Source organism: Bombyx mandarina, chromosome 01 (genome assembly GCF_030267445.1).
Source record: "Bombyx mandarina strain Sakado chromosome 01, ASM3026744v2".
NCBI lineage: Eukaryota > Metazoa > Arthropoda > Insecta > Lepidoptera > Bombycidae > Bombyx > Bombyx mandarina.
Window position 1 is genome coordinate 10,362,598 of NC_143208.1, and position 52,072 is coordinate 10,414,669.

Sequence of the window (52,072 nt, forward strand, 5' to 3'; positions counted from 1 at the left end):
ATAAAGATGACATGAATGAAATTTAAATATTCAAATATAAAAAACATAAAAAGTGGTGAAGCAATAGCTTTAAATGTTGTTTTGGTAGTGCTCGTTCAACCAAAACAACATTTAAAGCTACCATCTTTATAACATATTAACTTCTTTTAAGATAAATCGTATAGAGGTTACATACATAATAGCACTTACCTTTATCTTGAAGCCAACAACGAAAAATTGAAGGTTCTCAGCGCTTGTATACGTTTACCAGCGGCATTTATTGCTTACGAATGATGTACTTATCCGACACCAATAGCTGGTTAATAGCACCGTTTAAAAAACACCCGTTTCACAACTTCAGATTTCATCATACTCCTCTTCTATTTGATTATTTAATTGTTTTTAAAAGTACAAAAACCATCAGTATTAATCACTTTATTATTGGAAGAATCTAAATACTTTAATTATAACGAGCTACGTAGATAATGAGAAGACACTTACTTATCTTATTAGTATTGAGGAAATATACTTTAGATCCAAGTTATATCTTTAGAAAATAATTCTACGATTCGTATATAAAATTCTAAACAAATAAAACATAACTTTGTGTTTTCTATATAAAAATATTGAAGTCAACTCTTAAAATATTGTAAAGTATATTAATTTTACTTGATTGACTTTTCTGAACAGTTTTGTTCCAAATTCGTAAGCCGAAAATTTTATTGTACAATAGTAAAAATATATCATAAATCAAACACTCGCTGTTCTCAAGTTCAATAATATCCACTAACATTTAACCACTTAATTTTATGGATAATTATCGTCATTGTCAAAACAATATCTGTCATCTGCAAAAAGTTTAACTACTGATTTTCTTTTGATACGAAATTTTAATTTGTAAAATAAACTTATGTGTTGGAAATAAACAACATGACGTAATCTTTAAAAGCTGCATATAACAGATATTGGTTTAGCAAATGTTTAGCAATTTAGCAAATATATCTCTCTAATTTTATTTACATTTCTACGAAAAACACTAATTCTACTGCAAACTAGCAACCCCGGTACTTATACTACATTAGATTGCAAATGCAAGACTGATAACGTACTAAATACACGACAGTTATAAATACAACATTACAAAGTACCTAATTTCCACATAATACAGGGTAGATGTTTCGCGATTTCGAAACCTTTCTGGGGAGTGATTGGAAGGGCTGGCGTGCTTATTTCTTGAAAATTTATTCACACCGAGTCGTTTCGTAAAGTTAAGATAAAGCAGGACATTAAACTTTATGTTACTTATTTACTAAGTTGATAGATGGTCGCATCAGATTATTGACGAATATTTTTGGAACCGTTGTGAAATATTTTAGCGTCAAATTAACAATATTTTAAGGGGTAATTAATAATTGAAATAATTTGAGAAACGTTAGCTTTACTATAATGTCGCAGTCCGAATCCAGAATACTTTATCCTACGATTTTGTTACCTTCATTCTTTTTTTCACCAGTTTCCAGCTACCATACATATTTTCTTTCTTTCTTTATCATTTAATAACAAACTGAAGCCCAAACAAAATTGTAATTAATCATAAACCGTTTTTTATTTTATTTTATTTCACAACTTAAAACAAAGCGGCCGGATATTAACTAAAAGAAAATCCGTTGTACATAAATCCACCAGCAAAAACATATCAGCAAAAGTAGAAAATTCATCAAAAAAATAGGCTTTTACAGACTGTAAATTATCTGTGAATCTTCATAACAAATTCAGCGAACTATGAAGAGTTATTAAATATAATAACTAAACGAATGGACGACGACGGTTCAAGAAAACTCAATCAGTTATTTCCGTATTCACTAGTACCGGTCAAGTTCTGATGTTACTATTGCTATGAAAGACATTACATTTGTTCAAAATACACGCACGTCACGTTTAACAACTGCTATTACTATTTAAATTTCGATATTAATCGACTACAACGTTCTGAATACATTGATGACTTAAAACAAAGAAGACCCAAATATCAATTTATATATTTATTATATAATGTCAATATTTCATATAATATCGTCACCTGTCTAGCGGCCGATGACTAAAGCGGTGGTCTGAACAAGTGACTCGGCAACTAGAAATGCCGGTCAACGAAGCTCCCAACGATGCAAAAAATAGGAATAGATGGAGAGAAGACTAGGGAAGAGTCACGATCCTCAACAGCGAGGGAACGACTGAGAAGAATATTAGATTTGTATATACATAGTAGGACGTTTATCTCAGTACACTTATGCGTATTATATTACTTTTCAAGGCATTCATTCACAAGTATTTTTGGCCTACTCTGTACCACATGGATTTTACTATACTTTCAATTTCAAAAACAAAACATACTTAATGACTGTTCTGAGAAACATTTTGTACACTATACTGTAAACCTTGCACTTGCGTCTGGACATCGTTTGTCGGGTTGCGGAAATGCCCGTGGGCTCTTCGGTGATTCTGCAGTGCTGTGCCCTGTGAAAAAATAATAATGAAAAAAATAAAATTAGAAGATATCATTTTTTCCTTGTCGTATCACTCTTGTCAGAGCGTTCGTGATCGTCATTCAGTATCATTGCTGTGGACAGATGTTATGCGCCTCACGAGCAATCACCACCTCTCTCGGTTTGTGTTCAGCCCTTTTTAGAAGATAAAATCTAATTAAATATTTTCATTTAATCTATATATTAATACATGAAGCAAAAACTTTGTATCCCTTTTTACGAATATTGCGCGGACGGAGGAGTATGAAAATTTCCACACTTATAGAGAATATAGAAGAGAAGTGCACAATGCTAATATTTTTTTAAAATAATACATAAAAGATACATTAAATCTATAAAGAAAACATTACACACACTACCATGTATTTGACACAACACACACATATATACTCTTTGTTTATTGTCAATTGTCAAACTTTTGTTAGTGTTTAAAGTCTGTGGTCAAATTGAGATTATATGAATATTGTTTGTCTTTATTATTATTTATGTATAGTGTTTTAGCGAAGTGTAGTGTTTTGTCGAAATCTGTGATTATATTATATAAGTTTAATAGTATTTGACAATAGAACCATAATAATGTTTAAACATAAAATTTCAATTGATTAAAGTCGAATTTCGACTACTGCGAGACCTCTAGTTTTAAATAATGCCGAAGGCGATTACTCGATTTTGTTATACTAAAATATATTATTGGCTTGTTCTGTCACTGAACATTCGCAATTGACTTGAACGTTACCTGAATGAATCTGTCTCCGCAGACTTCGCATATGTAAGGACGGTCTCCAGTGTGCCTCCGGATGTGCAAGGTCAAATCGTTGCTCTGTGAGAACGCCTTCTCGCAGTAGGTACACTTGTACGGTCTGACACCAGTGTGAACGCGCATGTGACGTGTCAACTTGTTGCTGCGGGAGAACCCTACAAATAGGCACGTTCAAACATAACACGATGGCATATTCGTTAGATTCGAAGCTCAGGGCTTATCTGATACTAACAGAGCCCAAATACGGCACGGTGACAATATCGCCGTTCATCTTTACATATTAGACGGCATAACAACTTTTTCTCTCTTCAAAGAGGAACTGGTGATAACACAGAAAACAACACGACAATGTAACTTGCCTATGAGGTGCCAGTTGCTCTGCCATTTTTAGGACCGGCTAAAGAACTTTACAATTTAAGGATAGAAATATATGAAATTAGCCAAGTAAAATAGTTGACGATGCTAATGATTTGCGGTAAGTAATCAATTATCTGACCCTATAGCGTTGTCAAAGTACGTGGCGATTCAAGGCTTAATTAAAAGTAGTAAGCCGCAAATCCTTCGAGAGCAAACGTTGTAAATAATCTTAATAACCTTAAAATCAAATTAAGTCAAAACTATTCAGTTTGATTTTATACACGTATTACAAGACATACCTGCACAACGTTTTAATAAATAAACAAAAAATCGTTATATGTCCTTTTATAGTAATTTGTAAGTTGCATTGGGCTCCTATCTAGCCTTTTTTAATGTATATATATATATATATATATATATATATATATTTACATCCTACAATCTTTTTGGCGTCTGCACGTCGTGCATCATTACGACGTCCTCCGGTTCCCATTGCTTTTTTTAACATGTCTTAATGAATATTGCTTAGTTTTTCGATTTCCAGCTCCGTGAGATACGTCATTTTCCGATAATTTTATTTTTCGCGATATTCTTCTTGCGTTCGTGCCGCAACATTTTTGAACCCCGAACCATGGTCATAAATTATAGGCGTCCTGGATATATTGATCGTGATTTACCTATGGCATCGACTATTTAGCGTCCTCATAGGATGAACGACATTTGTAAGTGCGGCGTTGCCAGTTTTATGTTTACTTTCTCTTTCTTTGACAATCGCTTGTCTGTACATTTATACCAATTTCGTCAAATCTATACATATACGGATGCCAGATAATTTTATATAATTTATCTATTCTACACGTATTAGTAACAATGGATTTTGATGAAGCTAAGTACACAAATAGTTTATAATAAGATAAAGAAAATTAAGCTCGTCTCTGAGATTTTACATTTTTTTTTTTTTTTATTGCTTCGATGTGTGGACGAGCTCACAGCCCACCTGGTGTTAAGTGGTTACTGGAGCCCATAGACATCTACAACGTAAATGCGCCACACACCTTGAGATATAGTTCTAAGGTCTCAGTATAGTCACTACGGCTGCCCCGCCCTTCAAACCGAAACGCATTACTGCTTCACGGCAGAAATAGGCGGGGCGGTGGTACCTACCCGTGCGGACTCACAAGAGGTCCTACCACCAGTAATTACGCAAATTATAATTTTGCGGGTTTGATTTTTATTGCACGATGTTATTCCTTCACCGTGGAAGTCAATCGTGAACATTTGTTGAGTACGTATTTCGTTAGAAAAATAATTAAAAAAATTAGTCTATTTTTTCATAAATTTAAGACAAGTAGGTATGTAATAACTTCATTTGTGGGTTTAATATAAATATAGGTATGATAAAATCGGCATTGTATCCTACCATGGCCTGAACCAATATTGTATAGACGTCCAACATTATACACGGACCCCAATATCTACTTTGTCTGGCCATAAATACTGTTACAATCAAAAATAAAAAAAAATCTATTGCAAATAACATTTATTACTTTTACAGTGTGTTTGTTTAACACATAAATATATAACAATTTAAAGTATAAAAAGCTTATTCGAAGTAGTCTCCATTGGCTGCAATACAGTCCTTTAAACGTTGAGGCCAGTTATCAATAGAAGCACGTACTCTTTCCATGGGAACATTTTACACTGCCAATCCTACGGATTGTTTTAGGGACTCCAAATTATCATGGTGTTTAGAACAAGCCGTACTCTCTAAAACTGACCATAAATCATAATCCAGCGGATTAAGACCGGGTCTAGACGACGGCCAGTCTTCAGCTCTGATGAAGTCCGAAACGTTCATTTCCAACCAAGACTGCGTAGACTGAGCTTTATGACCTGGCTCCGAGTCTTGCTGGAAGGACCATTCTTGATTATTGAACATGGTGTTGTTAAGGGGCTTCACTACCTTCTCAAGAATGGTATCTTGATACACTTGTGCCTCCGTCACCCCGATGGAAGTTAAAGACTTGATCAAAGACCTACGTCCTCGCAAGGCTCCCGGTTCCGACGGTATATCTAACCGCGTTATTAAACTTCTACCCGTCCAACTCATCGTGATGTTGGCATCTATTTTCAATGCCGCTATGGCGAACTGTATCTTTCCCGCGGTGTGGAAAGAAGCGGACGTTATCGGCATACATAAACCCGGTAAACCAAAAAATCATCCGACGAGCTACCGCCCGATTAGCCTCCTCATGTCTCTAGGCAAACTGTATGAGCGTCTGCTCTACAAACGCCTCAGAGACTTCGTCTCATCCAAGGGCATTCTCATCGATGAACAATTCGGATTCCGTGCAAATCACTCATGCGTACAACAGGTGCACCGCCTCACGGAGCACATTCTCGTAGGAGTTAACCGACCAAAACCGATCTACACGGAAGCTCTCTTCTTCGACGTCGCAAAAGCGTTCGACAAAGTCTGGCACAACGGTTTGATTTTCAAACTTTTCAACATGGGCGTACCGGACAGTCTCGTGCTCATCATGCGGGACTTCTTGTCTAACCGCTCTTTTCGATATCGAGTAGAGGGAACCCGCTCCTCCCCGCGACCACTCACGGCTAGAGTCCCGCAAGGCTCCGTTCTTTCTCCGCTCCTATTTAGTTTATTTGTCAATGATATTCCCCGGTCGCCGCCGACCCAGCTAGCCTTATTCGCTGACGACACAACCGTTTACTACTCAAGTAGAAACAAGTCCCTAATCGCGAAGAAGCTTCAGAGCGCAGCCCTAGCCCTAGGACAGTGGTTCCGAAAATGGCACATAGACATCAACCCAGCGAAAAGTACTGCGGTGCTATTTCAGAGGGGAAGCTCCACACGGATTTCCTCCCAGATTAGGAGGAGGAATCTCACACCCCCGATTACTCTCTTTAGACAACCCATACCCTGGGCCAGGAAGGTCAAGTACCTGGGCGTTACCCTGGATGCATCGATGACATTCCGCCCGCATATAAAGTCAGTCCGTGACCGTGCCGCGTTTATTTTCGGTAGACTCTACCCTATGATCTGTAAGCGGAGTAAAATGTCCCTTCGGAACAAGGTGACACTTTACAAAACTTGCATAAGGCCCGTCATGACTTACGCGAGTGTGGTGTTCGCTCACGCGGCCCGCACACATATAGACACCCTCCAATCTCTACAATCCCGCTTTTGCAGGTTAGCCGTCGGAGCTCCGTGGTTTGTGAGGAACGTTGACCTACACGACGACTTAGCCCTCGAATCTATCCAGAAATACATGGAGTCAACGTCGGAACGGTACTTCGATAAGGCTATGCGTCATGATAATCGCCTTATCGTTGCCGCCGCTGATTACTCCCCGAATCCTGATCACGCAGGAGCAAGTCACCGTCGTCGCCCTAGACACGTCCTTACGGATCCATCAGATCCAATAACTCTTGCATTAGATACCTTCAGCTCTAACACTAGGAGTAGGCTGAGGAACCCTGGTAACCGTATTGGTCGAACTCGACAAAGAGATCGACGTGCAACCTAACCCATGCATCAGCCCGCTGAGTTTCTCGCCGGATCTTCTCAGTGGGTCGCGATTCCGATCCGGTAGTAGATTCATTCGCGAAGCAATTGCTCTGGAGTTGTTAGGTCTCCTTCGGAGGCGCTCGGGCAGTTTTTAGCAAATCCCACCCCTCCTGGCTGAGCCTTTGCTCGCCCACCTGTCCTGGTGAAGCTGGAAAGGCCTCCGGGCCACCAGTAATCTTTCAATCATAAAAAAAAATAAAAACTTGTGCCAATGTTTTGATACCTTTTTCACAAAAGTATGGCTCAGTCACTCCTTCATAGCTAATACCCCACCAAACCATCACTGAAGTCGGATAGTGCCTACGTTGCACTCTGTCGACTAATTGGGAAGCTTCCTTAGAGCTTTGAGCATAAATACGGTCATTTTGTTTGTTAAAATGTTGCTCAATTGTAAAAAGTTTTCTCATCCGTAAACAAAATTTTTCTATGACCTCCCTTTGCGTACCGCTTCAGTAGTTGTTTCGATTTTACTACCCTATTCTCTTTTAAATTATCAGTTAAGAAATGACTAGTACGTCTCTTATAGGCTGCAAGTCCTAAGTCATCTTTTAAAATACGCGACATGGTTCTAGGTGCTGTCTTCATCTCCCGAGATAAAATATTTTGTTTTCGGACAGGATTTTTTCGAATTCTTTCCCTTACTGCTTTGACCACCTTTTTCGTACGAACACTACGTGGACGGTCAAATTTTTTTCTGTCACAAGCAGAGGAGGTCTCATTGCATCTATTAATAGCCCGGTACACAAACATTTTACTAATACCAAGCGTATAGAGAGTTTTAAAAATTGCCTTTGGCTCCATACGTACTTTGTGTAATGCAATCACCGCGATTCGGTTCTCTTTATCACCCCACTCCATTTTAATATCGCAAAATATTGTACAATGTATTGGCGCCAAAATGAGAAAACTCAATGAGCAATCATATAAAAATGACAGATTCCAAATTCAAATGTAATATTTTTGTTATTTTTAATTGTAACAGTATTTACGGCCAGACTAAGTATATACGGACGCCTAATAGCTATATACGGACGCCTAATAGCTTTATACGGACGCCTAATAGCTATATACGGACGCCTAATAGCTATATACGGACGCCTAATAGCTTTATATGGACGCCTAATAGCTATATACGGACGCCTAATAGCTATATACGGACGCCCAATAACATGGCTACTTTAATTATAAAAATACGGCAGTATGTGAGGCAGTACTGTTTGGCTACAAGCTACTGTATGGTGGAAATACTTTTGCCAATCGTATTGCACCATATTGGATTATTCCCATTTGTCATTTGTGTTATTCACAGATTTCCCCGGGACAAATGGGAATTATTGGCAGTTGGAAGAAATATTTTTAATCGACTTCTCTTGACTATCCCACTAGATTTGAATTGGACATCCGTATATATCAATTGAGCGTCCGTATATAGCTATTGGTCGTCCGTATAAAGCTATTGGGTATCCGATTTCTCATTTATTTATTTATTTACTGAACATATTTAGCGGCAAAATCGGCTCCTTTGAGTGTTTTTCGTTGTTCTGACTTTTTAAAAGTTTAAATAAACTCGGGCTCCTAATGATACGCAACGCGTACACCACCTACGGCGAATATATTGTTTTGATTAAATATCGTGTGATAATTGTGATCCAATGTTGCAAACGAGCTGGCAACGTCGCAGTTGTGGACGCCAAATACGCGGATCCATAGTCAGGAACTCCCCGAGATATGCGGCTGTCAATATACGCGCGACAGCACTGCCACACCTGCGTTACGATTTCGTCGCGAACTGCTTAATATATTATTGCAGCCAATTAAGAGATAATTTGGCTTCTATCGATATTTGTCCTACGGGCAGCCAGGACCAATGGGACGTAAACCCCACTGGCTATCAAAGTGGCGTCCAGTATGCGGACGCCAAAAGCAGGTGGACGCCAGTTTAAATGCATTTTTTTCTTCAGAGGACGTCTAATTGTTTGGGGGATAAATATATATATATATATATAGCTCGTCCACACATCTAAGCAATAAAAAATATATATATATATTTTTTTTTTATTGCTTAGATGTGTGGACGAGCTCACAGTCCACCTGGTGTAAGTGGTTACTGGAGCCCATAGACATCTACAACGTAAATGCGCCACCCACCTTGAGATATAAGTTCCAAGGTCTCAAATATAGTTACAGCGGCTGCCCCACCCTTCAAACCGAAACGCATTACTGCTTCACGGCAGAAATAGGCAGGGCGGTGGTACCTACCCGCGCGGACTCACAAGAGGTCCTACCACCAGTAATAAATGTAAATTGCAAACCTATATACAAGTCAGATTTTACAAATTTATTTAAATTACCTTTTCCGCAAACACCACAAACGCAGGGCTTTTCACCGGTGTGAGATCTTCGATGACACTGCAGATCTGATGATCGTGGAAAACCTGAAAAAAGAGGAAAAAAATTGTAATTGGTTAATGACCATAATATATATGTCATTGAAACTTTCCCGAGCGTTATGACATGTCCTTCTTCAAACGAGGCTTGTGGAGAGTATTAAACGGTAGGCAGCGGCTTGGCTCTGCCCCTGGCATTGCTGACTTCCACGAGCGACGGTAACCGCTTACCATCAGGTGGGCCATATGCTCGTCTGCATACTCGGGCAATAAAAAAAATAAAAAAACTGCTGCCAATCACGAAGACTTCTTTCAAACGTTGTTTCAAGATGGAAATACCATTATGCTATATTTTGGATAACGTTTACTCATTTTAGACTAATAATATATACAGGATTACTTTTTGATTTACTGCATGGATAAGTAAACGAGCTCACGACCCACACGGTGTTAATAGTATTTATAACGTGAATATCGCCATGCACGAAAAACTACGCTGCGGTAGCGAGGGTGCGATTAAAAGCTAGGAACTGAAACACAAACATTTTTTTCGTTCACGTCATTTTAAAAAAAAAAAATTTTTCATTTACTTTGCTTACATTTTATTTGCTTTAAAGAATCCTTAATAACAAAGATAAAACTAGACAGATACCATTTTACGGTTACGACACTTAAATACACAAAACATAACGTTATGTCTTGTGATACCAAACCATTATTGATTACCAAATACTTTAAAAAATTCCAAAAGTCCACCTAAGTTCACTGCTGTCATATTTTTCTAAATTTGCAAAAAATGTAAATCGCGATTTACTGCAGCATCAGTATGACCAAACCGATATTCTGATTTAAATTAAACAAAGGTGTATCTGAACTGTTATCAATGTAGAATAATCGATAAGGTCTTATTAAAAACCACTCAAATCTTACCTTTCCCACAAAAATCACATTTGTACGGCTTCTCGCCCGTGTGTCGACGCATATGGACTATTAAATTGGATGAATTGGAGAAACTCCGACCACAATACAAGCATAAACATGTATTCGATGGGCCTTTTTCACGATGCGGATCATGGATACGCTTGTGCGACCTATAAATGTTAGAATATTTTTTTAAATAGTCTTAAATGAGACTAGCCTTATCTTCTATTTAATAGGGGCTACAGTAAAGCGGCAGCGGCAGAAATAAGCAGGGTGGTGTTAATTAGCTGCCTTGTCTCATCAGACGCGTACCACCGCCCCCCAATAAATGTTCGACATTGCACAAATGTACGAGATAAGGTGAAAATTTGCAAGACCAAGGTAGCTTTTATTGAAACTTAAACAGAATATGTACTGTACTACATGTACATGTAATGGAAATGATTTTCTGTTAAACATAATTTTACTTTGTTTAACTTTTCGTTATGCTCTATTAATGAATTTCAGAATCAATCTCACTCACCGTAAATTATCTTTCCTTGTGAATTTCTTTTCACATATGTCACATTGAAAATATTTTTGATTTGGCATGTGTATCCTGGCATGCTTGGCTAATAATTCTTTTCTAAAAAAAAACACAATAATTGAATTTATAATACAGTGGTATAATTTGAATAATGCATAATTTCATGATTTGCAAGTTATAAGGACCTGAAGAACAGTCTGCTGCAAGTATCACATTGATACTGTTTATCTTCTTCACCTTTCGGAGCTGTATCCTCAAATGTTATAGACACACTCTGCCCTTGATGATATTTAAGAATGTGTTTATTCAATGAAATCTCATATGCGAATTTCAATCCGCATGTAGTGCATTCATGGGTCTTTTCAACCTGTTTGCAGATTGCTCTGTGTCTTGCTGCTGATTTGATAGATGCAAAAACCTTAAATGAAATATAATAGTAGTATGTAAAATTGGGCATTTTAAAAGAGTACACTTCATTAAGGGAAAATCATATTTTTACATCCTAATTTGCACTATATAGTTTCAATCATTTCAAGCATGCTGTATACTAATAATTTAATTACAGTTAATCATATCTTCAACTTAGCAATTTATCCCGAATTAATACACATTAATATTATACCTTTGTGCACAGATTACAACGAAGGGAAAGCTCCGGATGTTCAGCATCATGGTGGTTCACAAGATCTTCATCAGAAAGATAAATCGCACTACATGCAGTACAAACTTTTAGAACATCAACGTTTTCCTAAAATGAATTAAAATTATTATAATTTTTCTTTATGAACAAATAAAGCATTTTTTTAAATACTAACTGTAAAATTAATTTACCATTTCACAATTTGGCTCCAACAGATCTTGTAATAGCATTTCAGTTAGATAATTCCATTTCTTTGTAGCTTGAATATCATTAGCATCATCCTAAAACACAAATATGTTTATACTTTTTTACTTGTAATTTTTTACAATTAAAATTAGGACTTTTAAAATCTTACTGGCTTCTTATTTTCGTTACGGTCTTCAATACACAAATGTTCTTGAAAGTTTTCTTTCTTCAAAAACATTTTTTTACACATTATGCAACACAGTACCTTCATACCTGTAAAATAAATAAAAAAATTAAATTCTATGTAGATCATACCTTATCTCTATATTTAAATGCTGTAAATCCTGTTTATAACAAATTATACAACGAATTAATGGACTAAACACTACAAGAGATGGTTATTTTTTACTATGAATATAAATAAGAATAGTTCACTAGTCCACACATACAAAAATAATTTCAATTTTATTACCTTTGTGTTCGATGAAATGACTGGTCAGTTCTTCTTTGGTGTTAAAATTTTTAGTACAGAATGAGCAGTCTAGCTTTTTGGTAGGAACAGTTGTTATAAAGAATCCATTCTCTGACAATTTATCCAGAATTGACTGTGAAGAGAATGATATGATTACTTAATGAATTTTGGACAGTTATGGTTCAAATACAATAACATCCCACACTCACACTTGTTAACATTTTCTTAGGACGTCCTCTTTTCTTTGGTCCCATAACTTCAGCATGAGACTCCCACAAATGTTTGGACCAACTTTCAGCTCCATCATAGCATGTTCCACAAAGAGGGCAATAAGTCCCACCAGATTCATCCAACTCAACTGTTCATTAAGAATTAGAAATAAAACCATTAACCTTTTGCATAAAATTAGTGCCAGAAGATATTTTTTTTACCTTTTATGCATTTTTTCTTTTTGTGTTCTTGTAATTTTGATTGAGATTCAAACACCAATAAACAATTTTTACATTCAAAATAGGATGGATGTGTTTCTTGTGCTGATTTCTCATTCTTAACTGGCTCTGAGAAGAATATTAAAGAAGTATTATGGACCAGTGATGTCTTGTAACATACATTGTCAATTTAAAAGCAGCAGCAGAATTGCTTTAGTGCAATTTTTTTTTTTAAATGTATATTTTATTAATTATATCTAATTTAAAGTATGTTCTCCTATGCTTACCAAGATCTATTTCTGTCAAATTATCAGATTCACTAGCAAGAAGAACATCGAATTCTGAATCTGAGAAATCTTCATTATCTTGGGATGTGATGTGTTCAACTTTGACACTGGTAACAGTTGCTAACTACAAAGTTAAAAAACAGTAAAATATATTATCTACATCAATTAATTCTAAAGATGAATACAAATCTTTCCAATCATGCAAAAAAAGAACCTTATTAACTTGTTGTTTCTGTTGTAAACAGTTTTCATTTTTTTCTCTTTTTAGTTGATCTTTCAAGGAGTTATGAGCGTCGTGCGATTTCTTTTTGAAATAATAAGCAATCTCTGCCTTTTCTCTGCAATCATCACATATTGTAGAAGGGAGTCCATCTCCCTTGCGTATCTGTAAGTAATTAGAATATTCTGTTATTTTGTTCGTATGGCATTATTAATTGAAACTAACTTACTAAGTTAGTATCAAGAATTAAAATATATATACAGTCAAAATCTGTTATAACGACATCAAAGGGACTGCTCATATTGTCATAAAAACTGAAAGTCGTAACAACTGGTGATGTTGAATGTGTATTGTGCAAGTACAAACAAATTGATAGGGAATTATTGGAAAAATATATTTATTCAACTATGTACATTTTGTTTATTACACACAAGTACAATGCATATTATTTTACTGTAAAATTATTGTCAAAAAGTGTTTAAATTTTATCTCGCTCTTTCCAAATGGTTGAAATATGTCGAGTGTGATACACCATATTCCTTTGCTAAGTCTTTGTTTGAAATTCCGTTCTCTAGCTTGGATATAATACGCGATTTTTCTTCAATATTAATTTGTTTTCTTTTTCTTTGCAACATTTTGAAAGTTTCATGAATAACTCCACAAAGTTTTGGTGCGTCTTGTGTATAGATAAGTGACAAACTAACTGAAGAGATATGAAGAAGCGACTTTGACTCTACTGCATGCACGTGTTTTGTTTCTAAGAATTAGAAAAGACCCTACACTAAACTAAATCCTATTGTTTTCTTTCCTGATTTTAATAGCCATTGAAGACAAATGTGGATACCTATTCAAATTGTTTACAATACAGCTTAACCGGTCGTTCTAACAGATCTAATTCTCTGAAATATTAGTTAAATGTGGTCATTTTATGAGGTATGTCGTTATTAGCAATGTCGTATAAAGCAATATTTTTAATAAGGTGGTCATATAGCATTCAGGCGGGACCTTTGTTCTAGGTTATTTATAACCGGCATGTTGTTCTAAATTATGTCGCAGTAAACGGTTTTGACTGTATAAAGAAAAAAAGGTGCTTATGTGCAAAGAACAATGAACAAAAGTGATCCAAATGTCTACCACTAATGAGACCTCAGTAGACAAATAGTCCAGTAAATAAAGAGAAACTTTTTCACAGACAAAAAAATATGAGTGTTATGATCATCATTATATTTGTTTGCAAAATGGCTTCTGTCTTTTTTATCTCTTTTTTACACAAGTAGCTTCACTTTTTTTGCATGTTACATTTTTATTTGTATAGTTTTTTGTAAGGAATGTATTATAAAACTGTGTAACATTGTTTTTATATTGTTTGCCTTTTGTGGGCCTGTTATACCAAATATTTTGCAGATAAACTCCACAATGATCACCAGTAGCATTGATAAGGATAGCAGGATCTCAGATCATGTCAAATCATAGTAATATAATAGATATGTTATATTTGTATACTTTCATCATATTTTTTACTGATAGCACATTTTTGGCTGCGATGATCATGAGGCCTGATATTAATATCTCAATATGTACTCGACTATTTTGTAACATTTCAATTGGTCATTGTCTTTAATATTGAAAGGTGTTAATATAGGTAAATATGCTTTGCTTAATGAAGAATTCATCATTCATTCGCTTTGAGATTTATAAGCAGCAGCTGCTATCACTTGCGCAAATAAGCAAAATAATAAGCATTTGAAGAATGTCGCTTAGCTTAACCTGTGTCATATGAATTTTATACAGATCGTTATCGCAAAATTTGATACACATGTTACATTATTGGTTTTTCGTAATAACGTTTATCTGTGCTACTGTAAATTGGAACTTATTAAGTGGCAGTAACTATTATTACTAATTTAAACATTGTGCTAATTTAAGCATTATATGGACGATCAATTTGGAGGAGTTTACTACAATCATTGCTATTGCTTTAATTTTTAGCTCTTTATTGCAATGGCGAAAGTCTAATGTCAGAGCATGGGTTTGAAGATATTTTGTAAACTATCAGGCGACAGAAATGAACCCACTTAGTATTTCAAATGTTAATGGTAAAAATAAAATTACTTTAACATTTCTCACCTTTAATCCGGTTATTTCCGATACTACCGAATCTAGTGTAACTGTTCCTACTAATACTTCAAACAATGAATGGAATTGGTTATCCTTAGACAGGCATGTTCGGCAAAGCTTTTCAGCTTTGACTTCAGATTTGCAATGTCCTGAAGTCATGATGCATGAGATTTGACAAATTTAGTACATTTTTACTCGCAATTTAAATTACTTCTACATTTTGGTGTTTGTTTGTGCAATGATTTATCTTCCGTTTTATAATTTTCAACGGCCATCGGTTACTTGATCTTTGAGTCTATCATGGTTTTTTTATAAACTATGGCGGAAATGTACTGAAACGTCAACACATTTGTAGAGAAAGCATGACGAATAATTTTTACCGATTTTACAACATTATTTCCGTTTCGTTGTAAAGTTATGTTCTATGGTTTAAAGGCAATAAAAAAAATCATGTATTTTTATTTATGATATTTTTTGGTATTTAAGGAATACTCCTCGCCAATCATAGAGACTTTTCCAGCTTCAATTACAAATCCATTTAAACTATGAGATTGAAATTGCGACCTGCTCAAAAGAAAAGCCTCAACAGGTTGATATAATGAGACAAGTGTCCTACGAGTACGGTAATATAGGTATTTGACCCATGAATGCGCGTCTAACGGGACCAAGAATAAATTAGATAAATTTATAAGGACGAGTCTTAGGCACGGTGTATACAGATCATAAACAATACATTTTAATATAGATAATACACAACAGCAGGGATTAGCAAGCCTTAATCATTCGAGTCGAATTATTAGATTCCTAAAAGCTTTAATTATTCTCAATAATATTGCATAAATGTGGCACTTCCCCCGTTTTAATAAAATGCTTTGTTTTGTTGTAATTACTGGATGACCCGATGATCAAGTAGAACCATATTTACATTAGTATCAATGTTCCAAAGTTTACTCATTGTAAATTTTTAAAATAACAGCCTAATCATTTTATTCGGTTGACTCCAAGATTTTTTCCTTTTTAAATTACTTATCAAGAATTTTCCTTTACTAAGTCCCTAATCTTTTCACTACAGTTCATAACGCTAATACCATGTGATTAACGCAAAATATAGTCCATTCTTTATATACCTATCGGTTATATTTCGGATGCCCATTCGTTCACAGATTTTTTTCTTTCTTACCTTTAATCAAGTATTAAATACTTAGTACTTACTTACTTACTTTTATACTTGTGACAAGATCATTCACAAACCTTCAGTAGGTAGGTATCGTACTCCCTTTAGTATTTTTCTAATAGTTGGTCTGTACTGGTCTAAAGGTCTAAATACCAGGCCATAAACTCAAAAAAAAGGTCTGTCATTTCTATCCATGTTTCTATCCTTTTTTTTTTTTTCCTACCTAAGCTCAGAGCCTTGAGAGGCTATTTCAGCGTAACCCTAACTTTAGTAGGTGAGCTCACGGGGCTCAAACCTGATGACGTTGCTAACACGAACCCTAGCAATAGCCGTGCTTCGCAGAATCTACCACCGGATCGGAAACGCGACCCACTGAGAAAATCCGGCGAGAAACTCAGTGGGCTGTGTCTGAGAGTTAATTTACTCGTCGAGCCCTTCGTCGCAAGCGACGGGTTCGACGAGAACGGTGACCGGTGCTTTAAGTACCTAGAAGCACCGTTAGTGGATCGGGAGGATCCGAGATGACGTGGTTTCTATCTTAATTCTATCTAAAATAAATATACCGGTAAAATGGGGCTATTAGAGACAAATTCCAACTTGATGAACAATTTTAAGGTAGTTGTTGATGTTTAAAATGCTATATCAGGATTAAAATGATTGAGTCTTAAGGGTATCTTTGTTATCCAATTTAAAGCTATGCAATTAGCATTCCAGTTTAAGCAAAAAAAGCAAAAATAGGTGTTATCCCTATTTACCCAGATTGTGGTTATTGGGGACGAAATTAGTGTTCATAGAGAAATTTGCTAGGGCTGGCACTCCTTGGTTTTAATTTATTTAGTTACACCAACAAAGTGATCATCAATAAAAAACATTGAAAAACTGACAAAAGTACATGGCAGATGTTACCTCAATCATGCAATCGATAGTGCATTGACAACAAAAAAAAAATACAACTAAAACTTGATTACATTTAATTACTTATGATTAATTTATATTTACTCGGGAAATTATCCGCGACAGATTTTTACTGTAAGTTTTGAGACGATTAGAAAAAGCATCTATTTCATCACTTAAAGTTAGTTCAGCGCAATCGGACAGCTCCAAATGAACATTGACGGAGACCACGCTACCGTGGACATTATTGTAGACCCAATGGATTCTGTATGGGAGAAAAAGCATCTAAATTCGAACGAGCGGGCTTTCTTAGAAACGGTTTATATTTCTTCGTTCTTGGTAACTACTTAGGGGCTGATATTTTTATCTGGGTTATGAGATGAGGTGTGTCGGTTAATCCATGGATTAATCAGATGAATACCCCCACTCTGAACAAATATTAAATATTTTATTATGTATTACTTAGACATTTTTGTCCACCTTAAGATTTCATTGTTCTTGTCATATGTATGTGCAAAACCGACTTACTTATGTTAAATTGCTTAGCTATTTCAACTAAAGACTTATTCCTAATTTCATAGGCTTCTATTACTGTTTTTAATATTAAGGGATCATATCTGTTATAAAGATTTGCACTCTTTGATACGTACACGCAAGGCATATCTAAAAATAGAAAACAACGCGTAACTGATAATATAAATATTTGCCAAACAATAAAATAACACTGCATTGATAATTTTGAATAAAAGTTGTAGACCAAAATGTCATGAATAAACCAGATTCTTACCAACAAATTTAAAAAATATTGTTATAACTACATCGACAACCCTAGAAATCTGTACCTATTTACACTTAGGTGGTTTCCATTTCACATATTCTCATCCCAATTGACCCCTCTTTCGTTGTTATTTGTACCTGAGACGTCCCCAATATCCCCAAAATCAACAGATTTTTACATGTATTTTTATTAATATAAATAACAAATACATTAAAACCAATAACAACTGAGACTTACCTTTAATATATATGATGGTTCAAACACTAAATTGCATTTATAAATCACATTTGTCTTCTATTGTTATAAAATAAATAAAATACAGCAGTTTCTACCACTAAAATAATTACCACCACAAGAAGTTAATTTGAAACGCGATTTTTTATAAGTTAGCAGCTATTATCATGCATATTCAGAGTTGTTTTGTGAACTTTCAACATTTTACTATTACACTACAAAAAATGGAAAATTTTGCAACGATTAAAAAACTAGTATTGCGCGTCGAAAGATTTTCCTGGTTTTTTCCCCAATCACCTCTCGATCCCTAACCGCCCCATTTTACGGTACAATCCGTACAATGTACATCAAGAAGTAATAGTGTTCTGTGATGTACATTAATGTACATTACCTCTTGGTACTTTGACTAGTTTGCATCAGATCTATTTTAAAATTCGTTATGGAAACTGAATAAAATGTAAATATGTTTATTATGGTGGGTGTTTATTTATTTTAAGAATACTTCGGATATTCGTTGACGAGAAAAGTGTTATTTTATAGTAAAAACCCATAGAATAGTAAGGTAAGTTTTTTTAATTATTAATTTAGACCATACTAAACATTAACTTCTTCGTGTACATGCATTTCTGTACTATTATCAGTTATTTTTTTTCCGAATAGGGTATGTATTAATATCCATCAAAAGAGGTAATAATACAAATAATTTTTAAATAGAATACATTTGAATTTTCATAAAACGTAGCCATAGACTTCATAGAGAGGTGAGAGGGTCGATCTAGCTGCATAAGCCTTTTTAGTCTTATACATGCCCTAAAATCGGTATCGCTATTTTAGATTAAACATAATTTAAAATACATGAATCAAAAACTTTGTACCCTTTTACGAAAATTGGGCGGACAGAGGAGTATGAAATTTCCCACATTTATAGAATATATCGAGAAGGAGTGCAGAAAACTATTTTTTTTATTATCCATTAAAAATACAATACCTAGGTCAACTAAAAAAACATTACACACACTACCATGATTTGACACACATTCATATATACTCTTTTGTTTATTTTAAAATTTTTGTTATTGCATAAAGTCTGTGGTCAAATAGGAAATAGATTAATTGTCTTTAATATTATTTGTCTATTAATTTTGGCAAATCTGTGATTATATAACTTGACAAATAATGTTCAAACTTATATTAAATTTAATAACTATGATCATAATTTGACTGCTGGGTGATCACTAGTTAGTGTTATTAACCAAAAATGTTAGTGGATTTTATATAATAATTAAGTTTATAAAATAAATTTGTATCTTATGATAAAAAAAAAATCAGACCATGAAGAATTATTTTAGTTGTCTAAAAACATACTGAAATCATATAGAAAAGTTTATAAAAAAGACAAAAAGCTTAGAAGTAACAGTAAATTAGAATTGGAAGCACCCAACATACTAAAAACACATACACAGGTACTATCTTTGTATAGGAAAGGATTAAAATTAATGGTAAACTTATACATGAGTCGTCTATTATCAAATGTGGCAATCTGTGCATTTGGACAAAAAAATGTTATTGATATGTCACTACAGATTGATTTGAATATAATCGTCTCCTTCAAAGAATATGGTTCAAAACCTGCATTAAATAAAGGTTAATACTTAACCTGTTATTTATCTAAGATTTCGTTCAGAAGAGTTTTGTGACTGCCAATGGAATACAAAGTCAATAATTCGTTTTTCTGATTTACCAATAATTGTCCAAAAGTCACATTGCCGGCTTTGATACTAGTCGACTCACATAATGGTATAATTAAATTCTAGGTTGTAACTTGGCTGTGCCCTTAGCATTGGTGTTGTCCATGAGTGACAGTACAGACAGAACATTTTGGTAGCCATGAACATAATGCATTTAAAGCACATAAATGTAACTATAAAACATGTATATAAAAATAGAGTGTAAAAAATATATTTCAGAAGCTGAAGCTTTAAGTAGTTATGAATATTTAACACATTGAACACCAAGAGGGACATCTGTCTGACAGCGTACTGCTTTGCAGGGCCTTAACAAGTCTAATTAAAAAATTGTGGTGTTATTTGCAAATATGATCAGGAAAAACCTAAAAAATTACATGCAACTTACAAAAATATTACTGCGTTCATTATATCAGAGATCTCCTATAACCAGAGTTTGTTGCGGCTGCTAGAATGTCCCTTTTTCCTTGCTCGAGTGACACCTTTAGACTGTCACAGCCCACAGGACTAAAACATGATTTTTAATCTGCTTTTTAACAAGTTTATTAGGGTAGGATGATTCATAGAGACTTGTTATTTTATTAAATTTATATGTATGAACTTAAAATATGAAGCTAAGATTTTTTTTGAAATCTGAAAAAATCTTTAATAAATCCAGTTTGAAGTCAGTTTGCTTTCGAATTCATCAGAATTCTATCATGTGCGAATTCATAAATGTGACCAATTTCTATCTAGTTGTAAGTAATTGTTTTAATGCATCCTGTACATCTGGTATTCATGTTCTAGTTTGATTTAACCTGCTGCTGTACAACTGGCTTGCATTTGACACTTTAGTTGATGATAAGATAAACACTAATGTAAGTGTAGTAGAAAGTAGTGTGATAACTATTGTTATAGCTTATATAAATAAATAGACATTAATTTATTATTCAGTCTACCTCCCTCAAGGTCTACAAATATGAAATCTACCTAATAAATAAATAAATAAAATAAAAATGAACTTGGCACATTTTATACCAGCACACCAAACTTTATTATAAATGACAATACAACCAGTCAACGAGAACCAATTATCAGAGCCACAGCATTTTATGTCATGATGATTGACATGTTTAAGTGTCTCAATTGATCTACTATTTGAAGACATGACTTTGCCAATCTGAAAGTGAAATTGATATTATGGTGTGTGTTTGAGTGAACACTTTCAGAATGAATAATATATTGAAAGTAGTACAAAAAAATTATCTAACATATTAAACATATATCAATTATTTTCATCAATTATTTCAAAAGAGAGATTTCTAATAAAAACATTAGATTGATTGATATATCGTTTCCATATCCTGAAACTGGGCCTGGATTTTTTTAAGTTGCTCTTCTCGGATGTGCAATTACAAGGCTTACTTTTGATCATTTACCTATCAGATAAGTAGCTATCCTCCCGTTTTTTTAAATATCCCTATTTACCTATGAATACAGTAAAAGCAATGGTTCTTAAAGATTCGAACCTAATAAACTTTTCATAGCGACGGAAATAAATACGCCATATAAATTATTTCTAGGAAAGATAAATAACCTAGATAGCGACTGCAGCACCATCTGTCGGGCTGATTTGTAAATCTAAACCATTCTCGAATCCACCTGAAGGTACACAGAAAATTTCATTAAAATCGGTCCAGCCGTTTAGGAGGAGTTCAATGACAAACACACGCACAGAAGAAACATATACATAACACATATATATAAAGATATGATACAAAGTGATTTAGTCCAAGATGCAAGTTACGACGTTTCCGCTTTCTCCCGTCAAGAGAAACCAAAAGCATATTCCTACAAAAATGGAATGATAGAAAGGGTTAATTGAATATATTATTAATAGGGGTTAAAGTATGAAATTGCCGTTTTATTGTAATAGGTACTTCGAATTGACATAAAACCTTCATGATTTGAGATTTTTCAGTGAAACTATTTTCAAATGGTACCTATGGGTTTCTTCTTTTAAAATATCTGCAACATTTGGTTATCGACTTTCAGTTGTTTTTTTATTCAGCTTAAACACGAACGATGGATAGGTACTTCGAAAATTCGAGTGATTTTTGAATACGAGTCCCGACTCAGAACTAGCGCTACAGAAACAGCTCGTAATATGTATTAATGTTGCGTTTGGAGAGCGGACTGCTAATGAGCGCACCTTGCGATTTTGGTTTAAACGCTTTCGCGATGGAAATTTTTATTTGAAGAATGAACCACGTGGAAGACCGCCCACACATGTGAATAACAATGAATTGAAAGATATGGTGGAAGCCAACTCGAGCCAAACTACCCAGGAATTAGCGGTATGGCTTAACGTTACCTTACCAACAATATCGACTCGTTTGCGTCAAATCAATAAAATAAAAAAATATGTAAAATGGGTGCCTCATGATTAGACTGATCTGCAGAAAGAAACGCGTGTTTAAACTTGTGTTGCCTTGTTGAGTCGATACAGAAATGAAGGAATATTGGATCGAATTGTGACGTGTGATGAAAAGTGGATTCTTTACGATAACCGTAAGCGAAAAATGCAACAAAGCTTACTAATAAAAAGGTAATGGTAAATGTTTGGTGGTCTCAGCATGGTGTTATTCACTATAGCTCCGATCTGGTCAAGTAATAACGGCAGATGTCTACTGCGCCGAACTCCGAACAATGATAGCAAAACTTGCGGTGAAACAGCCCCGACTCTTGAATCGATTGTCACCATTATTGCTCCATGATAACACGAGACCACATACAACACGAGAAACCGTTTTAACTCTACAGGAACTGCAATTAGAAACCATTCGTCACCCTCCATATTCGCCAGACCCTGCTCCAACGGACTACCATTTTTTTCGTGATTTGGACATTTTTCTACGTGATAATTTTTTTTCCCAGGAGGCAGTACAAAATGCTTCCAAACAGTTTGTAGAATCTAGATCACCAGAGCTCTATCGCAGAGGCATAAATGACCTTCCTATGATATGGCAAGAATTGCCATTTAATAGGAAGTAAATATTGATAATATGGTAGATATTTTGATTAAATAAATATGTTAAATGAAAAAAAAGAACGAATTACAATTTTTCAGTACAAATCGGCAAATTCATACTTTAACCCCTAATATTTATTAAATAGAGATAATTTACTCGGGACGGATTCTACTCGACATTTCGGTACTGTTCGGTGTGATGCCATCTCTGCAAAATGGAAGTAGCTAATTATTTTTAGTAGATTCTGTATAGAAACTATGCATCACACAGTGAATGTGACGAACTACCAAGGACCAGAATGATCACACGTCTTGCACTAAAGCAATATTCATGGTGGTGGCGGTCATGGTTTATAAGGAGCTGAATTTCATCGATTTCTCGTTGGATTTAATGAGTTACTGAAGGTAAACTCAGCTTATTAGAATGTTGTAATTATTGTAGTCAAGTGATGGTTGTGTGTTTGGATACTGGCTAAATTATTACATTTTGATAATTCAATAAAGTGCGATGTAGTAAAATAAAATATATACAAAATAATATGCCAAAACCAGTAGTATCTAACGATCGATACCAGTGCTCTTTCTATTAATTATGGGATTTGGATTTCCATTTTTAAGGATATAATTTTTTCCAACTTAATTCCGATCCAAAATTTTCGCTTTTTCTCCGAGATTTCTTCAATACTTTGTTGGAAATAATTAAATACACGTCATGCATTCTGTGAGGCCGACTGCTTTTCTTATTTCGATTAAAAATGGTTTTTATATTTAAAAAATACAAGAACCGGCAAATTTATCTCTGAGTAGAAGTTTAGATAAATATATCGTATGAGCGGCATAACACATTCGTCGTAACAAACCATGGGTACAAGATATTCAAGTCTGAGAAATTAATCGACATCATTTTTGTACAAAATGGCTCCAGACGCTGATTCTGCATGATCGATAATTTACGCATGCGTCATCAATTATTAACCCTTCAGACATAGACATTCAGACCAGACGTACCTACATTGCAGTTTGTTGCATGTAGTGAACGTATAAATCTTCGTGATCCCGTAAGTCACTATCAATAAGGTCGGGAATTGTTTGGAGCAAAATAAATCACCGGGGAAGCGCGTACCCCGCCACCCTCTTTGGCGCATCGCTCGATAAATCATAGGACCCAACCACTTGCGTCCTGGATCGTGGCTGTGCGGACGACCAACAGGTATTTATTATTAAACTCTCATTGTATTTATATTTTTTACTTGATTGAAATTTTTATAAGTGTTTTATTTATCGAATGTTATACTTGTTTAGTGCACGTATTAAGATTTGTGCGATATTTTGAGTAGATCTTATTTTAAGAGAGGTCATATTATAGACATATCAGATACTAAGAGTAGGTACTCAAGATATATTTAAACATTTTTTTAAATTTCAATAAATTAATTTGAAATTCTATTCGAACTATATAGTTATATTGAACTCCATATAACTACGGGTCAGAAATGTAAGCCCTGAGTTTTAATGCTAGACATATATTTATTAACTAGGTACTAGAACAAATTAGTAGAGACTGACAATTTGTTGCCTTTATTTAACACAATTAAACTTCATCGCACCTTTGCGCAGGAATTGCTCACTGTTCTGCACGTCCATGTTTATTCAACTTGTAACATTTTTTTTTCTCTATTTAACTGCTATAGGTTTTTCATTCATATGGTTTTAAAGTTATCGATTTTTACGACACGATAATAGAGGTCGCCACGCCCCCACCACATATTGAAGTACCATACAACATTGTCTCCATATTTGACAAGCCTAGTCTCTAAACTAAGACTTCGTATTTACGACAGATAAACAACAACTAAACTTTTTCTGGTTTATAGCTAAATTTAGTTCTAGTTAAAACGCCTAAAAACATTAATATTTTCTAACTATTACTTTGATAGTTTGTTTTTATTTGACGTTGTAATACGTGTAAACGGCACGTAGTAAACATACACTAAAGGTACCTACAACTCTTTTCATATTAAGCGGCTCAAGAACACATACATGTGTGTGGATAGTGTGGAGAGAAAGTACCACGATGACTGTGGAACATACAGACTTTCTCTAAAACTTTGTTCACTGGTCAACAAATATAACAGTTTCAAATGTTCTTGACGGTCAATCAACGATAGACAATTTTAAAATGTACTCATATTTGCACACATACAGGCTGTACCAGAATCATCTATTACAACGTAAATTTATAAAAATTATAAATATGGTATTATAATTTACAAAGCGATATTCTTGCTTTCGTATTTTAACACATTAAAAAAAAACGGTGTACTTGTTCTAATTAAATTTTCAACATGTATAAGAAAAATATTAATTATTAAGACGAAAAAAAAGCTTAAGAAGTAATTTATGCAGATTTCATTACATGCCTATGTAAATTGATGTCGCAAATACAGTATTGTCAGGGGCATAGCCAAGCCACACTAGGTATAGGTATATAGCGTTTACTTAAAGGGGTCCCATTATTCAATTGATGTATTGCGCAGCTGCCGTCTGGGAAGGGGATAGAGAGGCCAGCGTCCCCAATTGAGTTGATCGATCGAGCTGTTGTAGTCATGCGCATTATGCGCCCCAAGTCTAGTCTAGACTACATTTTCATTTTGGTTTTTCACAATCTGTTTTAGTTAAGTTAAAACTGGCTATCTCAAAATATAATAAAACTATTAAAACATCGTCAAAACTCAAACAAAATATAAATTATTTTAATAGTAATGATCTTAATTTGGAAACGCATCTTCAACACAATGTTTATGTCTAAACGTGTGTTTACGCGAATAAATCAAATGAATTTATTGGCAGCAGGTAAGTGTATTTTAGGTACTAAATTACAAAAACTTAAAACAATAACCACTGTTCATACACAAATGTAAATAGCAATATTTATTCAATTTTGACTTTATTTGTTCAACAGTGTTGTATTATTAAAATAAAGTGCGTATTAATATCGTAATAAAAATATATGAAAAGTAGTTTATTATAGAACAACGCCCATTAGATACCGGAGTCAGTTTATTTAGGAAAACATAACATCAATAAGATTGAAGTTTATTATAATACTGGCATCGCATACTATTATAATAATATGATGACAACAACAGAATGAGTGGAATGTACTCTGTTAATGTTTATTTTGACGGTCAATGTTCAGACGAGATTTTTTTTTCCTACCTCAGCTGGTAACCTCGGAGGCTATGCCAGCGTAACCGTATGTAGTATGTTTGCTCACGAGACTAACCAGAGGACGTTCCTAACACTAGCCCTAGAAAGAGCAGTGCTTTGCAATATCCTACCACCGAATCGGAAACTCGACTCCTTGAGAAGATCCGGCGAGAAACTTAGTGGGCTGTGTCTGTGGGTTAATTTGCTTGCCGAACTCTTCGTCGCAAGTGACAGGTTCAACGAGAACGGTGACCGGTGCTTAAAGAATATAAAAGCACCGATAATGGATCGGGAGGATCCGAAATGACGTGTTTTGGGCGACAGCGACTGTTTACCATTCGGTCCGCAGGATCGAGTATGTAATTATCGGCGGCCACGACATGAGGGTTATCGTGTCGGGCCGCTTTTTCGAAATGACGCACTGATGCCGACTGAACTACTTACTGACGGAGTCCAACTAAGTCGTCGTGAAGATCCACGTTCCTCACGAGTCGCGGTGCTCCTCCTGCAAAAACGGCATTGAATGACTAGGAGGGGTTTTAAATTAGTGCCGGCCGCGCGAGCTAATACTACACAGACGAGCTCACATACTATAGTCACCACAGCATGAATGCTGCTAGTTAAATATGTCTCATCCCTTTGGAATACTTGCTGCTTTACTCAAACAGGAGCACATCATAGCTTCGCGGCTGAAAAAGACAGGAAACCCATATATACAGCTAACTGAGTTTTTCACCGGATCTTCTCAGACGGTCGTGATCGATCTGGTGGTAGATTCTGCAAAACATTGCTAGGGATAGTGTTAGTAAATTCTCTCAGGTTGAGCCCGTGAGCTCACTATTGCTATTTTTATTGGTATGCCTATAGTATAATACACCGTCCATATCTAGGATACACCATGTTTATTAATAAAACCGTTCGGACAAATGATTTTAGAAAAATCAAAATCTACTGCCAACATATGCTTTAAAAAAAACGCTAGATTTTTGGGGTTGCTATTCTTATTTCAGACAATGTTATTGACTATAAATAGCAACTGTAAAACACACTGTGATGAATAAGAAGTTTCTAATTTGTCTATATTTAATTTGAAACTTATAAAACCATTATTTCATTATTTCTCAGTTATTTTTAAAATAATTTCTCTATAAAAGTATAATATGTGACTAACATGTATTATTTACTAGGTCTCCCAACTTCAGCTCGAAGAAGCCAATTTATCCGAAGGATCACCCAGCTTGAAAGAGTTAGTTAATATAATTATATTTCTAAACACGTGTACTCATATAGGACGTGTGATTATAGTTTGCAAACTTTGCTGGTTCAGTAGGTACAAAAAAATCTTTGGTAGCCATTTGAATAAAATTATCGTCAATAAACATTTATTTTGATCCATTGGTAACTTCCATTTCAAACTTTCCAAAAGCGCTCAGTATTGTACTTAGTATATGCATTGATTGAGCATCCCGAGCTTATTCTTAACTGAGCATCACGTTTTACATAAAATGAAGTTAAACAACTCATCAAATCAAGATTGGTTTTAATTTCTCATTAATTTATTGAGAACAATATTTTTTTTAACTGGGTCGCTACTATATCTCAAAAATACCTAATACTACAGAAATTCTAAATACTATTTTGCTTTTAGACTGCCTTTGTTCTGAGCGATAAATTTACTTTATTTAATTTTGGCTACGTACTGTATGATAAATTGCTTTGTTTAAGTATTTAGCTGTTAGACATATTGACACATCTAATATCTTGTTAAATTTAGTATTTCTTTAAATTCCTTTTAAATTGGAACAGATAAAATGGCTTTGAGACAAAAAACGGTGCCAATACTTACTACGGCCGGTCCTCGCGGTTCTTGCGCCGGAAGCAGTGATCGCAGGAGTTCTGGTGATTCTCCTGAGGAAGCAGTAAGACAATAAAATTATTTAAACTTAATAAAGATTTTTATAATACGTCATCAATCAATCTCTAGATTTGTAGTAAGAAGTACAAGAATCAATTCCAATGAAATGAGTCTTATCACGATCGTAATATTAGTCTTTACCTATGAAATTGCTGTTTAGTATACAAAAAGTTAAAGTAATTTTTGATAAATATTTTTTATTTATATCAATCAAAATATGCACACATGGTATCGTTGCATCTCTGCCAACTCAGATCAATGCACTTCGTGAACAAAGAGCCAACAAAATTTTCAAAGGTATTTTCTGACGCCTCGTTGTTGGGTATAGAATTTTTGCCTGCCAAGAAGCTATCCAAACTTTGTAAAAAAGTGGAAGTCTGATGGTATAAGGTCTTTTGAGTATGATGGATGACACAAAAAATCCAATCTTGGCTTTTGTACTATTGAAACGGTTTAGTGTGCCGTATGAAGTCGAGCGTTGTCGTGTAGTAAGGACGAACGATTAATAAAGGCTGGCTGGACATTCGCGAGCTTCTCCATCATTATGTCCAGTTCCTCACAGCACTCGATTGCATTAATACTGTTGCCATTTTGTCGAGCTGTGATGAATTTAACCGGTATTAGACCTTCAATGACCATGACTATTTAAAGGTAAGTTTTCGTTTGGGACATTGCCTAGGTTCTGAACCAGAGCATACTAAATTGGATGACAGCTTTCGATTATCAAAAATAATCTATTTGTCAGCGCAAATGACAATGTGGTTCAAATTAATACGTTTCTATGTTTGTTAAGCAACGTAAAGCATATCTTTACGCGTAGGTATATCGCGCTGGCGATCGTTCAGTTCGTGCCACACCCAATTAAATTTTTTTTACGTTGCCATTTTGACTCAAATGGACTAATATTGTTTTGATGCTAACGTTCAAAGCTGCTGCTAGTTCAGCGGTAGATTGAGTATCAGCTTCAGCATCAGCTTCCACTGTCGCCTTTAATTGGTTATTGTTGACTTTAGTTTTCGGGCGACCACGGGCTCATTTTGTCGGAAGCATTCAAACCAATAACGGGCCGTGCATTCGTTTGTTGTGTTCACTCTGTCACTATCATGTTCACATGTCATTAATGTTATGAGCCATTTATGCGGCTTTGCTACCGTCACTGATCGTATTTTCCATAAATAGTCATTTTTTATTCTGTCTAGAATGAAAAAGATACAAATGCAGTGAAAACAAACAGTAACCAACAAACATATTATGTCGTTTCAAATGGCCAGTATTGTAAAACAGCAACTTCATAGGTAAAGACTTATTGTCACGGTTGCCTGAATGACGCACATTTGTCATTTCCGCAATAATTAATTTGATCTATGATTATAGGAAGAGTTTCAAGATGCTACGGAATATCATCCAACGTAAGTACCAAATTGATGTCATTAGTGTATCGGTATAGGCTGCAAATACGTGCGTTAATCACATCTTAATAGGTACGTTAATCACATTTTAATGAAGACGTCGTGGCCTAAAGGATAAGACGTTCGGTGCATTCGTATCTAGCGATGCACCGGCAATTACCAATTTTTTTAATGAGATGCGTACTTAATAAATATTCACGAATAACTTCCACAGTGAAGGAATAACATCGTGTAATAAAAACCAAACCCGCAAAATTATAATTTATGTATTTACTAGTGGTAGGACGTCTTATGAGTGCGCACGGGTAGATACCACCACCCTGCCGATTTCTGCCGTGTAGCAGTAATGCGTTTCGGTTCGAAGGGTGTGGCAGTCGTTGTTCTGTAAAAACTGAGACCTTAGAACTCGTATTTCAAGGTAGGTTGCGGCATTTACGTTGTAGATGTCTATGGGCCCCGGTAACCACTTAACACCAGGTGGGCTGTGAGGTCGTCCATTAAACCTAAGCAATAAAAAAATTTACTTAACCAATGTAGATACTAACAATTTTGATTCATACGTTTGAAATCTTAAAATACACTCTCTAACATTTGAAGTGTTCTTTGAAATCAAAGGTTATTTTAACACTACAATATTCGTGCTAACAACACGGTAATTCATAAGTAAAAACTCTCTCTTTCGAATGTGCCTTTTAAATGTTAACTTTTACCTCTTGATCATTATTTGAGATGTTTGTTTAAGGTTCTGAGATTTTTATAAGTTTTTTTATACTCAAAGAATTGAAAATATTCAATCGACTCATTAGACCGAACTTGTCTTTTCTTTTGCATTAGAAATTAAATCAATCGACTAAAATAAATATTCAATATTAATCTTTTAAGTTACATTCATTACATAATATGAACTTACAAAACAATTACATTTCCATAATTATGTATATTATATATTAATAGTAAGACTCGAATAACTGGAATTCAACGAAATCGCACAAGTATACATATATTAATATAGCTAGAACACAGACTTCGTTCAATCTTGCGACTTGCCCTGTAGGACATGAAGACTGGTTCGAATATAACTGAAGTTAATGCCAACAGGTGGAGAAAGGCCTTTAGGGAGAATTTAAACATATACCAAATTCGCTTGCCTTTTTTGATTGAAGGATTACCTACTGGTGGCCCGGAGGCCTTTCCAGTTTCACCAGGACAGGTAGGCGACCAAAGGTTCAGCCAGGAGGGGACGCTTGCCTATCTATCATGGTTTTTTTATTTATTGCTTAGATGCGTGGGCGAGCTCACAGGCCACCAGGTGTTAAGTGGTTACTGGAGCCCATAGTCCACAACGTAAATGCGCCACCCTTCTTGAGATATAAGTTCTAAGGTCTCCAGTATAGTTACAATGGCTGCCTCACCCTTTAAAGCGAAACGTATTATTGCTTCACGGCAGAAATAGGCAGAGTGGTGGTGCCTACCCGCGCGGACTCACAAGAGGTCCTACCACTAGTAATGTTTAGATTAAGAATGTTAACGGTAACACACTGATGCTGTTAATGACATAGGCGACTGTTGCTTAAAGGGAAAGTGCAACTACCAGAGCAAACGAAATATGTAGTATGAACGAAGTATGATGATAATAAATAAAAAGCTCGGATTTTTTTATCTACTCTTTTTAATACTAAGATATTTGATAACATCATATAAATCTGTTTGAAAATTTTAGATACGACATGGATTTACATATCTCCTTCGAGGATTGCGAAGTGGCCATACATAAATTTTTCAATAATGACTTAGTTGGGGCTATGAACATAATGAGACCATGGTAATCCACTTTTTATAACCTATAACATTTATTATTGTAATATCTGTCCAAAGAAACATATTGATTTTATATAACAATTGAATTGAAAACTTCCAAAATAAACACATTTAATGAACCCTTAAATATGTTTACTTTGGAAAATTTTCACATATTTCCTCGAAATCTAAAATTAGCCGAGCTGTTGGTTCACATGTGTTAAGCAGTTACCGTGGCCCAAAAATCATAACATAACTGTCGTTCACCCTAAGAATGAGACCCAATTCTCAATTGTACCGCAGAAGGTACTTCTCACACACTTCAACCCTGAACTGAACAGAAATGGTTGAACGGCGATATCAATCAGTGCAGGCTCGAAACAATGATACAACAACAACCCTAAAACTATAAATTTAAACGCTGCAAAAATTTTTGAAGCTTTGATTACTTATTTTTAGGGCACGTACTTCTTTGTACCATAGTCTGGGTGCGTCCATTTTTGAGTTCATACCGGCGATGTTGACTTTTGACCACGAACAAATCGGTCGGTCAATTGTTGCACTGAAGCAGTGCATTACCATTTGTAACAAAAATCGCAAGAGTTTCTCCTTAGTGGAGAGTCTCGGTACCATTATAAAAAAGGTGGGTATTAAAAATCGACTCATATAAACAGATTTGACAACGACACCAAAGCTTATTTAAATAATTAAGTTAATTTAAATCAGAAATACTTAAATTCTTATAAGTGAATGCTTCTTGCAGTTATGTATCGCTTAATTAAATATTCAAGTGTTACAATAACAAATCAATTACATATTTTTTGAGACAAATCAATGGTCGGTCTTCAGAAGTCCGCTTTTGAAATCAAATCTTAATGTTGATCTTTTTAAAATAAACACACTTTGTAACATAATTGACATTTAATAAATTAAATTCCATCTTAAAATATTTTATTTCCATTAATATTACATACATATTTTTGAAATGTTATCCTGTTATTAAGTAATAATATAAGCCTTTAGCTAAACAAATCTTCGCTAATTCTAGCGACAAAAAGATCACGTTTAAAGGTCAAATCTCTAGCAATTATTAATTTCAATCGTCATTTATAAGCAATTAAAATTAATTGTACTGACTACTCAATATCAAGCTACGAAATAGAAATATAACAGCGAGCAGTCAAAATGATACAAAGAAATTCACAGCCCAATTACGCGTTGTACACGGATTTGGAGGCTCATGCGGAACTGTGCTATGCTGAAGCTTTACTCCTCCAAGCCGCCATGACAATCATGGAAGGCGAAGATTTAACTGGCCTCATTAAAGGCACTATTAAAGTGAAGAGCTGTTATAACACCTACAAGTAAGATCTATTTTCGTAATGAAGGTAAACTAGTGTTTGTGGTTAGCAATATTTAAACCAGAATATAATAGTTTGTCGTAGTAGTAGTAAAATTTTTAAATATGGATTTGCAATATATCATTCATTTTTGTTTTGATAAAGACAATTCACGGATTTTTCTATATTTATTTCCTTTGTATTTCATAACAATAAAATAGCTACCCGATTAATAAATTATAAAAGAATCATGCACTTTGATAATGGTATTCGTAAATGAAAAAAAAAAACTGCATAATATCATACGTAGTTGGATAGATAAACTTACATACCATAGTTAAAGTTCAAACTAAATACTATGTATTTGTAAGTATCGTGCACCTGAAAAGTGTTTTATCCACATCTACAATCTTAGATCTCAAATTTTGTAGGACACAATACCTGTTTTTAATTGATGTTAACGTGAATATAAAACAAATCTAAATGAAACAAAGATGTAGTTATTAAAATAGTTTTTCGTTTCCCATCACAAATAAAACAAAAATGATATATTTCGAGTTTTTAATTCATTTATACGTACGAGTATAACTTTTTGTCCAATTTTGACTAATTCGTATTGAAATAACTGTGTACACAAAAAAATACCTGTCATAAACGTGACTGACACAAGTTTTTTGTACACATATTTATATTACAATCGGAACGACTTCAAGTATTTGAACTGAGTAAGTTTCACTAAATAACATCGAAGAATTATTTACTTCCATTTATGATGTGCATGTACTAATAGGATGAACGGCTATATTGCCACTTTTATACAGAAAACAGACATATGAACCCCTAATCTTGTTTTATGTTAACGAACTAAAATAATAGATATTATGATCATAATCATCATCATTCTCCTGCCCTTCTCCCAGTCACCTGGGGTCGGCGCAACCTGTTTTCTCCTTCCATACTCCTCTATCATATATCATTTCTTCGCTCACTCCCCTCTTACACATATCGTCTTTCACGCAATCCATCTATTTCTTCTTAGGTCTACCTCTTCCTCTATATCCTTCCACATTCATAGTTAACACTCTTACCAAGCTCATTTTCATTTCGTTTCATCACATGTCTATACCATCCCAAACACGCACTTCTCAACCTCTCTGTGCCATTTTCAGACTTTTTCTAACATATTCATTCCGTATTCTATCCATTCTCGTTATTCCACACATCCATCGCAACATTCGCATCTCTGCTGCATGCAATCATAATTACGATTATAATAATATATTGAAAAGATAAAAGAATTGATAAAAATGAGTAGAATTGTGAATGTGTTTTATGCATAAACAGGGAATGCTCTAAGATCTTAGAAAAGAAACAATGGGACACTGATGAGTCGAAAAGGCACTTCCAAAGCGGAGTTCGCCTCGGCATGGCTACGTTCAATGTCATGATTTCGCTGCTGCCTCCAAAAATCATAAGTCTGCTGGAATTTGTGGGCTTCTCAGGAAACAAGGTAATTTTATTAATGGGTTCAAATACCGAGAATGATACAAAATAAATAACTTGATTGATATGTAGGTTATAACAGTAATTACGCAAGTATTTTATTCTTATCTAAACAGTGCTATCAATCATACTCGGCTGATAAAGAAATAGCAGTATTCTTTGTTTCGTTGTTTCTTTGAACTTGAGAATTTTAATCGAATTGAAACCATTTTTCGTATATGTTAAGGAAGTACTAAATATAAAAAGGATGAAAAGAGAAATCTGATAAATCTATCTATCTATCTATCTATCTATCTATCTATATATATAAAAATGAATTGCTGTTCGTTAGTCTCGTTAAAACTCGAGAACGGCTGGACCGATTTGGCTAATTTTGGTCTTGAATTATTTGTGGAAGTCCAGAGAAGGTTTAAAAGGTAGATAAATATGAAAATGCTCGGTATTAAATAAAAATAACAAATTTGTTTTTCCTTTGATGTGTCCCCCGTCGGACGGATTCCTTTTGTTTGTTTTAAGTTTATTTTATACAAAAATTTAGGTCTTTTATTTATTGATTGAGGCACTACCAAGTCTGCCGGGTCAGCTAGTTTAAAATACATACAAACGACCGACCAATTGAAAAAGTTACATCTTGTATATATCATACTTAATGTTCATTTTGAATATTATTTAATTCAATATCGCTTCAGGGTAAACTTAAAACTGTTATTGTTGTTTTTTCTTTTTAGGAAAATTTGAACTAAATTAACAAAAATAAATAAATTCACAACAATTGGTACTAATTGGTTCTAATGATAGTTCGGTGTTGCTCGGGATATGAACTTCAAGTTTATATAGTGTTTTAATCGCTTTGATGACATTTTCACTAATTTTATGGATGATAGCGTCTTTGCACATTTAGCTCTTTGTGACTTCGAAGCATGCTTGCTGGTCAAGTTAAACCGGTCACCAGTGGTCGCAGTTTTTCTTTCACGTCCTTGTCTTCTGGGTCCTGTACAGTCTGGTCAGCTGACCTCTTGGCATTTCGGTACATCACATTTTGATACGCGTACGGTTTGAAGGTTAAAGTCTCCGACCGAGCATCTTCACTGGCTTTTAGTTGTGGCATATAGTTTCGTAAAAAAATACACATTAACACGCCAGGCAGGCATTCGCAGTAAAAATTTAAAGAAAACTTAAATATAAATTCAAATACAAAAATTGGAACAAGTTTTATTAAATTAACACAATTATTAATAAAAAACAAATAAAATTCGACAGTATATATTCCAAAACTACTAGCTAATAATTTTCGTCATTATCCGCGATAATTACAACATGACAAAACAAACTTTTTCTTTGCCTTTCTCTAAGTTTATCTGCATTATATATGTATGTACATATGTATTAGATTTTTTTATGAGTCACGAGCAGGTCGTATCCGACTGATGCATGACCACGACCACTCTGTTAAGAGTGTACGAATAGGAAGAAGAATAATGTATTAGATTATTGACCTTCATTAAAATCTATATATATATATATTAATCATTTTAATTATTTAAACCAGGACTTAAATATTTTAGTATGTTTATTACTTCTTCTTCTTAGTCGAATACTTCATTGCTGAAGGTCGTGTCCCTGAAAGCCCTTCGTAGCTCTTTGTACCATCAGCTTCCATTTGCTTCGGTTTTTGGTTTTATTACACATGAAGGTTTTTTTTTGTGAAGGCGCTGGGTCTGTCTGAACTACAAGCAGCGTCTCGATCGCCGGGCATGAGGTCTGTATTGTGCGATCTGACATTGCTCGGGTACCATCTCGTCATATGCCATTTCGTCGGAGCCTCTGGAGATCTGAAAGTCTGCGAAGAAATACTCGAGAAAATACTCAAGGTAGTGGTTGTCACGCTTACCTTACTAACAATACTAAAAATCTACGCGAACTATGCTCCAATATATCGCAGACACGGTGCTATAAAGTCACTTATGCAATTTTTGTAATACTGAGTATGAGGAAAAACATTTTGACGCGACAACGTCTTATAATTCGATGGAGCCGGCTGCACGCACGAAAAAACATGACTCATGCGGCGTTACCTCGCTCTGAGGCGATGTGAGCGATGCATCCGCGTGGACAGCTGCTATACAATAATACATTTACATGTTTTCGTCAAGTATGAAGTTCAGTGAAAAGTGAATGTGGAGTCAATTTTTTATAGCAACGATAATTGCGATAATTGAAAAATGAAACCATTCCATCAGTATTTTCTTATGACGTTGTCACGTTCAACTATCGTCAGTAAACCGACTTTACAGACAACCGATTTTTTAATAGTTATTAGGGAGACGAGAGAGATGTTTGCTTTTACTGATGAAGTTTTAAGTTGTAGTTTAATTATTATCATTTTATTTCTATAGCCTAGCAGAACTATATAAGAATTATATTTTTCTCCTGAAAAAATACATAATTTGCATAAGTGACGTTATCGCACCTTATGTGCGATATAATAACAATACTAACCTAAAGCTTAATATGTATTTCATTTAAATATTTTTTAATAAGATTAATCTGCCAATTTTGTACAGTAATAATTTTAGCTTGTGTTGCATTGTTTCAAAAATTTTTTACTTTTACAGATATACCCCGAGAGCGTTTGGTTCTTAGTGTTCAAAGGGAGACTGGAATTCCTTCGCGGCCTCTTTGAACCGGCGATAAGCACCTACAACTGTGCTTTGAATAGCCAGCATAATTTCAAGCAGTTCCGCCATCTATGCTTCTGGGAGATCATGTGGGTCAATAGGTAATTAAATTGTTACATTATATGTCTATTTGTAATTTCAACTAATGCTAAATACTAATAAAATTATTGTTATTCTATTCGAATCAAATTTCGTTTTTAGCTTGAAAATGGAGTGGCGTGAAGCAGCACAATACGCTACTAAACTAATGGATGAGAGCTCATGGTCCCGTACCATTTACTCGTACACCAAGGCGGCGATGCTGCTGCAACTCGGAAGCGATATGACCCCAAACGAGAAACACCAGTGCAATGAATTGTTAAGGTAATAAAAGGACGTTTTTATATTGACTAGTGGTCTCCCGGTAGTCGAAATTCGACTATAATTAATTGAAATTATAAATTAGTATATACACTATTATGATTCTATTGTCTAAGACTTCTACTTCAAAGAATTCTATTTCTTCACAGATTTCACTAAGACTACACTTTAGACAAATATTAACAAAGACAAACAAGAAGTCGTCGTGGCCTAACGGATAAGACATCCGGTGCATTCGTGTTGAAGCGATGCACCGGTGTTCGAATCTCGCAGGCGGGTACCAATTTTTCTAATGAAATACGTACTCAGCAAATGTTCACGATTGACTTTCACGGTGAAGGAATAACATCGTGTAATAAAAATGAAACCCGCAAAATTATAATTTGCGTAATTACTGGTGGTAAGACTTCTTGTGAGTCTGCGCGGGTGGGTACCACCACTCTGCCTATTTCTGCCGTGAAGCAGTAATGCGTTTCGGTTTGAAGGGTGGGGCAGCCGTTGTAACTATACTTGAGACCTTAGAACTTATATCTCAAGGTGGGTGGCGCATTTGCGTTGTGGATGTCTATGGGCCCCAGTAACCACTTAACACCAGGTGGGCTGTGAGCTCGTCCACCCATCTAAGCAATAAATAAAAAAAACAATATTTAATCTCTTTAAACTTATTTGTAAATTTACCGGAATTCGACTATAATCATTGACACCTCAACACTTTGATTCATGTTATTTATAACATAATTTCTCTTTTGTTGAAATTTTTTATTGGTAACATTAAAGCTACTATGTGATTAACAGCTTCTAAGTAAATCAAAGAAACATCATAGACCTTTAAAAAATCTTAGTCTTAGATCGGTCTAACATTGCATTGCATAGTTGATGATGTATAGACATTTAAAGTCTAACATTGCATTGCATAGTTGATGATGTATAGACATTTAAAGTCTAACATTGCATTGCATAGTTGATGATGTATAGACATTTAAAGTCTAACATTGCATTGCATAGTTGATGATATATAGACATTTAAAGTCTAACATTGCATTGCATAGTTGATGATGTATAGACATTTAAAGTCTAACATTGCATTGCATAGTTGATGATGTATAGACATTTAAAGTCTAACATTGCATTGCATAGTTGATGATATATAGACATTTAAAGTCTAACATTGCATTGCATAGTTGATGATGTATAGACATTTAAAGTCTAACATTGCATTGCATAGTTGATGATGATGGGCTCTGAGGATCGCTTTAAAGTGATGATAACTATGAAACATTATTACAGGAATTGTTCCTTTTACAAACAACGCATAGCCGGAAAATCATTGCCTATGGAAAAATTCATGATTAAGCGCGCAGCTCGATACTACACACAGGGAGGGCGCCTAGTGTTGCCGGCTATTGAACTACTCTGCCTATGGAACATGTTCGGCATACTCACCTACAATTCAAGAGGAGCACAATACGTACTCAAAGTAAGTATTTAGTTGTAATTAGTATATTTACATAGTCATATGTCACGAAGGTAAGAATCGAAAACTTTACATTAAAATAATGTGGTATATCATTTATTTATCTATATATCATTATTTGTAGATGGATTTAGTAAAATTCGAATATGTACCTTACATTTACCTTATGTACATATTTACAATGTATTTATAACATACCATACATAGGCTTAGATCCGATGGTATTAACATTTTCATAGTAGAAAACAGATTAGAATAAATTCAAAGAAGATTAAATTTATAGAATTCACCAGATGGAAATTGATGGCTTAGGCTTACTAGCATCTGTCGTCAGTATCGTGAGTGTAGACTTGTTTCGTCTTTGTAAATCAAGAACAAAAGAAGAGGGCTTAAGGAGAATAAATGTAGACATCTAGGCCCACGTTATAAACTTCCAATATGGCAGTTTATGACTTAGGCTTAGTTGTCTGTCTCTTCAGCATCGTCAGAGAAGTATTTCGCACTCGTAAATCAAGAACAAAAGAAGTTTATGGAATCAGCTATGAAAGAATTAACAAAAATGACTGATTAAATCATGTACTTTCAAATGTTATTTCGTTTTTTTTATTTATTTCTCCTTTGAGATATATGATTTTACAACATATTTATTTACAAAAGTATTTGTTGAAATTTAAGTGAATTGTAAAGTTTTTCAAACTTAAGATTGAATTTAGACAATTAGGCATCATAAACTTCCTATATGATGCTTCTTTTGCTTCTGTCGTCAGCATCATGAGATAAGTGTTTCATACTCGTAAATCAAGTACGGAATAAGTCCTTTGAATTGATATGGCAAGAATGAATGAGACATCTAGGCCCGCCTCATGAACTTCCCAAATTATTTTCTAATCGAAGTTTATGACTTAGGCTTAGTTGCCTCTGTCTTCAACATCGTCAGAGAAGTGTTTGACATTCGTAAATCAAGAACGGCATAATTCCTTTGTACTGATAAAATAATAATGAATATAGAAAATAAGCCCCGCATCTTAAACTTTCCATGTGGCAGTTTATGACTTATCTTTGCTAATCAAGAACACTAGGTCTTCGTAATCGATAAACAAAGAATGAATGTAGACATCAAGGCCCGCGTCATAAACTTCCCATATGATTTCCCATATGGGAGTTTATGACTTAGGCTTCGTTGTCTCTGTTCTCATCATGGTCAGAATAGAAGTGTTTCGACTTTGCAAATCAAGAAAGAAAGAGACCCTTTTATTTGCTTAAGCAAGAAAGATCGTAGACAGTAAGGCCCGCGTCATAAAATTCCCATATGATTTCCCATATGGGAGTTTTACTAAGGTTTAGTTGCCTCTATCTTCAGCATCGTGATAATACAAAGCTTCTAATTTTTAGAATAATTATTAAGAACGAACTAAGTCATTGGAATCTGTTTAAGTAGAAGAGTAAATGCAGACATCAAGGCCCGCGTCATAAACTTCCCATATGATTTCCCATATGGGAGTTTATGACTTAGGCTTCGTTGTTTCTGTCGTCATCATGGTCAGAGTAGCAGTATTTCGACTTTGCAAATCACGAAAGAAATAAGCCCTTTGATTTGTTTGAGCAAGAATTAATGTAGACATCAAGGCCCGCATCATAAACTTCCCATATGATTTCCCATATGGGAGTTTATGACTTAGGCTTCGTTGTCTCCGTCGTCAGGATCAGGATATTACAAGTTTTTCATCTTTGCAAATCAAGAACTAAATAAGTCGCTCCAGAACGGAAAAAGTCCTCGGAAGTGGTAAATGAAGAATGAATTGTAGACAATAAGGCCCGCGTCATAAACTTCCCATATGATTTCCCATATGGGAGTTTATGACTAAGGCTTAATTGCCTCTGTCTTCAGCATCGTGATAGTACAAACTTTAAATTTTTAGTAAATTAAGAACGAACTTAGTTATCGGAATCTATTTAAATAGAAGAATAAATGCAGACATCAAGGCCCGCGTCATAAACTTCCCATATGATTTCCCATATGGGAGTTTATGACTTAGGCTTCGTTGTTTTTGTCGTCATCATGGTCAGAGTAGAAGTATTTCGAATTTACAAATCAAGAAAGAAAGAAGCCCTTTCATTTGTTTGAGCAAGAATTAATGTAGACATCAAGGCCCGCGTCATAAACTTCCCATATGATTTCCCATATGGGAGTTTATGACTTAGGCTTCGTTGTCTCTGTCGTCATCGTGGTCAGAATATAATTGTTTCGACTTTGCAAATCAAGAAAGAAATAAGCCCTTTCATTTATTTGAGCAAGAATTAATGTAGACATCAAGGCCCGCGTCATAAACTTCCCATATGATTTCCCATATGGGAGTTTATGACTTAGGCTTCGTTGTCTCTGTCGTCATCGTGGTCAGAATAGAAGTGTTTCAACTTTGCAAATCAAGAAAGAAAGAAGCCCTTTCATTTGTTTGAGCAAGAATTAATGTAGACATCAAGGCCCGCGTCATAAACTTCCCATATGATTTCCCATATGGGAGTTTATGACTTAGGCTTCGTTGTCTCTGTCGTCATCGTGGTCAGAATAGAAGTGTTTCAACTTTGCAAATCAAGAAAGAAAGAAGCCCTTTCATTTGTTTGAGCAAGAATTAATGTAGACATCAAGGCCCGCGTCATAAACTTCCCATATGATTTCCCATATGGGAGTTTATGACTTAGGCTTCGTTGTCTCTGTCGTCATCGTGGTCAGAATAGAAGTGTTTCAACTTTGCAAATCAAGAAAGAAAGAAGCCCTTTCATTTGTTTGAGCAAGAATTAATGTAGACATCAAGGCCCGCGTCATAAACTTCCCATATGATTTCCCATATGGGAGTTTATGACTTAGGCTTCGTTGTCTCTGTCGTCATCGTGGTCAGAATATAAGTGTTTCGACTTTGCAAATCAAGAAAGAAATAAGCCCTTTCATTTATTTGAGCAAGAATTAATGTAGACATCAAGGCCCGCGTCATAAACTTCCCATATGATTTCCCATATGGGAGTTTATGACTTAGGCTTCGTTGCCTCTGTCGTCACCGTCTTGATATAGGAGCTTTTAATTTTTTGTAAATTAAGAACTAAATAAGTCATCGAAATCCATTTATGTAAAATAGTAAATGTAGACAATAAGATTCGCGTCATAAACTTCCCATATTAGAGCTTAGGCCTTCTCAATCCTTAGCGGTATATGGGCAATGATTTGTATTCGTGAATCGAGAACGAAAAAAGTATGTGAAAACGGCAAAGAAATATTTAACAGAAATAACAAATGAAATAATGGACCGAAAAAAAAAAATTTTGTATTTGTTTGTCTTTGCTTAATTCTATTTGTGTAATTTTTGTTCTTTTATTCTTGTATCTCACTTTGAGTTACTGATTTTACGGCACAATACGAATTGACGTAACTTGCCATATGATTTCCCATATGGGAGTTTATGACTGAGGCTTCGTTGTCTCCGTCGTCAGTATCAGGATATTAAAAGCTTTTCATCTTTGCAAATCAAGAACTAAAGAAGTCGCTCCAGAACGGAAAAAGTCTTCGGAAGCGGTAAATGAAGAATGAATTTAGACAATAAGGCCCGCGTCATAAACTTCCCATCTGATTTCCCATATGGGAGTTTATGACTGAGGCTTCGTTGTCTCTGTCGTCATCGTGGTCAGAATAGAAGTGTTTCAACTTTGCAAATCAAGAAAGAAAGAAGCCCTTTCATTTGTTTGAGCAAGAATTAATGTAGACATCAATGCCCGCGTCATAAACTTCCCATATGATTTCCCATATGGGAGTTTATGACTTAGACTTCGTTGTCTCTGTCGTCATCGTGGTCAGAATAGAAGTGTTTCAACTTTGCAAATCAAGAAAGAAAGAAGCCCTTTCATTTGTTTGAGCAAGAATTAATGTAGACATCAAGGCCCGCGTCATAAACTTCCCATATGATTTCCCATATGGGAGTTTATGACTTAGGCTTCGTTGTCTCTGTCGTCATCGTGGTCAGAATAGAAGTGTTTCAACTTTGCAAATCAAGAAAGAAAGAAGCCCTTTCATTTGTTTGAGCAAGAATTAATGTAGACATCAAGGCCCGCGTCATAAACTTCCCATATGATTTCCCATATGGGAGTTTATGACTTAGACTTCGTTGTCTCTGTCGTCATCGTGGTCAGAATAGAAGTGTTTCAACTTTGCAAATCAAGAAAGAAAGAAGCCCTTTCATTTGTTTGAGCAAGAATTAATGTAGACATCAATGCCCGCGTCATAAACTTCCCATATGATTTCCCATATGGGAGTTTATGACTTAGGCTTCGTTGTCTCTGTCGTCATCGTGGTCAGAATAGAAGTGTTTCAACTTTGCAAATCAAGAAAGAAAGAAGCCCTTTCATTTGTTTGAGCAAGAATTAATGTAGACATCAATGCCCGCGTCATAAACTTCCCATATGATTTCCCATATGGGAGTTTATGACTTAGGCTTCGTTGTCTCTGTCGTCATCGTGGTCAGAATAGAAGTGTTACAACTTTGCAAATCAAGAAAGAAAGAAGCCCTTTCATTTGTTTGAGCAAGAATTAATGTAGACATCAATGCCCGCGTCATAAACTTCCCATATGATTTCCCATATGGGAGTTTATGACTTAGGCTTCGTTGTCTCTGTCGTCATCGTGGTCAGAATAGAAGTGTTTCAACTTTGCAAATCAAGAAAGAAAGAAGCCCTTTCATTTGTTTGAGCAAGAATTAATGTAGACATCAATGCCCGCGTCATAAACTTCCCATATGATTTCCCATATGGGAGTTTATGACTTAGGCTTCGTTGTCTCTGTCGTCATCGTGGTCAGAATAGAAGTGTTTCAACTTTGCAAATCAAGAAAGAAAGAAGCCCTTTCATTTGTTTGAGCAAGAATTAATGTAGACATCAATGCCCGCGTCATAAACTTCCCATATGATTTCCCATATGGGAGTTTATGACTTAGGCTTCGTTGTCTCTGTCGTCATCGTGGTCAGAATAGAAGTGTTACAACTTTGCAAATCAAGAAAGAAAGAAGCCCTTTCATTTGTTTGAGCAAGAATTAATGTAGACATCAATGCCCGCGTCATAAACTTCCCATATGATTTCCCATATGGGAGTTTATGACTTAGGCTTCGTTGTCTCTGTCGTCATCGTGGTCAGAATAGAAGTGTTTCAACTTTGCAAATCAAGAAAGAAAGAAGCCCTTTCATTTGTTTGAGCAAGAATTAATGTAGACATCAAGGCCCGCGTCATAAACTTCCCATATGATTTCCCATATGGGAGTTTATGACTTAGGCTTCGTTGTCTCTGTCGTCATCGTGGTCAGAATAGAAGTGTTTCAACTTTGCAAATCAAGAAAGAAAGACGCCCTTTCATTTGTTTGAGCAAGAATTAATGTAGACATCAAGGCCCGCGTCATAAACTTCCCATATGATTTCCCATATGGGAGTTTATGACTTAGGCTTCGTTGTCTCTGTCGTCATCGTGGTCAGAATAGAAGTGTTTCAACTTTGCAAATCAAGAAAGAAAGAAGCCCTTTCATTTGTTTGAGCAAGAATTAATGTAGACATCAAGGCCCGCGTCATAAACTTCCCATATGATTTCCCATATGGGAGTTTATGACTTAGGCTTCGTTGTCTCTGTCGTCACCGGTTTGATATAGAAGCTTTTAATTTTTTGTAAATTAAGAACTAAATAAGTCATCGAAATCCATTTATGTAAAATAGTAAATGTAAACAATAAGATCCGCGTCATAAACTTCCCATATTAGATCTTATGACATTGGCTTAGGCCTTCTCAATCCTTAGCGGTATATGGGCAATGATTTATATTCGTGAATCCAGAACGAAAAAAGTATGTGAAACCGGCAAAGAAATATTTAACAGAAATAACAAATGAAATAATGTACCGAAAAATATTTTTTTTGTATTTGTTTGTGTTTGCTTAATTCTATTTGTGTAATTTTTGTTCTTTTATTCTTGTATCTCACTTTGAGTTACTGATTTTACGGCACAATACGAATTGACGTAACTTCCCATATAATTTTGCTGTGGAGGTATATGACATAGGCTCAGCTTGGAAGTTGTCAGCAACGTGAAAATATTCTTGTTACCTATTCATAAAAAAAGAACGAAAGAAGTTCTTCTTTGAATCGATTGAACAGGAATGAATGAAGCTAATAACTTCCCATATATTGACAAAAATTCCCATATAAAAATTCCCAGTTTTCATATCCTTATGCAATAATTTCATCTTTAAAATTATTTTACAGGTAATTGAAGTGACCCGCGAGCGTGTCGAGGATCATCGGTTTGATTGGATGGGCATTTATGTTGCTGACAACCGCGCCTTGCTGCGCTATATGCACGGATGCTGTCTGGCCGCCATGGGTCTACCTCGTCTGGCTCTTAACAGCTTCGACGCTGTATTCCAGTAAGTCAGGAAATGTCATAGAAACTTAGTCATAAACATTATAATAGGTTGGGAAAAAAGTCTTTTCGCATTATAGTGTCTATAAACTTGTAATAAAATTTCGTTGGACTGCCAAAACCAATTGTCGCGGTATTTTGATCAGAAGTCCCATAATTTCTATAGCAATGGGATCATGCCCCTACCTACAAGATGGCAAAAAGTTATCGATCAAAATAGTACCTACATACTTTACTTAAATGTAAATAAACTATATTAAAAATTGTTGTGAATTTTCTTAAAAAATCCGAAGAAGCTTTTTCCCCAACCTATTATTATTATTACTTATTTAATAGTTGTTATATAACTTGTGTTACGTCAGTTTGTCAGATTCTACCAGAATAAAAAAACCATTAATATTTTTTTTAAAAGTAAAGGATATATACAAATTCTTGATGCGTTTCATTACAGTGTTTTCGATGAGGATTTTATGTTTCATACCAATTCATAAAAACCTGTTTTGTAAAACATTAAAATAATTTTCAACAGGCTGAAGAGTGAAATTAAAGAAGATACATTTCTGTTTCCGTACACTGTGGTCGAAGTAGCAATGTGCCACTACCAACTAGGGGATAAAGATAAAGCTGTTCAGCTCTTAAACGACGCTAGGTAATGTATTTTCAATATATGAAGAGTTGCTTCTACTATTGCTGGGAAATAATATTGGTAAATAAATAAGAGGAAACAACAGCTCTTTCCAGTTTATAAAACAAACAAAATAAACACAAATAGATTAGTTTTTATACCAAAGTAAACTTGTGGCCGTATTTATTTTACGTATATTAATTAGGTTTGTGTGATAGAATGGCGGTAATCAAAGATGGGGAAATAAAATTTTGTATGAAACCGCTATTAAATTTAAAGTTGCGTAAACATGCATATTCAATATTTATATGTATTATTTATAATAATAAATAATAATAGAAAATACTATTACCAAATTTTTATTAAAGCTTGGCTATGAGATCTGGTAACCGTTGGCTGTAAATAATATCTTAAGAAATAATAATAATAGGTAATTAATAAAGAAATCAACTCACAGACAAGAGAGAAAATGTGACTATTTTGGCTATTTATTTGAAATTAATAATAATATTACCAAAATTTTATTAAAGCTAGGCTATGAAGTCTGGTTACCGTTGGCTGTAAATATATTAAATAATAATAATAATAAAAGGCAATTAATAAAGAAATCAGCCCACAAACAAAAGAGAAAATGTTACTATTTATTTATAATTTGTATATATTTTTTTATGTTATAGAAGGAAGTACTCAGGATACTCTTTGGAATCGCGGCTACATTTCCGCATTCACTCCAAGATGGATCTGGTGAAGGCCGATATCGCAGCCAAGGAAGCTACGAAGACTGCATCAAACGCTACAACCGTTACAACACATGTGCAACACACAACTGCTGTTTAAGCAGTTTTCGTCACGTTCAAACAAACCGCTCGTGTTATAGCAAAACGACCACGATATAACTGCGAATTGCCGGTTCAATGATATCGTTGCCAGTATTCAAACGTCATACAGAGTGTTGCCATTTTATTTTATTTTTAATTAACGAAGTGGCGAAGTGTGGAGTTCAGTAACGTACTTACCAGCGGGCAGGAAAACCTCTGAACAACTGTTATTCATTTGTTAACTGTGCCCGAATAAAATAGTACCTTGAGACAAGAAGTTTAAGTCTGAATTACATTGGAATAAAATTGGGGTAAAATACTTTTTACTCTCTCGATGTTATGTATAAGTATTCTAATTAATTATAGAACGCTCATTATTTATCCTGCACTTTGCTTACTTTTCTAATTTAGACTCTAAACAGCTTGAGAACTTTATGATTAATATCTATGAGATAAACTGTAATTCATATATTTATTTCATTAAACTGGAAAAGTGACATTCAGTTGAAATTTTATTAATTAATTTATGTAAATTTTATTAAATAACGGTGGAAACATAGTTTCTGTTGCTTCCAAAATTAATATTTATTTTTAAAATCTTAAAAATTATGCCAACTCAAGAACGTGATAAATGTATTTAACAGGGTCGTTGTGTACCAATATTTAAAACTTAAATTTGATACTCAATTAAATTTTTTATTTAAGAACGTAATTTAATTTCTTTGAGTATTTTTTCGAGTTTATTATTTCGTTGTGAGAGCACAAATTTTACGTTTGTTATTGATAAAAAAATATTTTAAGTCCTATATTTGTTTAAGTCAATTTTATTTCTAATTCCACTACTGTGAAAATATGTTGATTTCTCTCCGTCCGTTTAATTTGTTGTGATTATAATTGTATGCAGTGTTATTTGGCAGTATTATTTGTCTCTGTAGGTCTCAATCATATGATGTAGCTAAAACTATTTCATAAATTGTTATTTTTGTAAATTTTTGTTGGAACTCAATGACTTATGTCGTGTTTAAAAAAAAGGTTTTTATAAAACTTAAATTCAAAATTGTACTTAAATTTAAGCGTCGATTCTAGTCTGTTAAACGACTGTTTAAATTAAGTATTGGCATCAAATACGACGATGAGTGTCTTGTCCGTATACAAGCTTGTCATCCAGTCAAAATTACACTAATCAGCCGATAATTATTCAAATTCGAGTACAAAATATAATTATATCTCGATACCTGATTACGCGGTACATGTTTTAATCTATTGACAGAACACATTTGAAATCTAATAAAAAATTAAATTAACCATATATAATGCTGTTCAATAAAATATATAATAATATTAATACTATGAAAACATTTTTTTCTCACTGTTATCAAATACTTAGTTCAATTTGGAAGACTTTTTCATGTTTTTTTTCTTTTGTTTACGAGTTTTATGATCGCATCAGCTTTTCCGCACGAGACTATAACTTTTATTAATTTCATGAAATCTAATTGTACAATAATTTATACATGTTAATAATATATTGAATAAAAATTATTTTAAATTAATATAAATTTAATTAACATGTGGTGCCAACATTAACTTAAAATATGACGGGACTAATTCTCTAGTTAACATATTAGGAACATTCAAAATGAGTTCAGAGGCTTAGATAGGATCGATACAAGATATTATCATCTACTTTATGTAAAAATTGCTTTTACATTTTAGGTTATTTTAGTGTAATACTAGACTGTTTATGCATTAGTTTCCTAATAAATTATGTGAATGTGGTCTAAGAGAAACCTATTGTAATAATTTGAAAGGATTAATTCGAGAAGTTAAATAATATTACTCTTTATCTTTACTAGTATCGATCTCACAAGTTTTAACTGTCTTAACAGTTATTCGTGGTTGTTAACATTGATTCAATTTTCAATAAAATATACTTACTAGTAAAATACTCTAAAAAAATCATTTCTACAATTGATGTATACATCATTTGTTGCAATGATGTTACGCATATTTCTTCTCACTAGTTTTTCATCTCAGTACCTACCTGATTGAGTTTCAACGGTAATTTAGATGTTAGTACAACATTTAAATTAAGTATTATGTGTTTCATTTTCTCTTTGTTTTGTTAGTGAAATATATTTTGCAAAAAATTAAGGGGATCCCAATTTTTTTGGTAATAAAATGTTACCCGACAATAATTTGTCAACAAAACAAAAATGGATGATGACACACAAAAAAGTAAAATGTATTAAATTGTTTTGTCTTTGCCTATTTATATGAGTACATACGGCGTGTTTACCAAATAGCCAGTTAGTTATGCAGGCCACAATTTTAGACTATGTTCCTGAAATTTTTAGAAAAAAACTACTTAGGCATCTTGCAATGAACATGAATAATAACAAGTTAACCAATTTTTATTATTCATCAAAATATTTTTTACTACAGCACTTCAAACTAAGCAATTAAGACATAACGCTCATTAAAATATGGTAAAGAATATTAATTAAAAATGTGTAATTTAAAATTAAGAACCATGCTTAGATAAATAACAAACCAAACTAAGAATTCATTTTATGCTGTTTATTTATACGGGTCGAAAATATTAATCTTGAAGTCTATGAAAATGACTTTCAATGACTCCGTTACATACCCACGTACATATCAAGTTTCTAAAAGCGTGTAAAAAAACACATTCGAAAAAACCGCGTAAAAAATCGATTCTATAAATAGCATGCTAGTACATAACTAGATGAATCATATGTTTTGTGCTGTATGCTCATTTCAAAGTAGTCATTTTATGGCTACTTTGAATAGCTTTATTGAAGCCATTCTTGTTCCTATCATCTCCCGCTTTGCAGACAGGAAAAGTACGTTGCGAGCTCCAACACAAAATAAGATTTCTCTCGGGTGATCTGAACTACATTATCTGGAATTTTTCGTGTGAATTATGAATACACAGTAGTTATAGAGGTAGACGGGCCACCGAAATATCAGTAAAGAATAAAAATTCCCTAAATAGTTTGGTTCCTACTTTACTTTACACATTTTACGATCGGTTACATTATTTCTTTGAATTGTTGATTCAGTTTTGCTCATTAAAAGCTAGTCATGTCTAATAGTAATAAAGTGATATGCACTTAATATCAAATTAAATTACGTATTTCTCGAACTGTACTTCAGGCGGCGAAGTTTTTCAATATATTCAGTCTTTGTAATCATTAATCATAGCATTTGAATTGTCTATTTTAATATTAAATATTGTAGTAAATAATAAACATTTGGTATTTATTCGTAATATTGTAGATCTAGTTAATATATTATTTATTATATAATATAATATATTGTTTAATGTGTATTTGTAAAACAATGTACCATCAATGGGTGCGTATACTCTTCTTTTTAAAATTACGAATAATCACGATATCTATGTTTCGACATCTCTTGGTGCCGAAGCACGACGACTTTTGTCTGTAGTTTGTATTGTAGAATTTTGTAGGGTGCTTAATGAAAATCCTATATTTCGGTGTTTTCGATGAATTTTTACCATTAAATCATAAGGTTTTATTTTCCTTATTCCACATTGGTGTTCTCCAAGTTACAAAAAGCGTTTTAATTAAAACTATGATCTTGAAATGTCCCATGACCAAATGAAAAAATTATATGTTTGCCATACATACGTTTTAATCATTTAAAATCTTTGTTATTTTTGATACTTTTCTCTTATTGTTAGTTTTTAGATATAGACTAAGAGTATTTTATCAACAAATGATATTTTTCCCTGACTGAAGTCTGTTTATTTGTATGAAAATTATATTGCAATTTCAGCGTGTGCTCATATTTGAAATGTCTTCTCCCTGGAAGGGTATTTAATAATTCATAAGTACTTAAATTATAAATTGAATGTTTAGATCTATACTTACCCATTAATACCGTTTTATCGGTCTTTGGTATTTATAATAATATCTATATATCTGTTTTAATGAAAACCAGAAATATATAATCTGGCGATAATTGTCTAGTGTAGAAAATAAATGTGACTAACGAATTTCAAACCTACAGGCTAAATGTAGTTTGTCTTTACATAGCTAAATTATAAATAGCCAAAACTAATTGTTAGGCTTCAGTTTTGGCATTTATTTAGAAATATTTAACTTCGATCAAATTTTTTTTCAAAGGTTTTTTTAGATCTGACATGTATAATTCAATTCACTTAGAAAATTTAACATTTTTACAGGTCTATTTGTTGCTCTTGCACAAAGTTAGAGACCCCAATAGCTGTTTAGTAAAATTATGTTTTAATTGTAGTAACTTAAAACACTAGCATTGGAAGTAAAAATTTTGGTTGATTATTGTAAGGAAAAGGGATTTTTGTTTCTTAGCTTATTAAACCAAATTAGTATATGTATATTAAAAATATTTCTTATAATCTGCTTCACATAATAACTAATATATATCATTTAATATAATAATAGTTATTAGTTGTACATATAAGTACATAATTTTAGTCTGATCTAAAGAAAAACATTGATTTTGTTATTGAATTTTTCCCTTAATATTTATTAAAATGGACGTAATTCAGCAAGAAGGAATCATTCAATATAATGACACATTTTATATATTTAAGTAAATTGGTAGACGTAATTACAAAAGATAATTTTGTTTTATTAATTGACATATCTTGTGAAACTTTTCAGTTTAGAGTACATACTTATATTATTATGTCGTTATTGTGGAAATAGTATTTCGTTCTGGCTTGATTACGCACTGATTACCTTAAATCTAATGGGATGTTCTCTGGCGTATTTCATTTTGATGTATTACATTCCAGTTTGTATCTGTAGTTTTGAAATGTCTTCTTTCAAAGGGTATTCAATATTTACAGATATAGGATGTATAAGTTATAAGTAAACTGAATGTTAGATTTTTAGAACTCTGATTTTAAAATGTCATTAATAACCTAATTAACCGACCAGAAGTGTATAATCTGGCGCTGATAAATGTGTAGTAGAAAGAAAAATGTGATTTACAAAATAAAAAATTAAGAAATATCATTTTGTTTGTTATTTAAAATCACCAATTGCAAGTAATTTTCGTAAAAAAACTCTAAATGTTGGATCCAGTTTTAAGTATTGGCCTCCTTTCGGTAAAAGTCACAAGGCGACCTGAAAGAGTGGAGAACGCGCGACACTCGACCAGCAGTCTAGCGCGCTGCTCAGGAGTGACATCATAAGAGCAACCAGTTGTGTATCGCATCC

General features: G+C 34.1%; 2 protein-coding genes across 7 annotated transcripts; one reads left to right on the plus strand and one right to left on the minus strand.

Annotated features, from left to right (window-relative positions):
• Positions 1–399: 399 nt before the first annotated feature.
• LOC114245147 (uncharacterized) lies at positions 400–15,731 on the minus strand. Of its 2 annotated transcripts, none has more exons than XM_028177183.2 (15): positions 15,423–15,731; positions 13,290–13,460; positions 13,076–13,199; positions 12,792–12,917; positions 12,570–12,718; positions 12,361–12,493; positions 12,058–12,161; positions 11,894–11,983; positions 11,685–11,810; positions 11,248–11,480; positions 11,060–11,161; positions 10,546–10,706; positions 9,580–9,663; positions 3,259–3,437; positions 400–2,493 (listed from the first exon to the last, which is right to left on the minus strand). In XM_028177183.2, exons 1-15 carry the CDS (start codon positions 15,570–15,572, stop codon positions 2,371–2,373), a joined length of 2,055 nt encoding a protein of 684 aa, XP_028032984.2. In that variant the 5' UTR covers positions 15,573–15,731; the 3' UTR covers positions 400–2,370. The 2 variants fall into 2 exon arrangements, with proteins under 2 accessions (XP_028032984.2, XP_089585921.1); XM_089729795.1 differs by having other exon boundaries at positions 13,299–13,460; positions 15,423–15,706.
• Positions 15,732–18,879: 3,148 nt separating this feature from the next.
• LOC114245148 (tetratricopeptide repeat protein 39B) lies at positions 18,880–51,868 on the plus strand. 5 transcript variants are annotated; one of them, XM_089729744.1, is made up of 15 exons: positions 18,880–19,055; positions 27,646–27,704; positions 28,265–28,377; positions 29,748–29,782; positions 31,503–31,604; positions 32,039–32,222; positions 32,786–32,943; positions 34,264–34,429; positions 36,132–36,296; positions 37,038–37,201; positions 37,302–37,463; positions 38,748–38,937; positions 45,218–45,378; positions 45,904–46,023; positions 46,677–51,868. In XM_089729744.1, exons 3-15 carry the CDS (start codon positions 28,270–28,272, stop codon positions 46,834–46,836), a joined length of 1,875 nt encoding a protein of 624 aa, XP_089585870.1. In that variant the 5' UTR covers positions 18,880–19,055; positions 27,646–27,704; positions 28,265–28,269; the 3' UTR covers positions 46,837–51,868. The 5 variants fall into 5 exon arrangements, with proteins under 5 accessions (XP_089585870.1, XP_089585877.1, XP_089585868.1 ...); XM_089729742.1 differs by lacking the exon at positions 18,880–19,055 and adding an exon at positions 22,843–24,458; XM_028177185.2 differs by lacking the exon at positions 18,880–19,055 and adding an exon at positions 22,843–24,458 and having other exon boundaries at positions 36,132–36,293.
• Positions 51,869–52,072: the final 204 nt, after the last annotated feature.

What these genes read in the sequence shown, in the direction of transcription:
- LOC114245147 (XM_028177183.2), bottom strand. Translation starts at nt 15,572, where the DNA reads ATGACTTCAGGACATTGCAAATCTGAAGTCAAAGCTGAAAAGCTTTGC. An exon ending in AAAGAAAAAATGCATAAAAG is followed by an intron (nt 12,719 to 12,791) that starts GTAAAAAAAATA and finishes CTTAATGAACAG; the next exon opens with TTGAGTTGGATGAATCTGGT. An exon ending in ATGTGATTTTTGTGGGAAAG is followed by an intron (nt 9,664 to 10,545) that starts GTAAGATTTGAG and finishes CTCTTTTTTCAG; the next exon opens with GTTTTCCACGATCATCAGAT.
- LOC114245148 (XM_089729744.1), top strand. Translation starts at nt 28,270, where the DNA reads ATGGCTTTGAGACAAAAAACGGTGCCAATACTTACTACGGCCGGTCCT. An exon ending in GTGATTCTCCTGAGGAAGCA is followed by an intron (nt 28,378 to 29,747) that starts GTAAGACAATAA and finishes CTATGATTATAG; the next exon opens with GAAGAGTTTCAAGATGCTAC. An exon ending in ATGAACATAATGAGACCATG is followed by an intron (nt 31,605 to 32,038) that starts GTAATCCACTTT and finishes ACTTATTTTTAG; the next exon opens with GGCACGTACTTCTTTGTACC.